At 64.0% G+C, this 63,860-nt stretch overlaps 7 protein-coding genes across 18 annotated transcripts; 3 read left to right on the top strand and 4 right to left on the bottom strand.

Moving 5' to 3' along the window:
- The first annotated feature begins 8,910 nt into the window (after nucleotides 1-8,910).
- Nucleotides 8,911-14,453, top strand: NOXA1 (NADPH oxidase activator 1). Its single transcript, XM_041004573.1, is given in 10 exon segments — nucleotides 8,911-9,081; nucleotides 9,937-10,019; nucleotides 10,673-10,781; nucleotides 11,354-11,488; nucleotides 12,175-12,282; nucleotides 12,442-12,615; nucleotides 13,551-13,705; nucleotides 13,813-13,921; nucleotides 14,138-14,252; nucleotides 14,335-14,453. Coding segments are annotated over 10 exon segments (1,278 nt in total).
- Nucleotides 14,454-14,520: 67 nt separating this feature from the next.
- On the bottom strand, nucleotides 14,521-17,121 carry ENTPD8 (ectonucleoside triphosphate diphosphohydrolase 8). 2 transcript variants are annotated; one of them, XM_040963579.1, is made up of 10 exons: nucleotides 17,105-17,121; nucleotides 16,796-16,904; nucleotides 16,600-16,717; nucleotides 16,231-16,381; nucleotides 15,990-16,149; nucleotides 15,680-15,910; nucleotides 15,342-15,605; nucleotides 15,149-15,259; nucleotides 14,797-14,931; nucleotides 14,521-14,712 (listed from the first exon to the last, which is right to left on the bottom strand). In XM_040963579.1, the coding sequence occupies exons 1-10, from the start codon at nucleotides 17,119-17,121 to the stop codon at nucleotides 14,521-14,523; spliced, it is 1,488 nt and encodes a 495-aa protein (XP_040819513.1). The 2 variants fall into 2 exon arrangements, with proteins under 2 accessions (XP_040819513.1, XP_040819514.1); XM_040963580.1 differs by lacking the exon at nucleotides 15,149-15,259.
- Nucleotides 17,122-21,843: 4,722 nt separating this feature from the next.
- NSMF (NMDA receptor synaptonuclear signaling and neuronal migration factor) lies at nucleotides 21,844-27,283 on the bottom strand. 7 transcript variants are annotated; one of them, XM_040962868.1, is made up of 16 exons: nucleotides 27,213-27,283; nucleotides 27,070-27,131; nucleotides 26,141-26,644; nucleotides 25,592-25,667; nucleotides 24,921-24,926; nucleotides 24,636-24,704; nucleotides 24,392-24,444; nucleotides 24,229-24,318; nucleotides 24,019-24,143; nucleotides 23,806-23,889; nucleotides 23,435-23,468; nucleotides 23,277-23,347; nucleotides 23,082-23,161; nucleotides 22,317-22,419; nucleotides 22,174-22,249; nucleotides 21,844-22,052 (listed from the first exon to the last, which is right to left on the bottom strand). In XM_040962868.1, exons 1-16 carry the CDS (start codon nucleotides 27,281-27,283, stop codon nucleotides 21,955-21,957), a joined length of 1,602 nt encoding a protein of 533 aa, XP_040818802.1. In that variant the 3' UTR covers nucleotides 21,844-21,954. The 7 variants fall into 7 exon arrangements, with proteins under 7 accessions (XP_040818802.1, XP_040818808.1, XP_040818807.1 ...); XM_040962874.1 differs by lacking the exon at nucleotides 24,229-24,318; XM_040962873.1 differs by lacking the exon at nucleotides 24,636-24,704.
- A 10,311-nt stretch (nucleotides 27,284-37,594) lies between these two features.
- MRPL41 (mitochondrial ribosomal protein L41) lies at nucleotides 37,595-38,240 on the top strand. Its single transcript, XM_040963274.1, has 2 exons — nucleotides 37,595-37,697; nucleotides 37,732-38,240. Exon 2 carries the CDS (start codon nucleotides 37,741-37,743, stop codon nucleotides 38,149-38,151), a length of 411 nt encoding a protein of 136 aa, XP_040819208.1. The 5' UTR covers nucleotides 37,595-37,697; nucleotides 37,732-37,740; the 3' UTR covers nucleotides 38,152-38,240.
- A 99-nt stretch (nucleotides 38,241-38,339) lies between these two features.
- Nucleotides 38,340-43,830, bottom strand: DPH7 (diphthamide biosynthesis 7). Of its 3 annotated transcripts, none has more exons than XM_040963272.1 (9): nucleotides 43,626-43,830; nucleotides 43,111-43,244; nucleotides 42,945-43,039; nucleotides 42,083-42,176; nucleotides 41,709-41,881; nucleotides 41,167-41,236; nucleotides 40,915-40,980; nucleotides 40,603-40,775; nucleotides 38,340-38,970 (listed from the first exon to the last, which is right to left on the bottom strand). In XM_040963272.1, the coding sequence occupies exons 1-9, from the start codon at nucleotides 43,782-43,784 to the stop codon at nucleotides 38,579-38,581; spliced, it is 1,356 nt and encodes a 451-aa protein (XP_040819206.1). In that variant the 5' UTR covers nucleotides 43,785-43,830; the 3' UTR covers nucleotides 38,340-38,578. The 3 variants fall into 3 exon arrangements, with proteins under 3 accessions (XP_040819206.1, XP_040819205.1, XP_040819207.1); XM_040963271.1 differs by having other exon boundaries at nucleotides 42,083-42,204; nucleotides 42,952-43,039; nucleotides 43,647-43,830; XM_040963273.1 differs by lacking the exon at nucleotides 40,915-40,980.
- A 554-nt stretch (nucleotides 43,831-44,384) lies between these two features.
- ZMYND19 (zinc finger MYND-type containing 19) lies at nucleotides 44,385-48,121 on the bottom strand. The gene is made up of 6 exons (XM_041004677.1): nucleotides 47,965-48,121; nucleotides 47,293-47,352; nucleotides 46,760-46,866; nucleotides 46,371-46,511; nucleotides 44,870-45,050; nucleotides 44,385-44,757 (listed from the first exon to the last, which is right to left on the bottom strand). The coding sequence occupies exons 1-6, from the start codon at nucleotides 48,013-48,015 to the stop codon at nucleotides 44,614-44,616; spliced, it is 684 nt and encodes a 227-aa protein (XP_040860611.1). The 5' UTR covers nucleotides 48,016-48,121; the 3' UTR covers nucleotides 44,385-44,613.
- A 6,025-nt stretch (nucleotides 48,122-54,146) lies between these two features.
- On the top strand, nucleotides 54,147-58,812 carry ARRDC1 (arrestin domain containing 1). 3 transcript variants are annotated; one of them, XM_040962950.1, is made up of 8 exons: nucleotides 54,147-54,319; nucleotides 55,791-55,901; nucleotides 56,385-56,435; nucleotides 56,522-56,676; nucleotides 56,792-56,974; nucleotides 57,061-57,237; nucleotides 57,316-57,678; nucleotides 57,795-58,812. In XM_040962950.1, exons 1-8 carry the CDS (start codon nucleotides 54,202-54,204, stop codon nucleotides 57,846-57,848), a joined length of 1,212 nt encoding a protein of 403 aa, XP_040818884.1. In that variant the 5' UTR covers nucleotides 54,147-54,201; the 3' UTR covers nucleotides 57,849-58,812. The 3 variants fall into 3 exon arrangements, with proteins under 3 accessions (XP_040818884.1, XP_040818883.1, XP_040818882.1); XM_040962949.1 differs by having other exon boundaries at nucleotides 54,148-54,319; nucleotides 57,064-57,237; nucleotides 57,316-57,721; XM_040962948.1 differs by having other exon boundaries at nucleotides 54,149-54,319; nucleotides 57,316-57,721.
- The last annotated feature ends 5,048 nt before the right edge of the window (nucleotides 58,813-63,860 follow it).

The raw sequence follows: 63,860 nt of genomic DNA, 5'->3' as shown, positions 1-63,860 counted from the left end.
CCAGCAGTGGGTGGGGCAAGGTCCAGCAGTGGGTGGGGCAGGGTCCAGCAGTGGGTGGGGCAGGTCCAGCAATGGTGGGACAGGTCCAGTGGTGGGTGGGGCAGGGTCCAGCAGTGGGTGGGGCAGGGTCCAGCAGTGGGTGGGGCAGGGTCCAGCAGTGGTTGGGACAGGTCCAGTGGTGGGTGGAACAGGTCCAGTGGTGGGTGGGGCAGGGTCCAGCAGTGGGTGGGACAGGTCCAGCAATGGGTGAGATAGGTTCAGCAATGGGTGGGATAGGTCCAGCAATGGTGGAACAATGGAACAGTCTCCTCTCTACCACACCACATGCCCAGCCCCACACCTGCATAGCCCCATACTGTCCAACCCCACACCTGCATAGCCCCACACCTGCATATCCACACATGCCCAGCCCTACACCTGCCTGGAGCCACATCTGGACCAGGACCAGGCCTCTGCCCTGGGCTGTGTTCTTTTCCCACAACAGTGCTGAACTCTCCTGTCCAGGGTCTCCAGTGACAAAGGGAACCCAGAGGCCCAGTGTTCGGACCCTAACCCTGACCCAGGACATTAGAGTGATGGCACTGGGGCAGCCCCCGCCCACTTCCTCTGGAGCCACGGGGCTTCGGGAAGGGCTCGTGCACAGAGGCCCACGTGTCAGCTGTCCAGAGGACCATGTCCAAGGGGAGAACCCTCGCTGCCCGATGAGGCCCTGTCCTGCCATGCCCTGGTTGCTGCGGCCTGCTGGAGGCGGGGCTGGGCCCTGTCTGGACTGAGATTTCACTGGGGAAGCCCAGTGCTCACTCCAGGTGAGCGGTTACAGCTTCCCACTGAGGCCACACCACCCTCGGTGGGACCGTGGAGTACCCGAGCCTCTGAATACGGGGAAGAGTCCAGCCCTGGTGCCCCATCCCAACCCCCACGCCCAGACCCTGGTCCAGGAGCGCCCCCAGACGAGCGGCCATGGCAGCCCCTCCGGGCACGGGCACCAAGACCACCGCTCAGGCGCCCACTGGGCTGAGTGCCGGGCCAAGGCACCTGCGCCGGCCTGGGCAGCAGAGCCCTGCTGGGCCGCACGTCTCAGGCCTGCTGCTAGCATGTTCAATGGGGAGGAAGCAAAAATAGCCCTCTGGACACCCGCCCCCCACTCACAGCCAGGCCCAAAATAGCGGCCTGGGAACCGGCAGGGCCCGGCGGGCGTGCGGGCCGGCTGACCCCGCGCCTCCTCGGCCTGGCGCCGGGCCAGCTCGGGCTCCTCGCAGCCACAAGAGGCGGCCAAGGGGTCCGCGTCGGGGCGGGCGCCCCGGGAGCGCAAGGAGCCCGAGGGCGCGGACTGACCGCGCGCACCGGCTGCCCCCTCGCGGCCAGGTGGCCGGCGGCCGAGTGACCACGGCTGCCCCTGCCGAAGGGTGGGCGCTGACGCGAGGGCAGGAGCCTGGGACCGGGCCTTGGGGATGGCCGGGGCCGCCCCCGTGGGCTCTCCAAGCAGGCTTGGGGGGCGCGGGCAGGTGCCTGGCTCTCCGCGGGCCGGCAGCCAAGGGGCGCTGTGGGCTTTTTTTTTTTTTTTTCTTCTTATTCTCGCACCTCGGTGAGCTGTTTAAAAAATGTAAATAAAATAACAGCGCACAAAAGCCGCATTGAAGCCGCCCGGGACCGGCCGCAGCCTGGACATGAAATATCGCCGGGCCGGGCGTCGCGGGCGCGGCTAATCCGAGCGGACGGGGCGGCGCGGCGGTGGGCAGTGGAGCGTGCACCGCCCGCGGGGGGCCGGGACAATGGCCTCTCCCGGCGGAGGGGCGGCGGGCACAAGACCCCCTTTGTGTGCCCCAGGGCGGCGCATTCAGCGCCCAGACGCGCTCTGAAAGGGCCGGGAGAAGCCGGCCGCCCGGCTCCAGCCTCCCCCGGCCGCATTCCTGGCCGTGCGGCCTCGCCCACGTGACGGCCGCCTCAATCCCGCATTGTTCCCGGCTCGGCCATGCTGGCTGCCCAGGCGGGGAGAGCGAGCGTGGGGCCTCGGGAGGAGCGCAGGGCGGTGCCCCAGGCCACCTGCCGGGCACCTGCAGCCTGCCACCTCGAGTCTGAGCCCTGCTGGGGCCCCTCCTCCCGCGACGCGCTCCACACTCCTTCCAGCTTCTGCTAACGCACCTGCGAAAGCAGCAGAGGATGGCGCAAGTGCTGGGGCCTCTGCAGCCACGTGGGCGACCTGGAGGAAGCTCCTGGCTCCTGCTTAGCCGTGGCTGCTGTGGCCACTGGGGGCGTGAGCCCGCGGGTGGCTGGCTTCCTCCTCTCCCTCCCTCCCCTCTCTCCTCTCCCTGCTCCCTCTCCCTCCCTCTCCCTCCTTCCCTCTCCCTCCCTCTCTCTCCCTCTCCCTCCTTCCCTCTCCCTCCTTCCCTCTCCCTCCTTCTCCCTCCCTCTCTCTCCCTCCTTCTCCCTCCCTCTCCCTCCCTCTCCCTCCCTCTCCCTCTCTCTCTCTCCCTCCTTCCCTCTCCCTCCTTCCCTCTCCCTCCTTCTCCCTCCCTCTCCCTCCCTCTCCCTCCCTCTCCCTCTCTCTCTCTCCCTCCTTCCCTCTCCCTCCTTCCCTCTCCCTCTCCCTCTATCTCTCTCCCTCCCCTCTCCCTCCCTGTCCCTTTGGTAATGCCGCCTGCCTGTGGGTTCTGGGTCAGGGCCCTCCTCAGCAGGGGTCACTGAGGTCGGAAGCCGCCAGTGGTGCTGAGCCAGGACAGAAACACCCAAGGGTGCACGCCATTTCCACAGTGGCCCCAGCTAGGGTCCTCCATCATGCACTCTGAGTCAAAGGCCAGCCTGGCATGCCCTGGGCAGGAAGGGGCCCTCGGCTGCCCAAGAATGGAGCTGACAGGACTGTGGGGGCAGCCAGGTGGCGCTGACCAGCAACATGGAGGGCGGCAGCTGTGGGGTCAGCTCTTCCAGGACGGTCCACCCTGGGCCACTGTCTAAAGGTAGATGGTGCCAGTACTAGCCTTGAGGCCAGGACTCCCCCATGAAAGGGCCGGGGTGAGGTCCAACTCTGCCAAGGCACCCCGGAGCGGCAGGGAGGGGGCCCAGGTGAGCCTGGTTTGGGGAGAGGAGCCGGCTGTGCCATTTCTGTGCAGGATCACCTCAAGGGGACGCCAGAGACCCTGGGAACTCATGGGGCTCTTCCTGTTGCTATGATGACAGATGCCCAAGGCATGGACTTGAGGGTGGACGCCATTGTCTAGGCAGGGGCAAGAGGCCTCCAGACCTCTCCCCACCCACTGTCCCACGGCCTCTGAGGCCTGGCAGGAGGCTGACCCCAGTCCAGGGGCCGCAACCCAAGGCCTCTGGCTGAGCCTGACCCCAGTCCCAGAGCCACTGCCCAGGAGCAGGTGTTGGGTGCAGGGCCTCAGGGTCCCGTATGTGAGCCCATGTCCTTGGGCACAGCTCTGTCCAGGGCCCTGACCCTTCATGCCCAGCCCCCCAGGGTGGCACCACATTAGAGCCCTAGATGGGCAGCTGAGGAGGCCTCAGAGTCATGCCCACACCCTGACGTCACAGGGGTTCCGCCTCCCCCCTAGCTTGACAGTTTCCCTGGGGTGGCAGGGGACACCCAGGGAGGAAGGGATGGGACCCTGCCTGCCCAGTCTGATTCCACACAGGAGCCTGAATGGACTGGGTGGCAGCCATGGCAGGAAAGGCTTCCACCCCAGCCCGCTGCCTCCCTGGGGCTTGGCCCCCAACTTACCTGATGGCCTGTGCTCTGGCCAGAAACTCGGGGTATGGAGTGGTGACCGCGGCAGCCGGTTCTCAGGGTATGAGCTGGCAGTCACATGCAAGGCCACCAGATGGTCCCAGGGCCCCAGAGGCCGAGGCAGGAGGTGGCACCACGTCTTTGGCTCCCAGGCTGCAGGTCAGGGTCCTTGCTGAGAACCTGGTCTTGTCTATTCTGCTCCTGGCAGGGCCAAGAGAACCACTGAGCCTACGGCTGTAGCCACGGAACCAGACACGGCCAGCTCTGTGCCCCCTCGTCCTGCTGTGCCCCCCATGCCACGCTGTCCCCAAGGCCTATGCCACGCTGTCCCCAGGGCCTGTGCCACGCTGTGCTCTGGGCCTGTGCTGTCAGTGCCACCAGGGCCCACCTCTCTGCGAGTCCTGTGAGCCACTGAGCAGGTGTCCAGCTGAGGAGGCTGCTGGGCCCAGGGAAGCCTGGGTCCAAGGGCCTGGGAACCCTTCCTTGGGCCTGGGCCTTGGCCTGTGGTAGGTGGGCAGTGAGCTGTGTGGGTCAGCTGGGAGGACCCTGTGCAGGCTGCTTGCTGACTCATCACTCATTTGTCATTCTTGCAAAGTCAGGGAGCAGGGGAGGGGGAGGCTGGGAGCTCACAGCCCTGCAACAAGGCAACATAGAGGCACTGGGGGTGTTGGGGCTGGCAGTTCCAGGACCCACAGTCCTGCACAGCCTGGGGTCCTGCTCCCCCCGGCATGTGGCCAGGTGGCCTGAGACAAGCCAGAGCCATAGGGCCAGCACCACTTCCTGCCTCTGTCCACCGTGGCCTCTGGAGGCCCGGGCAACCAGGGGGGAACCCGCTGTGGTCTGGGGAGAGCCAGCCCCTCAGGGAACACGGCTGGGAGCTGCCGCAGGTCTCCCCTCACTCGCCAGGCAGGCAGCGCCCTGGGACTCTGGGGCCCAAGGGGGAGGGCCATGGGCACCTTTGAGAGGTTCGCCATGTTGGTGGTTGTCAGGAGTCTGGCTGGGGCGCCTAGAAGCCCCCTGTTGGGGTTCAAAGAGATCAAGTCAGACTCCAAGGTAAGTGGAATATGTTTATTCTACAGTTCTTGCCATAAACTGAACAGGAAGTGCTCAAAGTGAGAGGGTTTACAGCAAGTATCTATGTGACGGTGGGCAACTGCGTGACAGCGAATATTTCTTAAAAGATTTATATATTTTTATTGGAAATGCAGATATAAACAGATGAGGAGAAACAGAAAGGAAGATCTTCTGTCCAATGATTCACTCCCCAAGTGACTACAATGGCTGGAGCTGAGCCAATTTGAAACCAGGGGCTTTTCCAGGTCTCCCACGCGGGTGCAGGGTCCCAAGGCTTTGGGCCGTCCTCGACTGCTTTCCCAGGCCACAAGCAGGGAGCTAGATGGGAAGTGGGACTGCTGGGATTAGAACCGGCGCCCATATGGGATCCCAGTAAATGCAAGGTGAGGACTTTAACCACTATGCTATCATGATGCTGGGTCCGTGACAGTGAATATTAATGTGACAGCAGGCGTCTACATATGGCATCTATGTGACGGCGGGCAGCTGTGACGGCGAGTACCTGTGACGGCGGGTACCTGTGACGGTGGGCAGTTGTGACAGTGGGCAGCTGTGATGGTGGGCAGCTGTGATGGTGGGCAGCTGTGACGGTGGGCAGCTGTGACAGTGGGTACCTGTGATGGTGGGCAGCTGTGATGGTGGGCAGCTGTGACGGCGGGCAGCTGTGACAGCGGGCAGCTGTGACGGCGGGCAGCTGTGACGGTGGGCAGCTGTGATGGCAGCGGGTACCTGTGACGGTGGGCAGCTGTGATGGTGGGCAGCTGTGACAGCGGGTACCTGTGATGGTGGGCAGCTGTGACGGCGGGTACCTGTGACGGTGGGCAGCTGTGATGGTGGGCAGCTGTGACAGCGGGTACCTGTGACGGTGGGCAGCTGTGATGGCGGGTACCTGTGACGGTGGGCAGCTGTGACGGCAGGCAGCTGTGATGGCGGGCATCTACATGACACAAAGCAGAAGCAGCCAGTGAGGACTGACAGTGAAGAAGCAGACATATCTGACCTTATCACTTCAATGCAGGCAGTGGTGTGCAGCACAATTCAAAGGCTGTCTGTCCCTCCAGGAACCACCCACCCCCTGCCGGCCTCTTGTCTCTGGAAGCAGAGGGTTCCCCTAACAGGGTTCAGGTGAATCCTTGCAGGCAGTCAGCCCGACAATGGGCCCCTTCAGCCCCCTCCCCGCCCCAAGCTCACGGCTCTGCATGTCCCTCAGCATTGGAAACAAAAAGCAACCACTAAACACGGTGCTAAGATCCACGCTGCCCGTGCATGCAGCTCACCAGGATGGCCACCCAGGACACTGGTGCCCCTGCTCCCACCCCAGTCCAGCAGCCTGATCTCAAGGTGGACCCCAGGGGCATGGAGGGGCAGCCCAAAGGAGGGCAGTGGCCGGCGTGCCCGTCCCACAGGCCCTGCAGTCTGAGCTGACTGCCCTGGTGGCACTTCCTGGTTTACGGCTTTACTGGGTAATCCAGCCCCCACCTCTCCCTCCACCAACCCTGCGTGTTCTCAGCAGTGAGACATGATGGCTAACCACTTCCTTTTCCTTTTTTAAACAAAGATTATTATTACTATTATTATTATTATTATTATTATTAGAAAGTCAGGTCCAAGGAGTGAAGGAGAGACAAAGATCCTCCATCCACTGGTTCGCTCCCCAAGTGACCGCAACGGCCAGAGCTGAGCCGATCTGAAGCCAGGAGTCAGGAGCTTCTTCCAAGTCTCCCATGTGGGTGCAGGATCAAGACTCTGGGCCGTCCTTGACCATCTTCCCAGAGCACAAGCAGGGAGCTGGGTGGGCACTGGAGCAGTTGGCATGCGCAGCTATGGGTGGGTGACCGAGCAGTGACCGAGGGTGGCATCGGTGAGATTCAGCTGTGGCACTGGACCTACACCAGTTGGCACAAGACTTGGGCCAGGCCACTGTCGTCCCATCACCTCTCCCCGCCTGCCCACCTGTAGCTGCACCCTGGTGCGTGCCGACCATGAGGTTCTGTGCCGGGCTCATGAGCAAACTGGGACCCAGCCCCTACTGGGCTCCTTCCTGGGCTGGGCTGGCTGGGTTGTCCACACGGGCTAGGCCAGTCCCTCAGCACCTGATCCTCCCGGACTTCGTGACGCATGACAAGCTGTGGCTGTGATGCAAGTTAGGCCTCCAGCACCGGGATCCCATGTGGACACTGGCTCAAGTCCTGGCTATTCCACCTGCCATCCAGCTCCCTGCTAATGCGCCTGGGAGAGCAGCAGAGGACGGCCCACGTACTTGAGCCCTGCACCCACTTGGCTGACCGGAATGACACTCCCGGCTTGAGATGGGCCCAGCTCTGGCTGTTGTGGGAATTTGTGCAGTCAGCCAGAGGATGGAAGATCTCTCTGCTTTTCAAATAAATCTTAAAAAAAAAAAAAAAAAAAAAAGCTAGAGGGGTACCTGGGCCTAGGGGTAGTCCCTGCAGCTTAACAGCCCTGTCCCCAAGAGCATGGTTAGACGGTGCTTTTCCAACACTCGTGGGTGTCTGGGATAAGAGCCGGAGCACTGGTCCCTCCCTGCTCTGTGGGGTCCACCCTGAAAGCCGTCCAGCTCATGCCCCTGGCCAACCCCTCCCTTCCCGAGCGTCACACGAGGGGTGAGCACAGGGTCTATGAAAGACCCCATGCCAAGTGTCAGTGTGGTCCTTGAGCAGCTGCCAGGTCCCACTACTGCCCGGCACAGGGCCCCCAGAGCAGTGACCACCAGCCCGCACAGGACAGCCACTCCTGATTCCTAGAGCTGGGGCCCTGGAGGAGGGGCGCAGCTGGTGGTACAGCCAAGCAGCTGCCCTAGACACCCACTCGGGCTCCCCACAAGCTGGGCCCCTGGAGGCCACTAAGGCTTCCGTCATAGGACCAGAATCGAATGGTGAGAGACATGGGCCCACACGCTGTAAAGCTGGGACGGGCAAACACCCAGCCAACATCTGCTGGAACAGGGCTGAGGCTGAGAAAAGCCAGGCCCCTGGGGGTCAGGGCACGGTCCCCCACCCCTGGTGCCATCCCATCCCAGACCTGTGGAGGAGGGGCAGTCAGCAGAGCTGGGAGTACTTGGGCATGGGAGAGGAGGGACAGCTCGGCAGGGCCTCAGGTCTGCCAAGGCCACAGCCCCATGGGTGGTGAGAAGCAGGTACCCTGCCCTGGTTCACCTGCTCAGTGCCCAGCAGGGCCAGCGAGAGGCTGACACAGCAGTGCCTAGGGCCTGAGTGAGCAGAGGTGGGTGGAGACCCCGAGGCTCCAAGGGCCGTGTCCCAGAGGCTGTGTGAGGGGAACAGAGCTGGGCTGGTGCTGTGCGGGGTGGGGGCCCCCAGTCTCTTCCACTGCTGAGGTCGTAGTCAGGGCAGAAGGGGGACTACAGCGAGAGGACAGGGTGAGGACCAGACCACAGGAGCGGACCAAGGGCTGCCTGGGGCTCACAGTCAAGGCAGAGTGGTCATGTGGCGTCTGAGAGGTGGGCACATGGGCCCTGGGGGTTGGCAGGCGTAGCTGTATACCCGGGCACGAGTGGGGGCGGGTGGCCATGTGGCCCTGGGGCAGCATGGAGACTCAAAGGCTCCAGGAGCAGGAGGCACAGCTGAGGGGGTGACAGTGGCTGGGGACCTCTGGACGCTGTGGGGGAACACAGCTGGGGGTCCCTGCTAGCTTGGGGGTCGCAGGCATACAGGTGGCTCCACACCTCACTCCTCATGCAGCCCTGTAGAGCTTTGACTGGCTGAGGCCAGGAGGCCCACGGGATGCACACAGCTCCCGCAAGCCGCTGCCACCTCTCACAGGCTTGCCTCCAGGTTGGGGTGCAGGTTCGAGCCCCGCACCTCCGTGGCTCACCTTGTCCCTCACTAAGGCATCCTGGGCTGGGGACAGCCTGGAGATCCGGGCTCCTGCCTCCCCACTCAGCCTGCACCAGAAGCCAGGGAAGAGAGTGGTCGTATTTTTAGGGGTATTCCTGCTAAACCCTCTGACCTACGTGTCCGGGATGAGGCCCCACCTCCGACCCCGCCCCAACCGCCGGTCTCCTGGGTGGCCCGCCCAGCTCCACGCCCTGCGCGCAGGGCCAAAAAGCGGCCTCGGAGCGGCAGGTGCAGTGCGCCATGGCCTCCCTCGGGGACCAGGTGCGCACCTGGCAACGGGGCGTGCAGGCCGTGGCGTGCGGGGACTGGCCCGGCGCCCTGCACTTCTTCCGGGAGGTGCCCTCGTCTAAGATGAGCTTCAACGTGGGCTGCGTGCACTTGCTGGCTGGGGACCCCGAGGCTGCGCTGCGGGTGAGCTGGGGTTCCCGCAGGAGCGGGAGACAGAGCTAGGAAGCCTGTTTCCCACTGGACCCCTGCCCTTATTTCCACGTCCAGGCTGCTGCTCCAGGGAGTGTGGAAGGCGGGGGGGGGGGGGGGGGGGGGGGGGAACGGGGGGGGCGGGGTGCTGGGGGTCCCTGCCACCGTGGGAAAAGGTGGAGCCGCGGTAGTAGTGGCAGGAGCATCCTTGGACCCCTCCAAGCCTGTGTCACCAGCAGGGCTGTATACCTGTGCCAAGTGAAGCCCCCGCTGCCCTTCCAAGCTTCCTGTCCATCAACCACACTGTCCTGGGCAGTGCCCGGGGGTCAGGGTAACACAGCAGGGGCTGGGTGGAGCCCCGGCCTCTGGGAACAGCTCCCCCTTAAGGACTCCCTCAGGAGGGTGGCGGGCACTGGCCTGAGTCACTGGCCTCTTGAGTGACCCCTGACACTCGGCAATCAGGAAGCAGCGGGGAAGCCATCAGAGGGGGCAGGGCAAGAAGGGCAGGCACCCTGTGCTGGAGGGGGGCTGCCAACCGTGGGGAGAAAGGCACCTGGCCCCTCCCACGGCCATGCTGAGCAGGTGGCAGCGGTTACTGTGGGTGCCCCGGGGTGCTGGCTGCTGCCCTTCGGTGTGTATGGCCAGGCCCAGAGCCCCGACGGACCCCCTGGTGGCCTCCAGGAGTGGCTCTGACTCCTTTCTCTGTGCTCATGGCCAGCAGTGGCCTCAGACCCCCTGGAAGGCCCAGAGCTAGGCAGAGGCTCAAGTCCTGAGCTCCCGACCCCAGCAGGTGCAAGCTGGGCCAATGGACTCAGTGTACAGTGGCTCACCTTGGTGTCCTGTCCCCAGGCGTTTGATGATGCAGTGACTAAGGACCCCTGCCTGGCCATCGGTTTCCTCCAGCGAGGGGTGGCCAACTTCCAGTTGAAGAGGTAAGCACAGAAGGCTCCCTGCTGGTTCTGCCAGGGCTGGGGGAGCTACCAGGCCTCAGGGGGACAGAAAGGGACAGGAGGGGACGCCCACATCACTCACATGGGGCCTGGGTGTGACAGGAGGGGACAGGAGGGGACGCCCACGTCACCCACATGGGGCCTGGGTGTGACAGGAGGGGACAGGAGGGGACGCCCACGTCACCCACATGGGGCCTGGGTGTGACAGGAGGGGACAGGAGGGGACGCCCACGTCACTCACATGGGGCCTGGATGGGCTGGGAGGGGACAGGAAGAGACGCCCACGTCACCCACATGGAACTGGGTGTGATGGGAGCGGATGGGAGGGGACGCCCACGTCACTCACATGGGGCCTGGATGGGTTGCAGGTGATGCCCATGTTGGTCCCCTTCTTTATGGGGTCACTTGGCAGGTGCTGGGCAGCCTATTGTCTGGTCAGCACTGGAGGTCTGCCTAGAAGAGGTGGACTCTTCAGTGCGGGCAGTGGAGGCTCAGCTGTGCTAAAGACCCCAGTAGCAGGGAGGGAGGGCGTGCCAGGCTGTGTGCTTGCTTTAGAAAAGTCTGGGGTCCGACAGGACTCCCCAGCCCCACTTCCTCTCTGCCTCGTGTCCTGACCCCTGACCTGGCTGCCCCAGGTTCCAGGAAGCCCTGTCTGACTTCCGGGTGGCACAAGCACAGCTCAGGGGCAATACGGCCATCGATTACACACAGCTGGGCCTGCGGTTCAGGCTGCAGGCCTGGGAGGTAAGCGGCTCAGCTGCCCCTGTCTGCCTCGGCCAGCTAGGCTCATGGGCATGCGGTGGGGCTTGTGGGCACGTGGGCAGGGCTTGTGGGCATATGGGCGGGACTCGTGGGTGTGTAGGCGGGACTCATGGTCACTTGGGCAGGGCTCGTGGGCAGGACCTTCTGAGCATGGGCAGGCCTGTGGATGTGGTCAGGTTCCTGCTGGACAGTGCAACCTGAGAGTGCCAAGGGAGGGCCCCTCGGGGCAGTACAGGGTGGGTGGGGCTCGGCTCCTTCCTGGAACAGCTAAGCTGGGGGCCACACCCTCTTGGACACGTGCCCAGCTGTGGCCAGGAAGCCCCAGGAAGTTCCGGGAGCCAGGGTTGGTACCCACCTGGGGCACCTGGACCAAGACCCCTAACCCACACCTTGCAGGGAAGCCCCTTCCATGGGGAGGGTGCTGGGAATCCCTAGACCCCTACTAGGGTCCCTAGCACCATGGACCCTGAGCTCTGCCCATAGCACCCATGGGAACTGGGCCTCCAGGTGCCTGTGGGACCAGGGTAGTCACTGACCCCTGACCTCATCCCCAGGTGACACACAATGTGGCGGCTGTCCAGTGCCAGCTGGGGCTTTGGGCTGAGGCAGCCAGCAGCTTGACGGAGGCCATGGCCAAGCGGCCAGAGGGATCCTCTGATGGCCTGGACAATGCCCTGAGCCAGGTGCAGGTGAGGAGGGGAGGGGAGGAGTGAGAAGGAAGGAGAGATGGCATGGTCAGGGCTGGGCGTTGCTGGGGGCCTGGCAACAGGGTGGAGGGGAGCTGGACCCAGCACCATGGTGTGGGGCCCAGGATGGGCTGAGGGAGGGGCTGGGGTCCCCTGTGCCCTCCTGCTGTGAGGGAGGGGCTGGGGTCCCTGTGCCCTCCTGCCGTGAGGGAGGGGCTGGGTCCCTGTGCCCTCCTGCTGTGAGGGAGGGGCTGGGGTCCCCTGTGCCCTCCTGCTGTGAGGGAGGGGCTGGGGTCCCTGTGCCCTCCTGCCGTGAGGGAGGGGCTGTGTCCCTGTGCCCTCCTGCTGTGAGGGAGGGGCTGGGGTCCCTGTGCCCTCCTGCCGTGAGGGAGGGGCTGGGGTCCCTGTGCCCTCCTGCCGTGAGGGAGGGGCTGGGGTCCCTGTGCCCTCCTGCTGTGAGGGAGGGGCTGGGGTCCCTGTGCCCTCCTGCGTGGGGAGGGCTGGGGTCCCCTGTGCCCTCCTGCTGTGAGGGAGGGGCTGGGGTCCCCTGTGCCCTCCTGCCGTGAGGGAGGGGCTGGGGTCCCTGTGCCCTCCTGCTGTGAGGGAGGGGCTGGGGTCCCTGTGCCCTCCTGCTGTGAGGGTGGGATCTGCATCAGTTCCCCTCCCCCTTCTTCCCCATTCTCTCCCAGGCCCGGACCCCACTGCAGCTGAGGCAGGTCCCCAGGGGTGAGGTCTTCCGGCCCCACAAGCGGTACCTGGAGCATCTGGAGCCTGTGGAGTTCCTGGGCAAGGCCAAGGTTGGGGAGGCGAGTGGGAGGCAGCCACCCCTGGCCAGCCTGGAGCTGCTGCACCTTTGGCCTCTGCTGACCACAGGGCATTGGAGTGGGGCAGGAGGGCGGGGTGTTGGCCTGGCTGCCTGCACCTTTGCTAACCACTGACTGGCTGACCCTTCCTAGGTGATGGCCTCGCAGGAGGGCCCTAGCCCAGATGTGCAGCCTCCACAGCCACAGCTGGGCCCTCAGGACCGTCCACTGCCAAGGGAAGGAAGAACTGTGGACGCTGTGAGCCCGCTCAACTCCCCCCATACACACTATAATGGGACAGGGTCGGGGGGCGCACTCTGCCCTCCCTGAGTGGGGTCTAGGGCAGGCAGGGGTGCCCACTTTTGCTGAACCTCTGCCCTGACAGGGACTGGGAGCCAATGGGAGGTGAGGAGGAGGAGAGGGAGGGGAGGAGGGGGAGGAAGTGAGGAGGGGGAGGAGGTGAGGACGGATGGGAGGGAGGAGGGGAGGAGGGGGAGAGGAGGAGGTGAGGAGGCAGTGAGACGGAGGAGGTGAGCAGGGGTGAAGGGGTGAGGTGAGGAGCAAATGGGAAGAGTTCTGGAATGCCCTATTGCTGGGGAGTTGCAGGTGGGGGCTGGCTGCTGCAGGACCGGAGCCAGAGGGCACAGCGGAGGGCAGTGGCCCGGCCTGCAGTGTCCCTGGTGCCCTGTGGTCATGGCCGAGCCTCCCACTGCCCGCTGCGCAGTGCAGTGTTCCCTCATGGGGAGCCGCACTCACAGAGCCTGTGGGGTTTGGTCTTCAAGATTTATTTACACATTTGGAAGACAAGGACAGGGAAAAGTGACTTCTGCTGGGTCCTTCTGCAGTGGCCAGGGTCAGGCTGGGCCCCATGGGAGTCCCCTCAGCTCCCGTGGGTGTGGGCACTCGGCAACAGCAGCCAGCACCCTGAGGGGCACGTGAGCCCCGCCACCCCTGCCCCAGGCTCTGGGGTCCCTCCAGTGCCAACCCTCCTTTTTCTTGCAGAGGCTCCCAGTGCAGCAGGCTGGCAGGCAGCTTCCTTGGCCCGTAGGTGAGCAGTCCTGGGGAGGGGCTGCTGAGGGGGAGGGCAGGGGCAGAGACCCCTGGAATCTCAAGTCTCGTCCTTCCTGCAGGGCCCTGCGCAGCTGAGGACCCCTCAGAGGCTGGGGTAAGAGCTTCCCTCCCCGTCACCCCGCCTCGCAGCTGCCAATCACGCTGAGGGAGGGGCTGCTGCAGCCTCAGCCGCCCCCTTCTGCCCGGCCCAGGGCACTGCTGAGGAAGACCCCGAGGCCCTGGTGCCAGTCACCGTGCAGTGTGTGTTCACCGTGGCGCTGAGGGTCCCACGGGGAGCTGACCTGTCCACCCTGCGGGCTCTGTTGGGTCAGGCCCTCCCATCCCAGGCCCAGCTAGGCCAGCTCAGGTGAGCTTGGAGGGCTCCCTGCTGCAGGGGCAACAGTTGGAGGGTGCTGGACGCGGCAGGGTCAGAGGTCAGCACTCCCTTGCTGACCCCCAGGACTGCCTCCACAGCTGTCCAGCCCCAGGTGATGCCAGCTCCTGGGTACCCATCTATGGGGAGGAGTCGCTGTGGAAGGCATGGCAGGCGGCCGGCCCTGGGGGACTGCGGCTCCAGTGCAAGGTAAGGAGGTCTTGGGGTAGGCCAGAGGGCCAGAGATGGGGAGGGGGAGGCATGGACACGGGGAGGGGAGTGGTCAGCATGGGGAGGGAGGGGTCAGCATGGGCAGGGAGGGGTGCATGGGGCTGGGCCAGGGCTCGGTCAGCAGCAGAGACTCGGCTGGCTGTGGTCACTGGGTCACTGACGTCATAGCCTCAGCGGGGCCTCCTGTGGGTCTAGGGCGCCGGGGGCCGGCCCGTGCTCTACCAGGTGGTGGCCCAGCACCGCTACGCAGCCCAGGGCCCTGAGGACCTGGACCTGTTGCCCGGGGACAAGGTGGATGTCCTCTGTGAAGGTGGGCAAGCGTCATGTGACCCTGGGGGCGGGCTTCCCTGACACCCGGCCCTGCAGAGCTGTAAGCTTTGGCCTCTCCACAGTGGATGAGGCCTGGTTGGAGGGACACCGCGATGGCCACGTTGGCATTTTCCCTACCTGCTTCGTGGTGCCAGCTGGCGGGCGCCTCTGAGGAGCCAAGGAGCGAGAGCAGAGTGAATAAAAACTCGGTCTGGGGCAGCACAGTCTATTTTGTGGGCCCGGAGGGGGCAGGGGTGTGGGCATCCCTGCTAGTCCTGGGGCCAGAAGAGCTGGACCGCGAAAGCCCCCAGGATGGCCACGAGGGTCAGCACCGCGAAGACCACGCCCGCCACCCAGACGCCCGGGTGTTGGGCCCGCCACTGGGCCGGGGCCTCGGAGGGGAGGAGGCCGGTGAGGTTGAGCATGTAGCCCAGCGTCCAGCCCAGGTCGGTGCCGTCAGCCTGTGGGACAAGGGGTGCTCAGGACTGCGGGGCCACGTGAGGAGCGCCTGCCTGCGCCTGGCTGTGCATGGGGGCATGTGTCACCTGCGTCCGGAACTTGATGCTGACCCAGGTCTCCTGGCTGAAGCCGAAGCCGTCTAGTAACAGCGTCAGCACGTACAACCCGGAGGCACAGTAGTCTCGCAGCCAGAGCCCCTGCCCGGGGTAGCTGTCCTCCACCTGGGTGGGTGGGCGAGTGAGGCTGGGACAGCACCCGGCCCTCCCTCCTTCCCCACCCGGGGCCAGCCTTGTGGCTGTGACCTCAGTTCCCACCCCGCGCCACCTCCCCGCCCCACAGCCCCGACACGGGTCCCCACCAGCCCAGCCCAGTCCACCACAGGGGTCCCCACCTCCCCTGTCCAGCCCAGTCCGGCAGGGGGGTCGCCTCCCCACCCACCAGCTTCCAGGATCTCTGGCAGAAAGCCCAGATGGTGGCGTTGGTGGTGTCCAAAGTCTGCCCAGCGGTCAGGTTGAGGAAGTGAAAGGTGTGGTAAAAGCTGGAGAAGGCCTGGGGACGGGAGAAGAGCCACTGGGCCAGGCCGTCCCCAGCCCTGGGCGTGCGGGGCGCGCGCGGGCAGGCGGGCACTCACGTAGAAGGGGCCGCGCACGGGCGGCTGGTAGACCCCGTCGAAGGCGCAATCGGCCCGGCCCACGCAGCTGGAGAAGTTGAAGAGCGTCCGAATGGCGGCGACGCAGGCCGCGGGGTTGCCCGTCCCCTCCACCGTCAGGTTCTGCGAGAGGCCCGGGCTCGGCGGATCGCGCACGCATGGGGACTCGTACAGGACGCCCGGGGCCAGCGTGGCCCGGTAGCCGCTGTGGTAGCACGGGTGGCGAACAGGACCGGTTGGGTTTCCCTGTGGGAAGCGGGACCTGGAGCAAGGGCCAGCGGGGTGCGCTGCCCCACCCCGCACCCCGGGGGGAGCCTGACCTGCACCAGGCCCACCAGCAGCCTGAGCAGCGCTTGGTCACGCCCGAAGCACAGATGGCTGTGTGCGTAGAGGCTGTGCGTGGTGCCGTACAGGCGGAAGGTGGCCTGGCTGCGCGCGTCCAGGACTGGGCCCTCTGGCACGAAGCTGATCTGGGTGGACGCCCCGCCCAGGTCCAGGGCGCCCACCAGGGCCTCCTCCACGGGCCGGATCCACTTCCCAACCGCGGAGTACTGGTCACACACAGGGCAGGCTCAGCCCGCATCCCGGTTCCCGACCCCCTGGCCAAGCCCCCAGGCTACCCTGCCCCACCTTAACCAGCCTGCCCAACAGGTAATTGGCCGTGATCCACCCGTAGGCGCCTTCATCCCGCCCGCTCAGGATCTCGGCACCCCGGAAATCCAGAGGGGACTGGGCCAGGACTTGGGACACGGCATCGAAGACCTCCGCGGCCTGGGAGCTGTTCTTCTGGCTGGGTGGAGAGGACGACCCGGCTGGAGCCCCAGCGCACAGCCTCCACCGCGTCCGCAGGCCTGCCGGGATGTGGGCATACCTGAGCAGTCGCATACCAGCCGTGGCCCCCAGGAACAGTGGCGTCTCCCGGTGCTGGGCCTGCGGGATGTGCGCCACCGCCTCCTCCAGGCAGTCCCGCAGGCTCTCGGCAGCTCCCAGGGGGTTGGCCGCATACGAGGAGATTCCCCGGCCTGGAAAGCAACACACCGTGGGCGGGACTCACTCTGTGGCTCCGCTCCTCCCGTGCCCCTGGTCCTGCAGGAGAGGGACGGGGCAGTGCCCTGCGGAGGGGAAGAGGCGGGACCCGCACCCTGAGCTGGGTACGTGGGCCGTGGGCCCGGGCAGAGGCTGGGCCGCCTCCCAAACACGCACCGCGGTGGACCCGGCCCGAGGCGGACGGGCCGCTCACCTTGTGCCCGGCAGGCCAGCGCCTGGCTGACCACTCCCGTGTTGTTCTCTTTGTCTGCCGGCCACTGGTACAGGAAGAGCGAGGTGTGCGAGGAGCCCGCGTCCAGCACGACCCCGAACTAGGGGTGGGTGATAGAGGACGGGTTATGGGCCGGTCCGGCGCCCTCAGCCCCGCCCCCGCACCCCAGCTCCCGCACCTTGGTGGTTGTGGGCAGGAGGACACTTGTGGCCTCCACCAGGAGGAGAATGAGGGTCGTGAGGCCCGCGACGGCCGCGACCCCCAGCAGAGCCGTGAAGGTCTGCTCCCTGGGCCCCATGGGGGCGGCGGGGCAGCGTGCGCTTCTGTGCCAAGGAGCAAAAGGAGAGAGATGAGGAGGTGAGGGAGTCTGGTTCTCCCTCCCGCAGGCCCCCTGCAAGCCATGCCCAGGCACCTGACTCTGCAAGGCTGCCTGCCAGCAGTGTCAGTGGAAGCTGGATCTACAGCTGGATGAGGGTCTCGCCATCACTCCTGAGCCACCCCCATGCAGGGTGGGAGCAGACTCCAGCCCCAGGGGTTCAGTGCCCTCCTGGGCAGCTGGCTGAGGCTGGCACAGCTGCGGTGGGGCTTGTGGCAGGGCCCAACCCCAGTCCAGCTCCGGATAGGGAGTCCAGCCTGCTGCGGGTACCATGAGTGCTGGGCAGCCCACACTGGGTGCTGCTGCTGTCCCAGCCTGTGAGATGCAGGCCCTCCGGCCCCCGACATCCCCCCTGGGGCCTCTTGGCACTGTCCACTCACACATGCTGGCCTGAGCCCATTTAGGGAGGACACGCGGCACCTGGCCTTGGGCCCGGCCACCGCCAGCTACAGGAACAAACAGGTGACGCCACCTCCCAGGTAGGCAGCTGCTGACCCCCAACTTCATCCCAGAGGCACTGCACCCAGGGGCCCCCAGAACTGCACTTCCCTCCCGGCCCCCAACTCTCACCTGGGGTGCCTGCTCACCAGCCGCTGAGGAAGCTCACACTGGAACTCCACTGGGCACCTGCTACGTCCAGCCCAGCCTCCGCCCACCTGAACCTGGGTCAGCAGCCAGAGGCCATCCGGACGCTGCCCGGGTCACTGGCCCGGTGGAGGGGGCAGGGCGTTAACTTCTGCAGCGACTGTGTGTGGGGGGGTCAGGACTGCCCTGGCTGCCCAGGAGGCTGTGCCCAGGGAGGCTCCACCCTTCTGCGGAGAGCACTTCCCCCTCCGCCTGCCCAGTCGCCGGTGCCAACCCAGGAGGGACCCGGCTGGAGGTCAGCTGAGCAGAGGGACCTGATGGCAACAGTGGACGCTGTTTCTCCGCTTGTTCTGGTGGTTTATTTTTACTTTATTGGGTAGAGATTTGTGTCTGCTGGTTCTCACTCCAGACTGCATTGGGGTTTTCAATATAACTGCAGGAGCTCATGGGGGGAAGGGATGGTAGGTAAGAGGGGAAGGGGGATGGGAGCTGACGGGGGAGGGGATAGTAGGTGACAGGGTGGAGCAGGAGCCAACCTGGGTGGGGACGGGAGCTGACCTGGGGACGCAGGAGCCCACTCAGGGACCTGACCTGGGGGATCCTGCAAGCAGCGCCCTGGCTGTCTGTTTTGCATCTCCCAAGGGTGCTGAGCCCCTGTTGCTGCTCACCAGGGGTCTGGCTGTCCCCCACCCCTGTGTAGTCACTAGTCTAAGTATAGTCACCTGGAAGCAGGTGGAGCCCAAGGGCTTCAGGCTGGACCCTCGCAGGCCCTGCCTGGACGTGGCCATGATCTGTCCTGGCAGAGGGCGGGTCCCTGCCATCTTGAGCCCTTCTTTCCCACTTTGGTACAGGGTCCCCAGTACTTGGATCATCCTCTGCTGCTTTCCCACGGGCACGCGCAGATGGGAAGCAGAGCAGTCGGGACTTGAACCAGTGTCCACAGGGAATGACAGCCTCAGCGGCTGTGTCTTCTCCATGAAGGCGCCTATTGTAGCCACTCTTCTGCCATGAAGGCTGCGGGGGGGGGCAGGGGTCATGTGTGTGCACACTGGCTCCTTGGGCAGCCCTGCACCTGGGGAACCCGCTGGGGCCCAGCCTGCCTGGGCTGCATTTTCCTCAGGGTCCTGTGTCCCGGTGACACCAAGGCCGGTGTGTGGGTTCAGCCACTCCTGTCTCCCCCCATGCGAACAGGTGTAAACGCCTCCGTCCTCCCACTCCCAATTCGTCTGTCATTACCTTGGGAGGGTTCTGGAAGCAGCTGTGGCCGGTCGCAGTTTGTTTATTCGAAAGGTGGAGCATGAGGGACACACGTCTCCCATCTGCTGGTTCACACCCAGAATGGCCACAACTGCCGGGCGCGGCCAGGCTGGAGCTGGGTGCTCTGCCCGGCCCGGGAGCCTGGGGATTTGGGCTGTCCTGGGCTGCTTCCCCAGGGGCACCAGCAGGGAGCTGGGCAGGAAGGGGAGCAGCAGGGACCCCGACGGCATGACCATGTGGGACGGCTGCCTGTGACGCCCTCCTTGTGGCAGCTTCTGCGTTGGCTGTGTGTACCTGGTGAGCTGCTGACAGCCTGAGCTCCGAGCTAGAGTGCATCCCCTCTGGGCTTGTGGCTTGTCTTCTGCTGTCCTCTCCTCTCGGGTAAAGTGTCCCCAGAGTCCCTGCTTGTCACTAGTGGCCTAGGACATTGCCAGTGTCACTTCTGAGATTGGGATTTTTAAAAATTATTTTTCATTTTATTTGGAAACCACACACTGGCCCCCTTCCCAAATGCCTGTAGTAGTTGGTGCTGGGGCCAGGGCAAAAACTGAAGGCCAGAAGCCCAAGCTGGGTCTCCCACATGGGCAGCAGGAGCCCAAGGCCGTGGAGGCACCTCTGCGACCTCCTGGTAATGCACGAGGTTGCACCGGGGCTTGAACCAAGGCACGCTGAGGCTCTGGCCGCCCAGGTACGTACTGGGCTCTATCTTGGGGCTGTGTTGAAGTGGATCTTCCACGGGGTTGTTGGAACCAATGCCACGGCCCGGCACATTAGGTTGCTGCCTGTGGTACCAGCATCTCATATGGGATGCAGAGTCCCAGCTGTTCCACTGCCAACCCAGCTCCCTATTTATGCGCCTGCAGTAGAGGATGGTGCAGGGCTTTGGGCCTCCACATCCACGAGGGAGACCTGGATGAAGCTCCAGGTGCCTGCTGTTGCCCGCTGGCCATAGCAGCCATCTGGGGAGTGAACCAGTGCATGGAAGGCCTGCCTGTTGCTTTGTCCTTTAGGTTTCCTGGGGGCCCTGAAGGTATGATGAGGTCAGACGCGCATGAATGGGATGAACATGGTGTCTACTCCATGGTGGCCACCATCGGGGAGGTGGTGGCTGTGGTCTGGGCAGGGCCTTGTCTTACTCAGCTTCTGAGGGAGGTACACAGCTTGGAGGGCTGGGGACGCTGCTGAGATGGGACACACGCAGGGCCCCTCCCGCCTGCTGGTCCCTACCCCCTCCTGCCAAGTGCCCAACAGCCAGGACAAAGCCACACAGGGAGCACACAGGGCTGCAGCCTGCAGGTGCTGGGTGGGAGCTGGGGAGGAGCAGGTGCGGGATGAGGGACAGGGCAGCACCAGCAAGGGCGGCAGCACAGGCTCACACGAGTCCAGTTTTCCCCTGCTCTGGCACGCACTCGTGCGTGACATTCCTGCTAGCCTGGCACGTGTCGCGTTCCCCCATGGGCTTTCCTGTGGTCTTGTTGCTGCTGAGGGTTCTGGCCGTGGTTCTGGTCTTGCCCCACTGCTGGCAGTGTTGCTGTGTGGACAGAATTGGAAGCGGGAGGGAGCCCCTGGCCCAGTCCACCTGCGCCTGCCCAGCCCCCAAGCCGCCTCCCACTCAGGGCTTTATTGCAGGAACCACAGTTGAACTCTGTCCCTGCCCTGCTGTGCTCTGCCCCAGGCTGCCATTGGGTCACCTCGGGGAGGCCAGCACCCACCAAGGCCCCAGGCGGAACAACCGGCTGCCCCCGAGAGCTGGGGGACTGTGGGGTGTGCCGGTAGTAAGGGACACTGCACCAGTTCACACCGACAGGGCTCGGCCTGGCAGCTGGAACACATTTCCCCTTGCTGGTCACACCCTGGCGAGTGGGCACTGCACAAGTGGTGGACAGCCAGACAGATGCCGTCACAGGCTCAGGACTTAGGATTGGAGCATCAGGGCCAGGGTGCCCCTTGCCCTGCAGCTCAGTGGCCAGCACGGGCTGCAGGGTCCCCACTCTGCCCCCGGGCCATGTGGGAACCCAGAGAAAGCTGGAGGCACCCCAGGGTGTGGGGCCCCAGGAAGGTCCCCTCCTGTGTCTTTGGAACCCTGGCCTCCAGCAGCCTGAACTTGATCGGCTGAGGGCATGGCCAGCATCCCAAGGCTACACTCTGGCTCTAGTGGGGGGCAGAGGAGGTGGGGGTCCCTTTCCAGGAACACCCTGATCACACACCTCCCTAAGTCATGGCAGCAGTCCCCTGCCAGGCCCAGGTGGGCAGGAGCTAACACAGCAACCTCAGCCCGTGTCCCCATATCCTACACACCCCACCCTCACGAGGGAGCCCCCTGCCAGGCCCAGGTGGGCAGGAGCTCACGCAGAGACCCCAGCCCGTGTCCCCCAGATCATACACACCCCACCCTCACGAGGGAGCCCCCTGCCAGGCCCAGGTGGGCAGGAGCTCACGCGGAGACCTCAGCACGTGTCCCCAGATGGCTCCAACAGGCAGGGCCCAGGCAGTGGCCGCAGCGCAGGGTCAGGTTTAATGGTCACTTTAAGGGGGTCGTACACGGTTTCCTGCCCGGGTGCCCTCGGGACCCCAGGTTCTGTCAGAGGGGGGCCTGCCCCCAAGCCCGTGATGGACACCAGGGCACTGGGCCAGGCCTCAATGCTGGCCAAGGCTGAACTCGGCAACAGCAGCATAAGACAGCTTGGAGCTCACTGGGAAGTGGCTGTTGCCGGCCCTCCAGACCACCGGAGCCTGGCCGCGGTGCTGGCTGAGGTGGGAGGGAACAGGGGCGGGCGGGATGAAGCGGCCGGTGAGACCAGGTGGACGTTGACCCTGGTGCTGGTGATCGGAGGGCAGGGCGGGCGGCTAGCCGACTTTGGGGGCTGTGTCCCCTGCAGCTGGGGTGGGGGGGGAATTGCACTTATTTCTAGGAGCCCCTCGGACGGATGCCCGTCCAGCCTCCAGGCGAGGCAGGCGGGTCCCCCTTGGGCGCCAGGGCCGTCTGAGAACCTGAGCAGTGTCTGAGGGTCCCTGAAGCAGCTCCGCGGGAGCTTGGGCCGCAGGGTCTTGGGGAGAGGGCCGGCCCAGTCCCAGGTGCCTGGATCACCAGGGGCAGCCCTGGGGGACAGCCCAGCCCCTCACAGGACACCATCAAAGTCCAGCAGCTTCGAGTGCTGGCGGCCCTTCCACAGGCGATACAGCCGGAAGTCGAAGTAGGTCTCGATCATGGCCTTCCCTAGGGCAGCAGGGTGGAGTGTAACTCAGCCCTGGGGGCGCCGCGGCTGCCCCAAACCCACCCCTGCCCTGCCACAGCCCCATCCCCTGGCCCTTCCTCGGCCCAGTCTAGGCTGGCTCACCTTGGGCCGACAGCTCCAGGGGGGATTCGAAGGTGACCCTCTGCGGGGTCATGAGGCTCCTGAGGTTCTGGAACAGCTGTGGGAAGGGCCAGGGCTGAGTGTGGGCGCGGAGGAGGCTGGGGGCGCGGGGGGCGGGGCCTCACCTTCTCCCCGTTGGGGTTTCCCAGGATGTAGCAGCCCATGACGTGGATGACGTTGGGCTCTGGGTTCACTTTGCTCATCAGGCGGCTCAGCCGTTTCCAGAAGCTGGGGTGGAGGGACAGGGCCTTCAGTCCAGGGCCAGGGCACAGGGTCCTCCCCACCCAAAGTCCAGGGTTCAGGCCCCCTTTCCGCCCAAGGTCCAGGATTCAGGACCCTCTCCCACCCAAGGGTCAGGGTTCAGGGGCATCCCTCGCCCAGTGTCCAGGGTTCAGAGACGCCCCCGCCCGAGGTCCAGGATTCAGGACCCTCTCCCACCCGAGGGTCAGGGTTCAGGGGCATCCCTCGCCCAGTGTCCAGGGTTCAGAGACGCCCCCGCCCGAGGTCCAGGATTCAGGACCCTCTCCCACCCGAGGGTCAGGGTTCAGGGGCATCCCTCGCCCAGTGTCCAGGGTTCAGAGACGCCCCCGCCCGAGGTCCAAGATTCAGGACCCTCTCCCACCCGAGGGTCAGGGTTCAGGGGCATCCCTCGCCCAGTGTCCAGGGTTCAGAGACGCCCCCGCCCGAGGTCCAGGATTCAGGACCCTCTCCCACCCGAGGGTCAGGGTTCAGGGGCATCCCTCGCCCAGTGTCCAGGGTTCAGAGACGCCCCCGCCCGAGGTCCAGGATTCAGGACCCTCTCCCACCCGAGGGTCAGGGTTCAGGGGCATCCCTCGCCCAGTGTCCAGGGTTCAGGGGCATCCCCCCCGCCCGAGGTCCAGCCCTCTCACTGGATCATGTCCTCTTCCTTTTCCACTTTGGCGAAGGTGGCCACCTTGTTCTTGAGCAGGTACAAGTGCCCGGGGCCTCCCTGGAAGAGACCGGAGAGGCCGTCACGGGGAGGTCAGGGTCCGGCCCAGTGGTCATCAGAGGGGGTGGCCAGTCTGACCCGGCCCCACCTTTGCCCACCTTTGCACCAGACCCACCTGGCAGAAGATGAGCATCTTCCAGATGCGCGCCCCCTTGTGGTAGGTGTTGAGCTTCTTTTCAATCTCCTCTGTGGGCAGAACTGTGAGCAGGCTGCTGTCCTGGTCCTTGGCCCCTCTCGCCACCCTCCCTGCCCGGGGCTTTGTAGGGCACATACCCAGGATGTCCTCGAAGGTCGCATGCTCGTGGTCCTGGGGACAGACACAGGCACAAGACCCAATCAGGGTTCTGGGACCAATTACATGGAGGATGGGGTGATGGGCTGTGGAGGGGCTGGGGCCGAGGCATGGAAAGGAGGACCAGGATGATGGGTTGTGGAGGAGCTGGGGCGGAAGTATGGAAGGGAGGACCAGGGAGATAGGCTGGGGGGCAGGCAGAACATGCAATGTGTAGGGGTGAGTGGGACAGGGTGGGAGACACAGGCGATTGGCGTGATGGCTGGTGATGGCAGGGCGTGCAGTGGGCAGGGCAGGCGGGCACTCATAGAGGAAGGGGTGGTGGACGGCGTACAGTGGGCAGGGCACTCACGTAGAGGATGGGGATGATGGACGGGTCATCCCTGCGTATAATGGTCGGGATGTACTCAGCTTTGGGCACCTTAGAGGAGATTAGCTGGAGAAGACAGACCCAAGTGAGGGGTTCAAGCCACCCAGAGCCCAGAGACCCCAAGGCAAGGCAAAGCGCTGTCCAGCCGCTGCCTCTCCACCCCCAGTACCCTGGGGCATGCTCTGCCTGACTCACCATGACCTTGGGGGGCACAAAGCCCTCTGCGCTGCAGGCCACGGCTTCCAGCCCCTTCTCGGCCTCCCAGTCCAGGTCCTCAAAGGCCTCCTCCAGCGTGCAGTGTGAGCCCTGCAGGTCGCTGCCTGCGGGGCGGAGGGTCACAGGTGGTCAGGCAGGCGCAGCTCTCTGCAGCCCCGCGACCCACGGAGCTATGCACCGGACACTTACTGTCTCGGGAATCATGGGAAGTGTCGGCTTTCATGGGGGTGGGGTCGCTCCAGGACCTGCTGAAGCTCCGCTCTCTGCGCTCAGCAAACGCTGGGGGAGAAAACCCTCCTGAGTGAGCGGCGACGCATGCGCGCCCAGCCGCGCCGCCCGTGCCCACACTTACTCTGCGCCTTCACTCGCCGGCTGCCCACCATGCGCAAGTGCTTGCGGAAGTTCCTGCGGGAGGAAGCTCTGGCTGAAGACCCCCGCGGTCAGACAGCACTTAGCCTCCGGTACACCCACACCCCGGGAAGGCACAATGCTGGGTCTGCCGCCTGCCCAGTGCCCCCTGGGGCGCTTCCCCCCCACCCCCGGCTGAGCCCAGGCCAGACACGCCCTGGTGGCGCCCATCCAGCCTCTGGCCCTACCTCTGGATCACGGAGGCGGAATCGTGTTCCCGTTTGCGGCGCTTCCTCTCCGCGTAACCCCTGAACACCCTGGGGGACCGCAGCAAGTCAGTGCGGACAGAGGTACAAGCAGAGGGGCCAGTGGGTGCACGGCCAGCCTGGCCCTGCGTGGGAGGGCAGGCTCCCCTGGGCGTCCAGCCCTGTGTGGGAGGGCAGGGTGCCCCTTGGGAGGTGGGAGGTGGGAGGGCAGGCTCCCCTGGGCAGCGGGTGGGGCATCCTGGGGTACAGGGGTTCATGGGTACTTACGAGATGCTGAGGGCCGAGTACGGGCGGGGGCAGAGGGGGAAAGAAGATGTAGTGAGCCCTGCCCTGTGGGGGTATTTCCTGTGCCCCAGTCCCTCTCACCCAACCCTCCTGGGGTAGCCCCAGCTGGGCAGTGGACGCTGGGGGTACAGGGCCCTGCCTCCAGCTGCTGGGTCCTGGCCAGACTAGGCCGGGGCTGGGGGCCTGAGCCTGGGGGTAGGACGGAGTCTCCTGCAGCCAGGGATGCCCTTTGACAGGAGCCCCAAAGACAGGGAACCCTGAGCGAGGCAGACAAGGTCAGCGGTCAGGTGGCCAGAAGAAGCACCCCGCACCCATGGTTCCAATCACTGCATTCCCAGGGCAGGGACAGCCCACGGGGCACAGACTGAGTGGGATGGGGGGCCTGGGTGAGAGGCTGCCTGAGAGCCTGGGCTAGGGGAGACCTAGGTTGGGGGGACTGAACTGTGGGGGCCTGGACTGACTGGGGTGCTGCAGGGACTGGGCTAGGGGAACTGGACTGTGAGAGCCTGGGCTGGGGGAGGCTAGGTTGTTGGGGGGGTGCTGAGCTGTGGGGGCCTGGAGGGACTGGGGGTAGCTGTGGGAGGTTTGGGACTGTTGGGGGCTGGGTTGGGGGTGCTGGAAGGACCGGGGTGACCACGGCTGGGCCAACTCACGCTTGCATAGTTGTGGTGGCCGTATGGAAGCTGAAGAGGTTCTCCTTGGGAAACCAGGTGCGGATGGGGACGTCGTCTGGGGGACAGTAGGGGAGAGGGTGGGCAGGGGCCTCTCTGGGGGTCCCTTACAGAGACCCAGCCCAGAAATCAGAGGCCCGTGGGGAGGCCATTCCTGAGCACAGGCTGCTAAGAACCCCCTTCCTGGCTACCTTCGGCAATGCCAGCCCAGCCTCTTCCTGAGGCCCAAGAAGGCGGCTGTGGCCCAGGTGAGGCAGCTAGAGCCGCCACAAGGCGCTGCAGGTGTGGGAGGGGTCACTGGCTGCCTGGACTCCACATCCTCCCCCGGGGCTTCACACAGCAGCCCCCCCCCCAGGCTCCACACGCTCCCCAGCCCCCCAGCCCCCAGCAGTTTCCAAAGGGTGAGAAGACCTCCTGGCCCCTCCACAGGAAGCACTGGCAGGTGCCCGTGGACTGGGCAAGGGCCCAGGGAGGTGGGGGAGGCAGCTTTCCTTCCCAGGGCCCACAGCTGACCCTGCCCATGTCACTCACCGGACACTCGATCCACGCTGTACATCCGCTCCAGCTTCTTGGGGCGGCCGGAAACATCCTCGGGCAGGGGGGGCTGGTCAGGGCCGAAGGCCTGCGGGGAGGGACTGGGGGCCCGCTGGGCGCAGCCGGGGCACTCCTTGGAGCCCTGGCGGCTGCCTGCCCAGCTCTGGCAGGGCCTGCTGGTGGCCTCTGGGCTGCCGCCGGGGCTGGCGCGCAGGGGCTGACTGTGGTGGTGGGGATGGTGCTCCCGCGGCCTGCGTCCCTGCACCACGGTCAGCTCGATGGCCTCCGCCTTGGGGCTGGGCAGCAGGGTGGGCTCCCCGGAGATGGTGTACACACGGGGCTGGGGGCCCTCACTGGCCGGCTGCCTGCTGACGCCATCTTCCACCAGGCCGCTCTCGTAGCGGCCGTTGGAGACCAGGGAGAGGCGGCGCTTGTTCTGGGGGGCTGGCTGCATTTCAGGGGACCCATCGTGGCCAGAGTAGGCGTCAGCCAGCAGGTGGTCTGGGGAAGGGGGAGAGGCATCCTGAGGCTGGGTACGCTGGGCAGGCGGAGCAAGCCCCAAGCCCCTGGCTCCCCAAGGCAGCTGGGGGCAGGGTGGTGGCAGCGGCACGACCTGTGCCCGCGCGGTAGGAGCGAGCCTGCCACCCCCAGCCGACGCGGCATCGCCCGCCGGTGCCAACTTCTCCCCTCCCCCCCACCAGCTGGCCCTCGGAGACAACGGTGCCAGCCCTGGGGGTGCCAGGAGGCCCGTTGCCATGCCAACGGCCCAGGCGGGGTGGGTGCCATGGTGACGAGTGATCCAGCTCCTGGGGTTCCGGGCCAGCGAGGGCAGGGGATGCGGGGAAGTGGCCCAGCAGAGCCGGGCCTCCGGGGGTGCGGGGTCGGGGAGCTGGGCTCGGGGCTGGCGCCGCCCCTCTCGCCCCTACCTGAGCCGTTGCGGTGGTCAGGGTGACTTTGGGACAGGAACTCTCCGAAGGCTCTGGCCGCCCTGCAGGTGAAGGCGCGGGCCGCGGTCAGGCCGCCCTGGCCCCTCCGGCCCTCCGGGCTGCGGGCGCCCCGCCGCACTCACCGCACTTTGGCCGCCACCGAGGACATAGCCTCGCTCCTCAGCGCCCTCCTCCTGGAGGCGGCGGCGCCCATGGCCGAGGCGGCCGCGCATCCCCGGCTCAGAGCGCGCCCCGCGCCCGCCGCCTCCGCCGGGGCAGCCTCGCCGCGCCGGGGGTCGCGTCCGCGCTCGCCTTCGCCCTCGCGCTCGCGGCCGGGGTCGGGCCCGGGCCCCGCATGGCAGCGCCAGCACTCGGCGTCCCGCAGCACCGGCACCGGCGGTCCGAGCGGCGGGTCCGGGGGCGGGGGCTCCGCCTCCCTGACGTCAGCGGCGGGTGGGGCGAGCAGCCGAGCCGGGAAACTGAGGCCCGGTCACGTGGGCCTCCGGGGTGGGCGCCCGGCCCTGTGCGCTCCCGGGACACCCCGGGGGCAGCGAGGCCCTGGCTGCATCCAGGCCTGGGGGTGCCAGGAGGCCCATTGCCATGCCGCACCTGAGGGGCCGTGGCTTGCGCGGGGAGGCCAGGTCTGCCCCTGCAGTGGCTCCTGCGAGTGGGGCTGGAGGTGCCAGGACCGACAAGTGCCGGCTGCCTGCCTAGCTGGCCCTTGGGGACAGGCAGTCCCAGCTGCGGCTAGGGCCCTGTCGGTCCTTGAGGCTGGGGAGCAGGATTGCCGGGGTCAGCGCAGAGGCCCCCCACGCCCCGTTGGTCAGGCAGCCTGGGGACAGAGTGGAAGCCCCCACGTCCCTTTGGGCAGGCAGCCGCGGGTGTGGGCAGGGTAGCTAGCAGCTCTGGGATCCCTGAGTGACAGTTTACATTCCTGTAACCAGGGAGCAGTGGTCAGGGCACCCCAGTGTCTGCAGGTGAGGCCCTGGTCAGCAGGACCCTGGTCAGCAGGGCCCGGCAGCTGGCCGAGTGGGCGCTGACTGCACAGCGCTCAGGAGATCCAGGTGACATCCTGGGGTGCCTGACAGTGGCTCCTTGTGCGCTGAGAGTCGGATCTGTTGGCAGCAGAGAGAGGTCTGAGGACCAGGGTTAACCCAGAGGCAGGTTGGAGCCCCAGAACCCCCAGCCCCTCAGCCACCCATCCCGAGGCTTTGGACTGAGTGTCTGCAGCTCCCGCTGCAGCCAGGACCCCACGTGTCCACTGTCAGCCTCTGCGAGCTGGAAGCTTTGGAGAGAAGGCCCTGTGGATGGGCAACACCACCCCTTGGCCGCCTGCCGCCAGGCAGGGCAGAGCTTGGGGCTCCCCTAGCCCGGGCAGCAAGCACGTCCCCATGTGTGTGCTAGGCCAGGTTGGCCAAGCTTCCTGGCAGATGACCCCCAGGCCAGGGGAGATGCGTGTGTGGGGCCAGGGACCAGGTCTCCCAGCGTGTTCCTCAGGGCATCGGCGGCCACCATCACCCTCAGCTGGACAGGCCACTTGGGCAGACTCAGTGTGGGACATGATGTCCACCAGCTCAGTGAAGCGGATGGGGGCAGTTGAGGATCTGGGTAAGGCTGGCAGGTGGGCAGGACCCCATGTGCCCTGGCCCTGGGGGGGCACATGGGACATTCTCCACTCACTCCAATGCCTCAAGCTCACTCACACACACATCATGTCCCAACCCACACAACTCACTCTCACTCACTGGCAGGCTGCCTCCTGCCGGCCCCTGCTGCTCTTGCACCATTTTGGCCAGCACCCAACTCCTGCTCACGCAGGCCCGGTGAGCAGGTGCAGGGCCCCTGGGGGGACGTCAGCCCTCACTGGCCAATAGCAAGTACTCACATGGAACTTGGCAAAGGTGCCACCCAGGGCCACAGGTACAATGATTGCTGTCCCCACCTCGCCCAGCTGCCACATGCAGGTCTGCGGCCTCAGCCTCTGCCGCCCAGGTTTGGCGATCCCCCAACCTGTATGTTGCCCCCGGGGGGACAGCCCCTTTCCCCATTCCCACGACCCCCCCAGTTCCAGACGGGCTCAGAGATACCTGGAGAGGATAACCCAGGGTCCTGGACATCTTACCCAGCTGGCCGTGTGCACTCACTATGGCTGTCATGACCAGGGGACCTAGCTTTCCATGGCAACTACCAGACTGTCACCATTGTTGGTAGACCCATCCTCTCCTGGCTGCCCTGTATAATCACCACCTTCACGCCCATGGACTTGGTTACATCTGCTGGGGATCCTGGGTGCCAACCAGGATAAGAATGTAGAGCTGGGGGCTGGGGCCAGAGCCAGGGGAGATGGCACAGTGGGATAGCTGGGGCACCAGCCTGAGCCCGGTGCTGGTGCTGGGGTGCAGGACTGGAGCTGGGGATAGGGCACTTCTCATCTTACTACTATTCAAGGCCCCAAATGGGGCCTTGGACCTCCATCGGTGCCCATGTGCCAAGCTCAGCAGGCAGCCATGTAGACAGACTGCACACTGGCCCCTGGCCACAATGCCACAGGTGACAGGTGCAGTCTTCCTTGCCAGCAGCAAACCTGTCGTCTGCGGGCACTGGGCCCTGGCTGTGGGCACAGATGGGGCCTAACTGCCTCCCAGTTGTCTGCCTGGCCTCTGTCCTGGGTGCTGCAGAGTTCATAGGCAGAGTCATATGCCAGCATGTCTCCTGCTAGGCGTTAGTGTGTGTGAGTGTGTGTGTGTGTACCCGTGCCCTGGAGTGTGAGTGTGTGCGTACCCATGTCCTGGAGTGAGTGTGCCTGTGCCCTGGGGTGTGTGTGCCCTGGGGTGTGTGTGTACCCGTGCCCTGGGGTGTGTGTGTACCCATGTCCTGGAGTGAGTGTGTGCCCGTGCCCTGGAATGAGTGTGTACCCGTGCCCTGGAGTGTGTGTATTTGTATACCTGTGCCCTGGAGTGTGTGTGTGTGTGCCTGTGCCCTGGAGTGTATGTGTTTGTATACCCATGCCCTGGAGTGTGTGTGTGCCCGTGCCCTGGAGTGTGAGTGTACCCATGTCCTGAAGTGTGAGTGTGTGTGTGCCCGTGCCCTGCAGTGTGTGACACATGCATCTGCATTTTCTCTGAGCTGTACCAACGCCTGCTCTGATGGCACTGCGACATTTTTCCTGGCACACGCCAAGCAAAGCGTGATGGCTGCAGCCTCCCGGTTGGAGGCGGCCGTGGCAGGCGGCCATGGGGCGGAGCAACTGTGGCCGCCTTGCTTCAGCAGGTGACTGACTTTGGGGTCACGGCGGCCACGTAATCCTACCCCTACACATTGACATGCACATGCTGCCACAGGGAGTCTAGGAGTAAAAAGTGGCTGCACTGGCACTCCTGAGTCAGACCTGGTCAGCTCTCCTCTGAGAGCGCCAGACTGCCACCCCACCCCACCCTAGCTGTGTCTGTCTGCCACTGGGGTCCCAGTACCAGGCCCCGCCCCTCCTCCTGCCCCTTCCTCTCTCTGTCCCCCAAGGCAGTATTTCCTGTGTGTTTGCCTGTACGGCAGAAGCTGGGGTGCCCGTGGTAGTGAAGTGGGGCACCAAGGTGCTGTGTGGACAGGTCCAGGGAACCCTCTGCTACTATGAACGCTGCTGGGGAGGCCAGCCCCTGGGTGCTGAGGGCGACCTCAGGGCCCCGGGCGTCCGTGTGCAGTGTGGTCAGGAGCCGCCACTCCTCCTCCGCAGTGGGCAACCCCAGGGACCCTCTGCCTGTGGGTCAAGCAGAGCCAGTGAGGCCAGGCTCCAGTCCTGCGAGTCAGAGCAGGACAGAAATGGCCGTGGGGGACAGATGCAGGCGGGGCAGGACGGGGCTGTGTGCTCTGGCAGGGACCTCGGCAAGTGTGGGCATGTGGTTTACTGAGCCTCACTCCGCCCTCCCGCAGCGGTCCTGAGCACCAGCATGGAGGGGCAGGGACAAGGGAAGGTGGGCCCCCACTGGGACCTCTGCTCATAGGACATAGGACACAGCCTGTGGTCACAGCCCTGGGCAGGAGGCGGGAGTGGGGGCTGGGTGACCGTCCCTGGAGCAGCAGCAGTGCCCTGGGCAGGGAAAGTTACAATCCCCTCTCTCCGAGGGAACTTGGCCCTCTCCTATCTGGTTATACTGCCCAGTGCTCCTTGGCCAAAGCTGCATCCCAGCCTCTGTTCCAGGGACCCCGTGGCCATCACTGCCCCTTTCCAGGGGAACCAATAGAGGCCCAAGGGTTTCTGCTCCACATGATGGTGAGAGTCTCCCCAGGCCCCCTGCACCTGCTTCCTGGATGTGAGCAGCAGAGGATGGGGCCCCACACCCCAGCCTCCCATCATCCCCGCTTCCCTGCCGGCCCCTCCCCACTCCCTCCCTGCCCCTCCTCCCTTCCCTGCCTGGTCCTCCCCCTCCTCCCTTCCCTCCTTGCCCCCCTTCCCCTCCCTTCTCTGCCCCTCCTCGCCCCCTCCCTGCCCATCCTCCTCTCCTCCTCCCTGCCCGGCCTCCTCTTCACCTCCCTGCCACCAGAGGACCAGGGGACACCATGGGTTCAGAGAGGGGCACTGACTGCTTGTCTGGGCAGGCACAAACCCCAGGACTCTCTCCAGGGCCCTGCCACAGGTGAGGTTCAGCCTGGTGATGGCTGTGGGTCTACACATCCCCATCCTAATGGTGTCCCGGGGGGTGGGGCTATGGCTCCCGCATGTCCCCAGGGGGCGGGGCTATGGCTCCCGCATGTCCCCCCAGGGGGCGGGGCTAAAGCTTGCCCCACCCACCCTTGTGTGCCTTTCTGAACAAATGCAGTGGAATACCACACGGCGTCCATCAGAGGGAATGGACACGTCTAGCTGGCTCCTGGCTATGGCCACTAGTTACAGCCTCCTGCTGGTGTGCATTCATGGTTGGTGGTGACAGCTTTAAGGGTCAGGCACCTGGAGCCCCCATTTCCTGGCTCCTGCTACCCCACCATGAGGAGAGGGGGTGGGGGCTGGGGGACCAGAGGCTGGCGTGCTGTCCAGAGCGGCCAAGCACAGACACTGCTTCATGCTACGGTGGCTCAGCTACAGGTTTGCCTCCAGGAAGGCCGCCCTGATAGCCGTCTCTGAGGACCAGCAAGGCAGACCAGCATCTCTTCCCACTTCCAGCTCACAGAAGTGGGATCAAGCACTGTGGGGCAAGAGGAGTGCCTGGGCCAAGGTGACCACTTCCTTTGCCCTCTGGGCAACCCCAGGCAGCCTTTGAACCCCATGTGGGGAACAGGAAGGCCCCCCAAATCGCCAACATAGGGCCCAACACTGGTTCAATGGCCCAATCCTCAAGTACTGGTACAAGTCCCGGCTGCTCCACTTCCCATCCAGCTCCCTTCTGTGGCCTGGGAAAGCAGTCGAGGACGGCCCAAAACCTTGGGGCCCTGCACCTGCATGGGAGACCCAGAAGAGGCTCCAGGCTCCTGGCTTGGCATCAGCTCAACTCTAGCTATGATGGCTACTTGGAGAGTGAACCAGTGGACAGATCTTCCTCTCTGTCTCTCCTTCTCTCCATAAATCTGATCTGCCTTTCCAATAGAAATAAACATACTTAAAAAACCAAAAAGGACCAATACCCATTGGGGCAAGGAACCACGCTGAGGACAGAGCGGCCTGAGGCAGCACATGACCCTTAGTGCCCCACATCCCCTCTGCCTCACAGCCCTGGGAGCACTCCTGCAGAGGGCTGCAGACAAGGAAGCAATTCATGGCTTACTGCTCCCACCTGAGACTGCGGCCACCAGCAAGGCTGGCCACCAGCCAGGACGGCCACCAGCAAGGCCAGCTACCAGCAAAGAAGACCACTGGCCTGGCTGGCCACCGGCCAATACGGCCACCAGCCAGGCTGGCCACCGGCCAGGATGGCCACCAGCAAAGAAGACCACTGGCCTGGCTGGCCACCGGTCAGGACAGCCACCAGCCAGGCCGGCCGCCAGCCAGGACGGCCACCAGCAGTTCCAGTTGCACAAGAGGACAACGAACAGGAGGCTTAAAAAAAAAACATCTGAAGAACCGAAGGCCAGGGATGTGGCAAAATTGGCTAAAGGTGGAACCCAGGAAATGAGCACACAGTGACCCTGAGGGCAGCTGGGCAACTACAAAGTTACATCCTGAGGCTGGTCACTGGGAAAGAGCTAGGAATTGGGCTCCAAGAGTGTGCACCCAGTAAGCCCCGCCCTGGTCCCCTCTGTCACCTGGGGGACCCCTCACCCATGCATCCACTCTGTCACCTGGGGGACCCCTCACCCATGCATCCACTCTGTCACCTGGGGGACCCCTTGCCCCCTGTCACGCCCAAGTTACCTGTTGAAGCCTTCCTAACCTCTGATGGAGACCCCAGCCCAGAAGGCTCGAGGCTGTTTGTGTCAGACCCTTCTAGAGAGTTCCATTTGCCCCCCTTGTTGGGGCAGGTTGTTCCTGGGGTGCCGTGACAGCCTTGTCTGGGTCAAGGCCCCTCTGTTGGGGAGTTAGAGCTCAGTTGCTGGGGGTGGGGACCAGGCGCTGCGTCCCGGGACAGCACTGGGGCTCTGGGGATGCCCTCCACACAGAGATTGCCCCTAACTGCCCTCACACACTCGGGGTCCCTGTGTTCCCATCTTGCTGACCTTGGCCACAACACAGCAGTGATGAGGAAATCTACAGGCTGCTCCCAAGACAGGCCTGGGAGGATGGGGTGTGGCGCAGAACCCGATCCCACAGACCCTCTGCCTGCTTGCCAGGTGGCTGCCCCGGCCACCCTGCCCTCCAGGGCAAGTGGCCAGCTTGGGGCAAATGCATGCCTGCTGTTCCTGCCGGCTTTGCCTCCTTACCCTCTGCAGACTCCTCGGCCTGGGAGGGGTCACTTCCCAGCCCTCTGAGTCCATGAGTGCCCTACTGGCCTTAACATCCTTTGTGCTCCTTCCACAGGGAGAAGCAGAGGCTGCTGCCCCAGCACGCACAGGCGGGAAGCGGCTGGCGAAACGGGGGCAGCACAGCCACGTGGGAGCCAGCGAGCAGGAGGCCTCTCCAAGCTGGACCCAGCAGGGATCACAGGGACATGTGATGGCACAGGGCTGAACGGGGGCAGAGGAGCAAAGCCACGTGGTAGCCAAGCAGGTCGGCCAAGGACACACAGCAGGCCAGCCCCAAGGAAGGCCTGGGCAGGCTTCTGCAGTCCCCCGGGCCCACCGTGGAGCCCACCGTGGGGCCGGGGCTGAAGGCTACTGGCCTGCTCTGGCTGCTGGGACAAGCCATCCACTTCCCACCTGTTGGGAGAGAGGCAGGGTGAGCCAGGCCGGGGTGAGTGCAGACACCAGGCCAGCACTGCAGTGCAGCCAGGGACTTCGCTGTGATGAGCCCGGCATCCCATGGGGACAGGTACCGGCTACTGCACATCCAGTCCGGCTTCCTGCTAGTGACTTGGGAAAGCAAGGGAGGATGGGAGAAGTCCAGCCTTGCCTTGCCCACTGTCGCCACATGCAGTGTGAACCCGAGCGTGGGAGAGTTCTGTCGCTCTTTCCCAAACTGAATTTCAAATTGAAAAGATAAATATTTTAAAAATTAAAAAAAAAAAAACAAGACAAGGAGAGACACTTTCTTGGAGCACAATGTCTTCTCAGGCTGCACTAGGCAGTGAGCAGCCACGCAGAGGCCGAAGGAGGGACAAGGCCAGCGGCCACGGGTGCCAGAACCCACTCAGGGTCAAGAACAGTCAGAGGCAGAGAATGCAGAGGGGTGTAGACAGGGGGTCTGGACTAAGCAATCAGTATAGACGACAGAACGCACTGAGGGGTCAGTGTAGATGCAGGATTGGGATTGAGCAGTCAGTGTAGACAAGAGGGCCTAACAGGTGCCTGAGTCTCCTCCTCCATCCACTAGGCTGACCTGAGGCCACCTGTTGGACACCGACTGTGGGACCCTGGGAGCTAGAGGGCAAGAGGACCCAGCTGCCCCCCACCGCGGGGCTGCCATGGCCCATGGAGCCTGCAGGGGGCTGGAGACGGGGACACGGAGCAGCACCAGCTGACTTCCCACAGGTGAAATACGAGAAGCAAGAACTGCAGCCCCAGGTCCGATGCAGGACCATCCACAACCAGCAGCTCTGGAGGGAGACAGGAGAGCCTGGACGTGAGGACGGCAGGCTCAGCTGGCACAGAGAAGGGGCAAGGCTCCACCCCATGCTTCCTAATTGCACTCCCCCAAAGGAAAATCAAATGCAGGGAAGTGTGCTGGACCCCAGAACCTGCCCTCGTACCACCATGCTTACCCAAAGCCACAGCTAGGGTGACCACTGCCCAGGAGCCCTCAGCAGTTGTTGAGGGTCCCTTGGTGGGGATTCCCCAGACACAAACTGGCACCCTGTGTCCAGGGCTGGACAAGGGGCAAACTGAACCCCTGACATCGGTGACAGTGACCCCCGTGGCAGCATGCTGGGCACACAGCGGTCACTCAGGGAATACATGATAGGCACCAGGTATGACAGCCTGTGGCTAAATCCTCATCTTGCATGCTCTAGGATCCTGGCTGCTCCACTTCCCATCCAGTTCCTTGCCTCTGGCCTGGGAAAGCAGTTGAGGACGACCCAAGGCTTGGGACCCTGCACCCGCATGGGAGACCTAGAAGAAGCTCCTGGCTCCTGGCTTTAGACCAGCCCAGCTCTGGCTGCTGTGGCCATTTGGGGAGTAAACCAGCAGATGGAAGATCTTTTTCTCCTTGTCTCCTTTGCATAAATCTGACTTTCCAATAAAACTAAAATAAACCTTGAAAGAGAAAGAAAGATGGCTACATGCAGCAGGAGCCGCTCATGGAAAGGCCCAGAATGGACACACCAAGCCAGGGCGTCAGGGACTCCCCCGCAGGGCAGGGAGGGGTGCAGAGGGAGCGGCCCTGAGCCGGTGCTGTCTCCACCTTGTGATGAAGGACAATGCCCACCCTCAGCCAAGGAAACCCCTGTAAAGGAGCCCACCCCTCAGTGGGACCCACCTTCCCACACTCTCCACTCCCTGCAAGGCACTGCTCAGGGTGAACAGGTGCTCCCTGGGCGGTCCGTCTTGCTGCCACAGCGGAGTCACTCCACGACCAGCCTGTAGTGGAGGCAGCAGAGGGGAACTCCAGACCAAGCCACAAGATGAGAACAGCTGCTGAACACTCAACCGGCTGAAAGATGCAAATACTGTGCAGCCTAGGGCAGGTGGGCAGAAGGCAGGGCCCTCCTTGCAGCACATGGAGTTCCGGGCGCTCCTTTGAGTGATGGAGACGCTGGTACAGTCACACGCCATTCCCAGGTTTGAGGGACCCAGAGGAAAGCCCGCCAACAGAGGGGACTCCCAGTGGTCAGCAGCCGCTAACTGCGTCCCAGTCTCCAGCAAGGACCCAGGCATGGGAGGCTGCCGCACATGCCTGTGGGTTGTGGACTGCATCCAGGATGAAGCCCTGTGCTAGCTCACATTTTGTTTATTAATAGCTGTGGACAGCAAGTGCCATGGACATTGCCTTGGGCACTCTGCACACTGGCCAGGTCCCCGCACACTGCCCTGGGCCCTCTGCACACTGCCCTGGGTCATCTGCACACTGCCCTGGGCCCTCTGCACACTGGCCTGGGTCCTCTGCACACTGGCCTGGGTCCTCTGCACACCGGCCTGGGCCCTCTGTGGTCTTCGCACACTGCCCTGGGCCCCTGCACACTGCCCTGGAGTTCATACAGGCCTTCTAAGTGGACTCAGGGACCCAAACATTGGACATCCTCTCCTGCCTTACCAGGTTGTAGCAGGACAGGAAGTGGAGTGGCTGGGATTTGATCCAGCACCCACATGTGATTCACCTGCTGACCCGGCGGGCCAGCCCCTGGTTTGTCCCAAATTTGTGTTAAGTCTTGGTGCAGCGGCTATGCCCAGGTCGCACAGGGTGGCCCCAGGAGCAGCTGCCCCTGAAGCCTGATCAGCCAGCACAGGCCTCCATCGTCCCGTGGGCTTTAAGCAGCCGGGCTCCCCTGGGAACAAGCTGCTGCCTGCTGTTAAGCAGCCCTCAGGTGGCCAGGTGATGTGGGGAGTGGGACGGGACGCGGGGAGGAACGTGGGGAGTGGGGCGGGACGCGGGGAGTGCGGCAGGACGTGAGCAGCCTGTCGGAGACGGCGGCAGCAGAGGCGAGGGGCGGGGCCCTGGTCAGAACTGCTGAGAGCCGGCAGCTCTGCGCCTGCGCGCTCCCCTTGCCCCGACCCGCCCATTCTCCAAGTCTTTCCGTGCACTGGCCGACTCTCAGGTCCCGCCCACTGCACTCCTAGCAGCAATAGCCAATCGAAGATGCTCTTGCTGCAGGGTGCTGGCGACCGGAAGCGGAAGTCGGTCACAGCCGAGGTCACGCTGCCTAGGCAGCGTGAAAACGAGTGTGCGCCCCAGGTGAGGACGCGTGGTCAGCGAGGTGGGAGGGAGTGGACAGGGCGGGCTGGCCGCGGCGGGGAGGGAGTGGACATCCTGAGCTGAGCGCGGTGCCCGGGCGGGGAGGGACGGGCTGACCGCGGCCTCCCCACGCAGGCAGTGGACATCCTGAGCGCGGTCACCCGGGCCTCACCGCGCGTCTCTCCCCGCAGGGCGCACGTGGACACCGCGAGCGCGGTCCTCGGCAGGGGGAGTGGACACCCCGAGTACGGTGCCCGGCACGCATGGGCGTCCTGAGCGCGGCCGCCCGGAGCCTGGTGCTCCGCGGGGCTGACCGGATGAGCCAGTGGACGAGCAAGCGCGGGCCGCGCAGCTTCAACAAGGGCCGCGGAGCCAAGCGCACGGGCCTGCGCGCCGTGGGCGGCCGCTTCGTGCAGGTGCCGGAGATGGTGCCGTCCTTCGTGGTCCCGGACCTGGCCGGCTTCAAGCTCAAGCCCTACGTGTCCTACCGCGCGCCCGCGGGCACCGACCAGCCCCTCACGGCCCACGGGCTCTTCCTCCAGACAGTGGCCCCCGCCGTGGAGAAGGACTTCCGCGAAGGCGCTTTCGACCCCGGCCGCTTGGACAAATATGGCTTTGAGCACACGCAGGAGGGCAAGCTCTTTCAGCTGTACCCCAAGAATTTTCCCCGTTGACCATAGCCCATTAAAGCTCTTGGCCCTCACGGAGTGACGGGTGTCATCAGTCGCTGGACCAGGCAGTGTCTCAGCTGTGGTTATGGAGCCGTGTGTGTGTGTGTCCGTGTCCGTGTCCGTGTCCGTGTCCCTAGAGACAGCAGCTTCCCGAGCCCACTCCAGCTCCCTCCCTGGAGACAGCCTGCTCGGTCTTCAGCGTTTATTTGTGCCAGGAGAGGGGGAAAGAGATGGGCCCCAGCCCAGCAGTGAGTCCACGTGTCGCTGCTGCCCACACTCACTGGCAGAAAGTGGGGATTTGGGGATTCTGGCCATTCAGTCACACCTCTGCAGACTCCATCCACATGAACCAGAAAAAGCTCTGGCAGAACCCAAGCCCCTTGAGAAACTGCCTCGGCCTGCCAGGGCAGGGGACACTGGCCACCTTGGCTCAGCTCGCCTCCCACTTCCAGAGGTGCAGGACGTGGTCGTAGAAGGAGCAGGTTGCTAGGAGGCCGCCAGCCCTGTCTGACGCACCTGGGGCAGGGTTACAGTCATGGCCTGTGGCCAGGGTGCAGGGCTGGCTGCCATTCCCAGTTGCATCCTCTTCTGCTGGCGGCAAGAGAGAGGCCAAGGGGTTGGCCAGGTCCTCCCCGCTGCTGTCCACTGGGTGGCCAAGGGTGGGCTCCAGTGGCCTGTCTGTGGCTTCCATGTCGCTCCTTGAAAGGGCTACTGAGGGCCCTGGCTGTGGAGAGTCAGAGCAGAGCCAGGACCAGTCGGCCCCATATACCAGTGAATCGGTCATCGATTGGGACACCAAGACAGGCGCCCCCTGCCTCCCCTCTGGAGAAAGAGACATGCGTTAGTCAGATGACCCATGTGCCCTCCAGTTGGGCATGTTGGTGCTGGGTGTGCCTCAGGACCACAGAGGGCCGCCTCTGTCAGAGGTTACAGCTGACACAGGAAGACAGGTGGGGGAAATGAAGAGGCACAGGTCAGCTGTTGTGAGGGGCTCTCCCAGCTGCAGCCCACCCCAGCAAGGGGCAGCGGGAATGCCCAGGGCAAGCCCACCAGCCACAGGAGCTGCTGCAGCCTTTGGAGGCCAGGCAGCTGTGGGGCACTGGATATGCCCAGACAGCCACCAGATGCCCAGCAGTGTGGTCACCGAGGCAGCAAGCTCCGAGGGGTTCCCTGGGCCCTGGCGTCGGTGCCAGACCAGAGCCTCAGGAGCCTGGGAGAGGACCCGGGCAGAATGGGCAGTCTCTCACTGCCAGGACCTGAGTGGAGGTTCCTGGAAAGGACATTTGTCAAGGTGAGGATGACCCAGAGTTCCCCTGGAAGGATCCCACGTACGCATTTTCTGTGAGCAGTTAGAAAACCTATGGGCTGGGCCCAGCCCAGCAGTGTGACCTAGCAGCTAAAGTCCTCGCTTTCAACGTGCCCGGGATCCCATATGGGCGCCGGTTCTAATCCCGGCAGCTCCACTTCCATCCAGCTCCCTGCTTGTGGCCTGGGAAAGCAGTTGAGGATGGCCCAAAGCCTTGGGACCCTGCACCCATGTGGAAGACCTGGAGGAAGTTCCTGGCTCTGGATCAGCATAGCACCAGCAGTTGCATTCACTTGGGGAGTGAATCATCAGATTTTCCTATCTCCTCCTCGCTATATATCTGACTTTGTGATAAAAATAAATAAATCTTAAAAAAAAAAAAAATACGGGCACACGCTGGGCTGGGAACAAGTTTCGACACAAAAGGACCAGTAATGCAGCCGAGCTGCACATCGGGAGCTGAGGGGGGACCTGTGAGCGCAGACCACGATGCTGTTACAGCCCTGTGGACCCCATGGCTGCAGGCACCATCGGGATTGAGGTGTGCCGTGTCCCCGACCTGGAGAGCATGGCCTAGAAGCACCAGCATAGAGGGAGACAGCGCATTCACCACAGAAGACCCAGAGGTGCTGCAAGATAGGGGCCCTGCAGGACTCAGCTGTGCAGTCCAGGTGTGTGCAGAGGACACGGACAGGCTCAGCCATGCAGTCCAGGTGTGTGCAGGGGACATGAACAGGCACAGCTGGGTAGCCCAGGTGTGTGCAGGGGACACGGACAGGCTCAGCCGTGCAGCCCAGGTGTGTGCAGGGGACACAAACAGGCACAGCTGGGTAGCCCAGGTGTGTGCAGGGGACACAAACAGGCACAGCTGGGTAGCCCAGGTGTGTGCAGGGGACACAGACAGGCTCAGCTGTGCAGCCCAGGTGTGTGCAGGGGACACGGACAGGCTCAGCTGTGCAGCCCAGGTGTGTGCAGGGGACACGGACAGGCTCAGCCTATGGGCAAGACATGAGGGATGATGCAAGATTCTGAGCTTAGAGACAAGGGAGCCGGGGCCCCTGGCAGCGTCCCTTGGCTCTGGCACCACTCCACAGCCAGGCGGGGAGAACAGGGATGAGGCTGGAGCAGTGGTTGTGGGCCCCACTCACCCAGGGCCTCTTGGCAGTTGAGGACCTTGAAGCCCCCATACATGCAGGCCGCCAAGAGCAGGTGATGCTGGAACGGGTGCCAGCGGAGCCGCCACACACCACCCTGCACGTGCGTGTCGGCCATCGGCTGCTTCATGTGCCGCGTGTCCCACAGGAAGATGTGCTCGTCATAGCTGGAAAAGCACAAGGAACGCCACTGCCTCTCACCTCAAGGGACGAACGCCACCGCCTCTCACCTCAAGGGACAGGGATATTTCCAGGATACCCCACTTCTCCCCAAAGGACATGGACATGGTCCCCTGGGGCACTCACCTTCCCGTGGCCAGGACATGCTCCCTGAAGGGGCTGCTCTGGATGCTGCACACACCCATCGAGTGTCTGCAAGAATAGGCAGCTCCTAAGTTGGACCCAGGAACCCAGGCAGGGTCTGCCCGGGGGCGGGGGGGGTGCTGAGGAAGGGAGGGGACCAGCAGGAGGGCGGGGGGGGGAGGGGACTGGGAGGAAGGGAGGGGACCAGCAGGAGGGGGTGGGGGAGGGCCTGCCATGCCAACCCTCAGCCAGTACCGCCTGCTGGTGAAGACAGAGGTGCCAGGAACCCGAGTGTCCCATCCACACAGAAGGCCATCATCTCCCCCTGTGTGAACAAGCACGAGGGGCTCGGCTGGGGGCTCCTGAGGGAAGCGGCAGGCCAGCCCGAGACATGGCTCACAGCTGGACAGGTGGTGCAGGCAAGGGCAGAAGTGGCCATTGCTGAGACCGCAGATGTGAAATGTGCCCACATCCTGGAGGAGTAGGTCTACAGCAGCAAAGGGACAAAGGTCCAGGTGGCCACCAACAGTGAGGCCATGGCTGTGCTGGAACAGACAGTGACCAAGACAGACAGGGACATGGAGGGACCCCGGGGGCTGGAGCTCACGGGATGGGGAGTGCTAGCCAGGAAGGGCAGGAGCCCCTCCACACCTCACCACCCACTGGGGGACAGGCTTCTTGGGTGCATACCCCACCCAGGCTGGAGGAGCAGGAAGTGGGGCGTGCAGGGGTCCTCACTGTGCCAAGTCACAGCCCTGCATACTCCAGCAGGGAGCTTTCCCAGCCAGGCAACTCACCCGAGTACACAACTTGAGTCTGCCAGTAGTTGAAGGCAGCGATCCAGGCCTCAAAGCCATGGGCCTGCCAGGAGGCCACAGCCTGCAGTCGGGAACCTTCTCCCTGCACCCTCAGGAGGTGGATCTGCCCCTTGGAGTCGCTGCTGACGATGTGCACGGGCTGGGCACCAGTGCTGGACATGAACCCAGAGAAGCCCAGCTGGATGTGAGGGGCCGGCAAGGCCCAGCAAGCACTCGGCATGCGCAGACATGTCATGAGGGGGATGTGACTGCCGCCAGGCCTCAGCCCGGACACAGAGGGAAGCCCAGGCACATGCAGCAGCCAGCAGAGAACAGGACGTGACCCTCCCAGCAGCACAGACAAGGGGCCTCACCTGCCGGGCTTCCCAGTGGACCAGTCCAGGGACAAGGCCATACACTGCTGGTCTAGGACGAGGCTGGACACGGGCTCCAGCGTGCAGCTGCTGTCTGCCCCGAGGCTGTCATCATCCTTTCCCTGCTCTCAGCGGGGACAAACCAGGGGAAACTGCAGGAGCCTGGAGGAACATACTCCTGCAGCCTGCCAACACCGGCCCTCGCCCCTGGGGACAGAAGGACTCACTCGGCTCCACCCCAGCAGACACAACCAGGTGCCTTCTAGTGGGGCCTGTGTGCCCCAAGGCCTACACAGCTTGGCAGGGGCATTCACACACACGGCGGCCCCTGGGGCCGAGCACCCGTGCAGGAGGGACAGCCCGCGCAGCTCCCTGGGGACAGATGGCGCGCCTTTTCTCTTCCACGCCATCGAGGTAACCTGGCAGCTTTCACAGCACCAGCGCCTCCTGGAGCGCTGCCTGACACCCTCTGCCCTCAGCCTTGGGCCCTGTTCACACACGTCTGTCTGCTCAGAACCATGATGTCGGTGTGGCCCCCTCCTCAGTCACTGCACACGGGACACACGGGACGGCTAGAGACAGTCATTCTGCGCACTCCCACCACCCACCCAGGGGTCCATACTCTTCGCTCTTAATTTTATAAATTTATTTATTCAAGAAGCAGATTACAGAGAGAAACACAGATGTTTCATCTGCTGCCTCATCCTGGAAAAGCGGCCAATGACCCAGGCTGGGCCAGGTCCAGGCCAGGTGCTGCACACATGGGCGGTGGAGCAGACAGGACCTGTGCCCACAACGGATGCTGGCGCTGCAGGCCCATGGAGCCGGACACCCAGCCACTGCCCACCCCCCGCAGCCCCGCAGCTGACCTCGGGTTCCACCAGACGGAGAAGCTCCACAGACCCGCATGCATCCGCCACCCCCAGGAGGGCCTCGCCGGCCACCAGGACGTGGCACCTGAGGAGAGAGGGAGGGCTGGCCCCAGACTCGCCCTACTCGGGACCACGCGTGGGGCTGCCCGGACCTACCACTTGGTGTCCAGGATGGCGTGACCATCCCTCCGGTGGGCCTCAACCAGCCGTGCGGCCGGGCGGTCCTCGCGGTAGCGGTACAGGTAGAGGCGGCCCGAGCGCACAGGGAGCAGGGCCGCGTCGGGCTCATCCTGCGGGAAAGCGCGTTATCACCCCATCCGCAGGGTCGCGGTGCAGCCTCCCCGCACTAGTACACCAAGTCCCGGACACGGGGTCCCTCACGCACCACGTCCCGCACCCGCCATCCCCCACGCGTACCAGGTCCTGCACCCGCCATCCCCCGCGCACCAGGTCCTGCACCCGCCCGCCATCCCCCGCGCACGAGGTCCTGCACCCGCCATCCCCCGCGCACCAGGTCCCGGACACGGCGTCCCCTGCGCGCCAGGTCCCGGACAAGGCGTCCCCCGCGTACCAGGTCCTGCACCCGCCATCCCCCGCGCACGAGGTCCCGGACACGGCGTCTCCCGTGCACCAGGCCCCGCACCCGCCGTCCCCCACGCACCAGGTCCCGCCACCGCCATTCCCCCGCGAACCTGGGCGCCCGGTGCGCGCAGCTGGTAAGTGCCGCATGCGAGGAGGTGCCGGCGCCCCTGCAAAGGACACCATTCCACAGAGTCCGCGGTGAGCTCCGTGTCCACCGCCTGCTGCAGCTGGAGGCGGCCGCCCCCCATGCCGCCCGTGTGCAGAGCACATCCGCAAACTCCTGTCCGTCCCAGCTTCCCGCCGCCCGGCGGCTTCCGGGCCGGGGCGGGACTTCCTGCGGGCGGAGCCGCGGACGGCGACACCTCCCGGAGCCGGACAAGCAGGCCGGGGAGCCGCGTGGCCGGGTCACTGTGCCCGGGCACGGCGGAGGGCAGCACCTGGACACCGGAGGCCTGAACAGACGCGCCACGGCAAGGCCGGGGCTGGAAGGGCAGGGCAGCCTGCCTGCCGCTGCCCACAGGGGTCACCCCCTCCACCCACTGGCTGGACGCGCATGTCACCGCTGCTCCTCCGGGCTGAGGGCCCCAGGGGACAGGGCAGCCCAGTTGGCGTGACAGATCCAATGCGCCCATGCTCTGTGCCTGGAGAAGCCGCGGGCCAGCTCCCTACCCAGCCTGTGCGAACATTGAGACCTAGGGGCCAGGGTGTGGCCGCTGCCCAGCAGTGCACACCTGTGCGCTGCGCTTGGGTCCTCCCAGGCACCTGTGTGGCCAGCGCTGGCCAGTGCCCCCACCCCCTGCTCTGCCGGGTGCCCAAGAGACAGACTTCACACGTGGCCTGACCCTGTGCCATCCGAGGACCACAGTAAATGATTCTATTTGTCACTTCTGACCTTCCCACTGTCCCACCCCCCAAAAAAACTGTACATGAGTTTACAAACATATTAACATATAAATAACGAGGGCGCCAGGGGGTGCTGGACCCCGCAGCTGTGGGATGGCCGCTGGCTTCGCGGCCACCTTCAGGTCCAGGCGCCAGTCTCGCAGCGCACCCAAGGGGCAGCTCCACGCCCCCTGGTCATCGCTCTGGCTCCAGCTCGTGCGGGCAGGGGCGCTTTCGCTCCCGACAGCGCTTCTTGTGGGCCGGCCAGTCCTTCTGCTGGCACTGGGAGCCGCAGTAACGAGCCACCTGGCAGCGTCCACAGATGTTGAACTCCCGAAGCTGGAACAGAGAACATGGGCTGCGGGTCACCGTCACGTCGGGCATGCGCAGACACCCCCATCCTACTGGCGTGGGCACTTAAGTCCCCCCGCCAGCCCTGGGTGGTACCGACCTGCTTCTCAATCACCGTGCAGGGCGGGTAGTGGCACTCGTAGTAGGTGCACGAGTTCTCCTCCTCCTCCACCACGTCCCCGTTGGCGTTGTAGTACCGGGTCACGTTCAGGACGGGGAACTGCTCCTCTATAGGGTCTGTAGGAAGCTGCTGAATGGCTAGCCAGTACAGGCTCTGCTCCCTGCAAAGCAGGACACTTCATCACACTCGGCCTGCCGCCTGCCCCTCCAGAAATGCTCACCCCCTCCACGGGGCACCAAGGCGCAGAGGCAGGCTGGGGAGGCAGTGTGTCCCGGACCGTCCTGCCCCGTGACTGTCCCTGCTTAGAGCGAGGGTGGGCCTGCGTCTGGAACATTGTGCGCAGAGGGCCCAGGTCCAGCCCGGCTCGCGCTAACACACACCTGGGCGGAGACCCCAGCAGCTCTGCACACCTGGCCTGGCACGCCCAGCCCCAGCTCTTCTGGGCATTTGGACAGCAAGGCAGCAGGTGACTCCCTGCCTTCCAAATAATAAATTAAAAAATTGAACTTGGTCAGTTTGTTTGTTTCTGAAGAGGGAAGGGTCAGGACGCAGGCCACACGGGCACCTTCTACTGCCTTTCACGTGGGGTCACAGGTTCAAATGCAGCCACCCCCTTGCCAAATAAGGCCTCCCTGCACAACCAAGCCCAAGCCATGTTGGCTGGCACGAGGCCCCCCACGGGCACAGGTTAGCGCATGGTGCCTAAAGGAGATGCCTCTGCAGCCTGGAGAAACCCACCCTCCATGCGGTAACACAGCCCTGTTTCTTTTTCAAAATCAGTTTTCCAGAGACTGTCTGCCTACCGATTCCCACCCCCGCAGTGGCCACAGCGGCTGGGGTCAGGTCAGCCAGGGCCAGGCGCCTACAGCTCAGTGTCTCCCGTGAGTGGCAGGGTTAGGGTTCCTGTGTTGCCCTCAGCTGCATCAGCAGCCAACGCGTGAACCAGTGCTCCTCCAGGCCGGTGTACCCTGCTACACCAGTACCAGCCCACCCTGGTTTTCTTTGTTGAAATACCCTCCCCACCCCAGCTCCTGGGGTACCGCTGGCCCTGCCAGCGCTGAGCCAGCCTGCAGCTCCAGGATCGGCCGGCAGCCCAGGTGGGCCACTATCCCACAAGTTGAGCTCTGGCTCCTGCACCCAACACCAGGCCATCACAGTTCCCAAAAGGATAAAAATTCTACAACCATGCGCAGTCACTTGTGGGTGAACCGGTGGGCGGAGAACTCTCATCAAATATTCAACACCCAACATCACGGCATGAGACGAGCCAGGTGGCCAAAGCTGCAGTGTATGGGCTACGCAGGCCCTGCCCAGCTAAGGGCCCATGCGGCAGCAGTCTGCCTCGTGTCTTGGAGTGACCCATGCACTGCCTGTGCCGGAGATGACCACAGCCTCCAGCCACCTTCCCAGGGCTCCAGAAGCCTCCAGAAGCCTCATGGGCTCTCCCCTGCCCTCGAGGGCAGCACGGCCGAGGACTCACCTCTGCTTGCTGGAGGCCTCCTCGGCTCGGGGCCGCCAGCCCCAAGGCACCAGCTGCAGGTTGTCCAGGCGGTTGTCCACAGTCACTGCGTTGAGATGTACTACCTGGAAGCCGGGCGCCACGCCACCCCGGTGCCGCTCCCTGGCAAACAGACCACGCTCTGAGCCCTGGCCTTCCATGGTGGCCCTCGTGCCACTGAAACCTGTCATGCATGTCTGCCTGTGGCCCCCAGTTTCGGGAGCCCGACAATCTAGAGTCAGGAAAGATGCCCCCAAACCAGGCCAACAGCCCCCAGGGTCAGCACACCTAGGGAGTCCTCCCATCCCCTGGGGTCTAAGGAGCCACGCTCTGCACATGGTCGCTCCTGGCGAAGGGAAAGGGGCACCCACCACAGCAGCTCGTGCAGAAGCCTGCCAGACCCCCGGCCTCGGTTCTTGTCAAAGGCATACGCGAAGATCTTAGCACCGTTTCCATCGGCATCCACCTCCATGCGGGCCTGAGGGACAGGGAAGGGCTGTGAGGCAGCCTCCTGCAGGCAAAGGGCCAAGCCGCCCTGCTCCCCATCCAGCTTGCTGCTGGCGGCCTGGGGAAGCAGTGCAGGACAGTCCAAGGCCTTGGAACCCAGCACCCACATGGGAGACCCGAAGGAGGCTATCGGCCCTTGGTCTCAGACGGGCCACCTCTGGCCATCGTGGCCAAGATGGAAGAGCCATCCTCTCCTTGTCTCCCTGTAATCCCACCTTCCAAATGAATAAACCTGAAACAAACCCAAAACTCACAAGAAGCTCCTCGTAAAGCATTATGGGTAAGAGACAGTCTCCCATCAGTGAGAAAGGGAAGGAGGCCATGGGACAGGGGGAACGGAGGCCACGGGATGGCGGATGGGTGTGGGGCTCTGCGGCCGGCCTGGCCTGCGCCTCACCTCGAAGGAGTAGCTCTCCACCAGCGGGATGTCCTGCTCGTCGATCAGCGTGTACTTGGTCTGCAAGTCAAACACAAGAATGTGTCACCTCTGGGCCTGAAGGAGGGCCTGGTGGGGCAGCCTGCGCACCACTGGACCACGCAGAAAGCCGGTCTCTTGCGTGGCCACTGCTCCATGCTGAGCGGGGACCGACAGTCTGGCCCATCGGCTGGACGCCCGCCTGCATGCCCCAGGTGGAAGTTGCAGGACGATGAGGCCGCGTCCAGAGGGGCAGGGCTCCCCAACAGTGCCCCGGACCTGCACCATCCCACACGTCCTGGAGCGGCAGGGGCCTCGGCCTCCATCCAAGTGGGGCCAGCACGGTGCAGCCCCGGGCCTCAGCCTCCCATCCACGGGGGCCAGCACGGCCCTCCTGGCCTCGGCCTCCGGCCACGCGGGGGAATAGGTCGGCCCCCCCGGCCTCTGCCTCCGTCCACGCGGAGCCAGCACGGTGCAGCCCCGGGCCTAGGCCTCCCGGCCACGGGGGCCACCACGGCCCTCCTGGCCTCGGCCTCCGTCCACGCGGAGCCAGCACGGTGCAGCCCCGGGCCCGGCCCAGCGCGGCCTCCACCTGCGGCGGCTCGGGCCGCCGCCTGGACCCCGCCTGGACCCCGCGCAGCCCGGGCCGCTCACCTTCCCGGCCACCCGGCCGAGCCGCACGATGCCCAGCTTGAAGTCGGTCATGGCCGGGCCTGCGCGCTCGGCCCGCCGCGCCGCTCCCACAGGGACGCCGGGCCGAGGCGCGTCCGGGCGGGCCGAGCGGGCTCCGGGCGGGATCCTGGCCGGCTCCGGGCGGGCTCCGGGCGGGACGAGGCTGCGCCGGGCTCGGGCCGTACCCACACCCCGGGCCGCGCCGCCGCCTCGCGCCCGCCGGCCCTGCCACGCGCCGCCGCCGCGCGCACCCCGCGAGCGCAGCCGGGGGCGGGGCCGGTGCCGACACGCCCCTCGCCGCCACCTGGCCAATCCCGGGACGCGCCCGCGCCGGCCGCCGCGCGCCGCCGAGCAGGGACCAACCGCGGCGAAGCTGGCGCGCAGGCGCGCTGCACGGCGGGGCGCGCGCGGGGGAGGGGCGCGGCCGGGGGCGGCGCCTGCGCGGCGAGGCCGGCGCGACGTCAGTTTCGCGGGAAGCTTTGTGCGGACCTGGGTGTGGGGTGCGGGGTGTGGGGTTCGTGTGCGGGTGTGGGGTGTGTGGCCCTGGGTGTGGGGTGCGGGCGTGGGTTCGGGTTCGGATGTGGGGTGCATGGCCCTGGCTGTGGGTTGCGAGTCGGGGTGTGCGTGCCTGGCTGCGGGGAGCATGTCCCTGGGTGCAAGGTGTGGGGTGCATGTCCCTGGGTGCGGGGTATGGCCCTTGGTGTGGGGTGCAGAGTGTGGGGTGTGCGGCCCTGGGCATGTGGTTTGCGGCCATGGGTGCGGGGTGTGCGGCCCTGGCTGTGGGGTGCATGTCTCTGGGTGCGGGGTGTGGGGCGACCCGGGCTGTGGGGGGGGGCCTGGCATGCCTGCCTCAGGGGTCCGCTCAGCGCCCACCTTCCTGCTGACTGGCTTGGGAGGGTTTTGCTGAGTGCCACCTGCCTGTCAGGGCTTGCGGTGGAGCTTGGCTGCTTGGTGAAGGTTCCATGAAGTACAGTGCCCAGGAGGGGCCTGTGGAGCTGCGTGTGGGCACCAAGTACAGGCCCTATACAGTGCAGGTTCTCCGGTTGTCCTGCGTGCAGCTGCCAACTCCGTTGTTTTTTTATTTGAAAAGCAAAGCTAGAGAGGAAGACAGAATCTTCTTGGGTGCATGGGTTCACTTCCCAGGTGGCCACAATGGCCAGGGCTGGGCCCCGTGGCAGCCAGAAGCTCTGTCCCAGCTTCCCAAGCGGGTGCAGGCCCCAAGCCCCCAGCCCACCCCCAGCTGCTGGATGGAACGTGGAGCAGCTGGGGCGCGACCCAGCGCCTGCCAGGGCAGGGTGTGGGCACCACAGGCCGAGTATCAGCTGGCATGGCTGGAGCACGACCCAGCGCCTGTCACGGCGGGGTGCGGGCACCACAGGCCGAGCATCAGCTGGCATGACTCTGGCCCCAGCAGCCCTCCACACTGCAGTGCTGCCCAGACCTGGATACCTTTAGAGGTGGTCACAGGTTCCCACCTGACATGCACTCTGGGAGGACGCCTGTGCCAACACTAACCTCCGAGTTATTCTCCACACCTCAACTCAGCAAAGCCTGTGTCCAAACACAGGAAGGGAAATGGCGGAAAGAGACAGATGCCATTTTGTGTCCCCATCGGAGTGCAGCCAGTGCCTGGCCAGGGCTCTGTCTTGAACCGCCCCCACCTGTGCTCCACATGAACTCACCTCCCCCAGGTGTCAAACAAACAGAAAAAGATTATGTAAGAATCTGATTGACAGTCCATCTGTGGGGGTTTTTTTTTTTTAGAGAGTTATTAATTTTTATTGAAAAGTCAGATATACAGAGAGGAGGAAAGAGAAGATCTTCCATCCAATGATTCACTTCTCAAATGACCACAACAGCCAGTGCTGAGCTGATCTGAAGCCAAGAGCCTCTTCCCAGTCTCTCACACAGGTGCAGGGTCCCAAGGCTTTAGGCTGTCCTTGACTATTGCCAGGCCACAAGCAGGAATCTGGATGGGAAGTGGGGCAGCTGAGATTAGAACTGATGCCCACATGGGATCCCAGTGAGTGCAAGGTGATTACTTTAGTAGGCCACTGCGCTGGGCCCAGGTTAGGACCATTTGGTTGCACATGGTAGAATTTCATTCTTTTTAATGGCTCAGTAGTATTCCACAAAATAGATGTAGCACAGTTTCTTAGTCCACTCCTTTTTTTTTTTTTTTGATGTGCATGTGTGTTGTTCCCTTGTGTTTGCTATTGTAGATTGTGCTGCTGTAAATATAGGATTACAGATTCCTTTCTTGTATACGATCTCATTTCCTCAGCCCACTTCTTACCCATGGAATGTTGGGGCCCAGATTCCTCTTATTGTGTACTGTCCCCCTTCCAGTTGACATACATCTGCCTAAGCCCAACGGAGGCAGGGCAGTGAGTTCAGCCACCATCTGCATTGCCCACATCCAGTGGGAGCAGCGTTTCCCAACCCAGCTGCTTTGTTTCTGCTTCAGCTCCCTGCGGATGCTCCTGGGAAAGAAGCAGAAACGTGGTGACAGGCGTGGAAGGAACTCCTGACTCCTGGCCTGGATCCCTGCGGATACTCCTGGGAAGCAGCAGACATGGTCCAACCCACGTGGTGAAGCTGCTTCTGGCTCCTGTGGAGAGACCCAGTGGATGGAAGATGGCTCTGTCTCCCTCTTCTGCAACTCTGCCTTATAAATAAATAAATCAAAATTAAGCAGACAAAGAACAATCTTTAAATAAGCCTTAGTGGGAAACAACCGTTGATCCCAATGCCGAAACATCCGTACTCCATGTTGGAGTGCTTGGCGGTGCTTGACAGCCCCAGCTGCCGCCTCAGCTTCTTGCTAAGTGAGGCCTTGGGGAGCTGGGCTCCTGTGCCTGTGTGGCAGGAAGGTTAGCCAGTGGCTAGAAGCATGCTGACTTTTCCCTTTCTGCTACTCTTTTTTTTTTTTTTTAAAGATTTTATTTTTATCGGAAAGGCGGATATACAGAGAGGAGAGACAGAGAGGAAGATTTTCTGTCTGATGATTCACTCCCCAAGTGAGTGCAAAGGCCAATGCTATGCTGATCCAAAGCCAGGAGCCTCTTCAGGGTCTCCCATGCGGTTGCAGGGTCCCAAAGCTTTGGGCCGTCCTCGACTGCTTTCCCGGGCCACAGGCAGGGAGCTGGGTGGGAAGCGGGGCTGCCAGGATTAGAACTGGCGCCCATATGGGATCCCAGGCGTGCAAGGCGAGGACCTTAACCACTGTGCCACTGCGCGGGGCCCTCTGCTACTCTTTTAAAGATTATTTATTTACTTTTATTCCAAAGTCATATATAGAGAGAGGGAGAGGCAAAGACTTTTACTTCTGCTTGTTCACTCCTCAAGTGACCGCAATGGCCAGAGCTGTGCCGATCCAAAGCCAGGCGCAATGGTCAGAGCTGTGCTGATCCAAAGCCAGGCGCAATGGCCAGAGCTGTGCCGATCCAAAGCCAGGGGCAGGAGTGTCTTCAGGGTCTCCCACGCGGGTGCAGGGTCCCAAGGCTTTGGACTGTCCTCTGCTGCCTTCCCAGGCCACAGGCAGGGAGCTGGATGGGAAGTGAAGCAACTGGGATTAAAACTGGCGCCCAAATGGGATCCCAGCACTGCAAGGCAAGGACTTCAGCCACTGGGCTACTGGACTGGGCCCACATTTATTTAATTTTATTGGAAAGGCAGATATACAGAGAGAAGGATTTTCTGTTCACTGCGTTCATTCCCCAAATGGCTGCCATAGCTGGAGCTGAGTCAATTTGAGGGCACAGGTTCCCAAGGCTTTGGACCATCTTCTCCTTTCCCAGGCCACAAGAAGGGAGCAGGAAGGGAAGTGGAGCAGCCAAGATTTGAACAGTCACCTATGAGGATTCCCAGCACTAAAGGTGGTATCTTTACCAGATATACTGCAGTGCTGGCTGCTAAAAAATGTATTGTAAATTGTATGTATTCAAGGCAGAACCACACAGACGGACGGCGAGTGAGAGGAGAGAGCAAACACTGCTGTCTACTTTCCACATGCACCAACAGCCGAGTCTGGGCCAAGTCGGGAACCTGGAGCTGTCACCCCCTGGCTGCGCCCACAGGCTGACAAGTGGGCCATGTGCTGTGTTTACAAGGGATATGGGGCAGTGGGATGAGCCAGCTCTGGGGCAGCTGAGTCCCATTAGTGCAGTGTGGGCACCTGTTTGCCTACTTGCTTGTGATCTAGCTCCCCGCTTATGCACTGTCGAAGGCAGTAATCGGAGCCCCAAATACTCAGCCCCTGCACCCACATGGGAGACCTGGAGGCAGCCACATGGAGGGTGGGCCAGTGGATGGAAGATCTCTCCCTCCCTGTCACTCTGCCTTTCAAATAAAACCATAAACCACTTCTTTAAAATATTCATTTCTTTTTGTTGGAAAGTCAGATTTACAGGGAGAAAGAGAGGCAGAGAGAAAAATCTTCTGTCTTCTGGTTCACTCCCCAAGTGGCCATAATGGCTCCAGCTGAACTGAACCGAAGCCAGGAGCTTCTGGGTCTCCCACGTGGGTGCAGGTTCCCAAGGCTTTGGGTTGTCCTCAAATGCTTTCCCAGGCCACAGGCAGGGAGCTGGGTGGGAAGTGAGCACCTGGGACATGAACCAGCGCTGATATGGGATCCTGGCACATGCAAGGTGAGGATTTAGCTGCTGGGCCACTGTGCCACTCTCCCTCTTGCATTGTGAAGTTGTCCGCCAAAAAGCCCTAGCATTCCCCTGGAATCTCTCAGGGTTTTAGCCACACCCCTTGCGGCCACTCCCTTGAGCTGTGCTCAACCTGGAGAGTCAGGGAGTGAGACCCTCTGATTTGCGGCCCAGCAAAACATGGTTGGGATCGTCCCCACCCCTTGGCTTGGGGCACCTTCTTGCTAGCTTCTGGTCTCCCCCTGTGTCCTGAGAGCAGCCAGTCAGTTCTCTAGAGCCAGCACACGAGGTGGTCTGCTGCTCTCCGCGTGGCCCTGCAGGAGTCTCACCTCCTGCACCTGGCCCCCTAGCCCATGCTTGCTTCTAGAATTTTGTTCTAGCAACACCTCATTTCGATTCCAGCAGGTCCGGGAGAGGACTCTCTGTCTGTCCCTGGGGCTGGGCTCAGCTCTGAGTCCTTCTGCTGCTGGCCGGCCCAGCAGGTCCTCTCCACTGGGGCACCTCCTGTATGCTTGCTGCCGCCCCACCTGTCAAGGTGTTTCCTCTGAAGCCACCAGTACACACCCACCCAACACAGTCAAGTCCTTTTTTCCCCTGGCTTTCTTTATTTTTATTGGAAAGTCAGATTTACAGAGAGGAGAGAGCCATAAAGAGCTTCCACGGAGGCAGGGCCCTGGGCCATCTTGCACTGCTCTCCCAGGCTGTTAGCAGAGAGCTGGATGGGAAGTGGAGCGCCCCAAGGGACACTGGCCTGCGGACTTGGGTTCCATTGTGGGGCTGCCACGACCGCCGGACTCCCTGGACCTCCCTGGGTTTCAGCCTCCAGTGGTCACCCAGCCCCGACTGTGCCCTGGTCCCGCGCGGGCCTGAGGGTGTCCACTGGCGCCCAGGGCAGCGAGGGGACAAGCTGGCAGCGTCGTGAGGGGTGCGCTGCGTCCTACCCTGAAGGTGTAGGATACTTGGAAGCCTGGAGACACCACGCTCGAGCCTCCCCGGAGCACCTTCAACTCTGTTTAGAGCCTCGGCCTCGGCCCCAAAAACCTGGGATTTGGGGTGCCCTGGGCCTGCAGGTGCACGGGGCGGGGCCAGGCGGGCTCAGGGGGCGGGGCAGCGAGGGGCGGGACCAGGCCAATTCGGATGGGCGGGGCCTTAGTGGGCGGAGCGGGCCAGGACGACTCAGGCGGGCGGGGCGGCGGCACGATGGGTGGGCAAGGACGACGGGTGAGCTAGGCTTTAGTGGGCGGGGCGGCATCGTGGTGGGCGGGGCGCCGCCGTGGTGAGCGGTGCCGCGGTGGGCGGTGCGGGCCGGTCACGACCCCTCGGACGTCCCGCGGGGCGGCCCTGCGGGTGGGGGACACCGACGGGGCGGACGGCAGGCGGAGGGCCGGGCCTGCCGGGGCGGCGGGGGAGGCCGGTCCCGCCGCGGGCTCTTCCGCTGCCGGCGCCGCCCCGTCCGGCAGGTGAGCCGCCCCGGGCCCCCGGGACAGCAGGGGGCGCCCTCGCCGCGGCTCGGCTTGCCCCGGGGGGCCGGAGCGGGTGCGGAGCGGCGGCGGAGAACGGCATGGGGCGGGTGCAGCTCTTGGAGATCTGCCTGAGCCACGGCCGGGCCGTCTACGGCCCTGGGGAGCCGCTGAGCGGGGCGGTGCGCGTGCGCCTGGCCGCGCCGCTGGCCTTCCGAGGTGGGTGCGGGGCGGCCGGGCGAGTGGGGGGGCCCTGGGGAGTGGGGGCCCGGGAGATTGGGGGACCCGGGGGAGGGGGGGGGCCGGAGGAGTGGGGGACCGGGAGAGTGGGGGGACCGGGGGAGTGGGGGACCGGAGGAGTGGGGGACCCGGGGGAGTGGGGGCCCGGGAGATTGGAGGACCCGGGGGAGTGGGGGGACCGGAGGAGTGGGGGACCGGGAGAACGGGGGACCAAGGGAGTGGGGTGCCCGCCGGGCTTCCGGCTTCCTGCTGCCCGCCCGCTGCTCCTTCAGGCGCGGCAGGTGCAGCGTGCGGACCGGGGACCGGGCTGTGTGTGTGGGACCACGTCCTTCCACTGGTGATCTCGGCCTGTCCCCTCGGGGGCCTGCCGATCGGGCTGCCCGGGCGGGGACGGCCGCTGTCCACCTTCAGCAGCCCCCAGATTGCCCCCCCCATCTGTGTTGCCACATAGTAGGAGACCAGGGGGAAGATCCCTGTTCTGTGCCCAGCACCCCTTTCCTGCCCGTTGTATCTCAGAGTAACCAAGGTTTGAGCTGGCAGTGCTTGGGTTGGTGTGAACAGGCTCCCTGGGCAGCACTTGCCTGGCCCCTGTGGGGAGGAGGTGGAAGTGAGCACTGGGTGAGGGCCCTGCTGAGGGTGGTTTCCCCTGGCACAGGGGCCAGAGGCTGCCTCCCTGGCAGGTCCTCCCTGGGGGCCTCTTAGGGTTACCCCAGTGTCCTGGGGCTGGATCCAGGCTGGGCAGTGGCCTGTGACTGTGTCTGCTGCCGCGTAGGAGCCTCTGCTGCCTGGGCCACCACCAGGGCTTAGGTCCCCAGGCTCTGCGTCAGCTCGCATTGCGACCTGTTCACCAGGACACGGCAGCATGCCTGACTGCTGGCTGTCCATCTGGGGGGTTAGGACGGCAGCCACTGGGTGTGCTGATGGCTGATGGCCGGTGAGGTGGGATGGTGCCTCGTCACCCCAAAGTTTATCGCGAGGCGGCACGGCCATCTTAGCATACCTTGCTCGTGGGTGTGGATTTGAGAGGAGGAGGTGAGTGAAGGGGTCTTGGGATGCCTGTGTCAGGAGGTGAGGGAGGCAGGGAAGGCAGCCGGTAGCCGCAGGTGACCAGGTCCCCTCCGTGGGGGCAGCTTCAGCTGGGCCTTCTCCTAGCAGGCTGGGGCACACATACCCATCTGTGTGTCTGTGGGAGTCCTGTTGCCCCGCTAGGGAGCAGGCTGGTTAGGCCTTGAGTCACTGCACAGGCAGGTCTGACCACATTCCTGCTGCCTTGTGCTGCCAGCTTCCTGGAGCCACTGGTGGCCTCACTGCCTGGCACCAAGGTGGCTGACAGGGCTGACCGGAGCCTACCCTGGGGGAAGCTGGGTACAGGACCGGGCCCTCAGCGGCCAGGCCCCTGTTGGGCCGGGGCGTAGGGGGGTGGCTGTGCTCACGCTGTCTGCCCTTGCAGCCATCCGGGTGACCTGCACGGGTTCCTGCGGGGTCTCCAGCAAGGCCAACGATGCCGCCTGGGTGGCGGAGGAGAGCTACTTCCACAGCTCTCTGTCCCTGGCTGAGAAGGGTGAGTCTGGGAGCCAAGGAGCCCTGGGGCAGTCCCCCGCCTACCTCTCAGGTCTGCCCTCTCCTGCCACAGCGGGCTCTGTGGGCACTGAGACATTGCTGCCTTCCCGGGTACCAGACTTGGCTCTGACTCTGGGTGTGGCCTGCCTCCCCTCTCCCCTCCTGTCCAAGCCAGGCCAGGCCATGCTGCTGTGACCTGGAGACGGAGAGGGGACTCAGGGGCCTACTGTAGCATAACTGGCTGGGTGCAGGGGCAGCTTGAGCTGGCAAGAGGCAGTGTGAGCCAGTGGAGGGCAGCGGGCAGTGGGGGGGAGGGCAGTGTACACTAAGCAGGTGCAGTGTAAGTGCCCGGGTGCAGTGGCGACCTGTGAGTGGCATGAGTCACAGCCAGTAAGGTGCAGGGAGCTGGTCAGCCCTCTGAGGACTGGCAGGGACGGCAAGGGCTCCTGTCCTGAGGCCTGGCTGCACCACCCTGTTTCTGCAGGGACTCTGCCTGCTGGAGAGCACAGCTTCCCCTTTCACTTCCTGCTTCCTGGTGAGAGCCTGCCTGGACGGGCCTGGGTGGCGGCGGTCCCTGGGAGGGAGCCTGGAGGCAGCATGCCAGTCCCTGTTCTCTTGCAGCCACAGCACCCACGTCCTTCGAGGGTCCTTTTGGGAGGATTATGCACCAGGTGAGGGCCACCATTGAGACACCCCGCTTTTCCAAGGACCACAAGTGTAGCCGCGTGTTCTACATCCTGAGCCCGCTGGACCTCAACAGCATCCCGGACATCGAGGTGAGCCGACCGCTGCTGCTGCGGGGCTGGGTGGGACATGGAGATGAGCCGGCCCTGCTGTGGCGGGGCTGGGTGGGACCTGACCTCTGACACTGAGTTCCCTCCTGCCCCCAAGCAACCCAATGTGGCCTCCACCACCAAGAAGTTCTCCTATAAGCTGGTGAAGACGGGCTGTGTGGTGCTCACGGCCAGCACGGACCTCCGCGGCTACGTGGTGGGGCAGGTGCTGCGGCTGCAGGCTGACATTGAGAACCAATCGGGCAAGGATACCAGCCCCGTGGTGGCCAGCCTGCTGCAGGTCTGCTCCTGCCCTGGCCGCCCTGTGGCAGGGGGGCCGGGGGCCTGTCATGGCCGGCGTGGGCTCATGGCTGGTCTTTCCCACAGAAGGTGTCCTACAAGGCTAAGCGCTGGGTCTACGATGTGCGGACCATCGCCGAGGTGGAGGGGGCCGCTGTCAAGGCCTGGAGGCGGGCACAGTGGCACGAGCAGATCCTGGTGCCTGCCCTGCCCCAGTCGGCCCTGCCGGGCTGCAGCCTCATCCATATCGACTACTACCTGCAGGTTCTGGGCTGGTGGGGTTGGGCCCAGGGAGGGGCTGGGGCAGGGGGCTGGTGTCTCACACTGTCCCCTCCTATGCAGGTCTCCCTCAGGTCCCCTGAAGCTACTGTGACACTCCCAGTCTTTGTGGGCAACGTTGCTGTGCACCCCGGCATGCTGAGCCCCCAGCCGGGCCCAGGGCTGAGTCCCATGGCTTCACGTCCTGTGGTGCCCTCGGCACCGCCCCAGGAGGAGGCTGAGGCCACGGCTGGCGGCCTCCCCTTCCCAGACCCAATCTTCCTCTCCACACAGAGTCATTCCCAACAGCAGGCAGCAGCAGCCCAGGGCTCTGAGCTCCAGGACGGCAGCCCTGTGCCCCGGGCCCCGCCCCTGTGCCTCTCTACTGGAGCCACTGTCCCCTACTTCGCAGAAGGCTCTGGGGAGGCAGTGGCCACCGCCTGCTCCGTGAGCCTCCCGCCAGAGTATAGCTCATGGGGCTACCCCTGTGGTAGGTGTAGGGGTGAGTCCTGGGGGGGACGGGGGCTCCATGAGCCCAGGCCGACGCTGTTCTCTCCCCACAGAGGCCCCACCGTCCTATGAGCAGAGCTGTGCTGCCAATGCTAATGGCAGCCTGACCCCTGGGACCTGACCTCCACGCTGCCTCTCCCTGCCTCCTGACCCTGAGAGCTAAACTTCAACCTCCATGCTGCCTCTCCTGGCCTCCTGGTCTCCATCTGTGCCTTCCTCGCCCTCTGCCCAGCCAACAGAGCACACCTCCTGGCAGTGCTGTGGACACAGGGACCCAGATGCCAAGTGACTGGGAATAAAGTACTTGCCCGCGGCGCTGGGCCGAGGACATCCTCCTGTGCCCATCAGGTTCAGGAGCCGCAGGGGCTCCCCTCCCTTGGCCTGCATGGTGCACCCTGCCTCCCACAATGCCTGGGCTGCTGCCATTGCCCCTGGTGCACTCCCCCACCAGGGGGCAGGGGTTGTGCAGGTGCCTGCTTGCCACCTGGGAATTCTCTGCCACCATAACCCTGCGTTCCAGAGGGAGGGGCCCCGTCCGGAATGTGAGGGTGGAAGAACCCAGAAGCCGGTTCTGTGGAGCCGGCACCCTGCTGTCGCCGAAAGCACCTGGCATGATGAAGAGGGGCTCGGCCCCCAGGGAGTCTGGCCGCTTTACCTGCAGGCTGTGGGAGAGGGGTGTGTTCCATCCTTCCCACGGGCCCACAGGGTTCATTTCCTGGACAATCCGGAAGGGTGGAGCCGGGCACTGGCCACTCCCACCTTGGTCAGGGCAGGTAATCACCTGGGTAATCACACCTCTGGCCATCCAGGTGTCCAGCTCAGTCAGCTGCGTGTGTGGCAAGGTGGCCACCGCTGGACTAACCTGGGAGACCCCTGCTGGAAGGAACCCCATCTTGGTGGAGATGGACAAGGCAGGTTGCTCACAGGTGACAGAGCTGAGGGCAGTGGCAGACAAAGCAAGGGTTGTGTGTGGGAGGCTGTGCTCACTGTAGTACCAGGGCTGCCTGAGGCCCGGGTCACAGCGGTGAGGACCAAACCAAAGAACCAGCCGCCCACCCGAGTGCTCCTCAGCTGGAGCTGGACAGAAGTGGGATGCAAGCATTGCCAATGGAAACTTTGCCCCTGCAGCCCAGTCCTGACACTTTGGCCAGGTAAAGGGCCTTCCTGTCTTCACTGGGTTTTGTCTCCCATAGGCCGGTATCCTCGGCTCACGGGTGTGGGGAGCTGAGGTTTCCATGGCGCAGGACGCTAGGTAGGTGGCGGAACTTGAGCCAGGGATAGGTGACTCTCCTGAACAGGGTTTTAAGTGCAGGAAAGGATGGAGCAATGCTGATGTCTTTTAACAGAGAGCTTCCATTCACTGGGTCACTCCCCAAACGGCCACAACAGCCAGGGCGGGCCAGGCTGAAGCCGGGAGCTCTGTTCAGGTCTCCCGGGTGGGTGCAAGGGCCCAGGCACTCGGGCCATTCCCTACTGCTTTCCCAGGAGCTGAAACCATCGCAGTGGCAGCGGCTTGCCACCCCGGGCCAGGAGGCAAGCCCCTGTGGGTTCCAGGGAAAGGACGGGGTGAATGTGGGAGACCCGGGTTGGCCAGTCGCCCAATGTCTGCAGTGCCAGGTCCCAGGGTCTGACTGCAGGGGAAGGCAGCGCCCGAACCAGTACCTGCCTCGCTCAGCTCAGGGCGTCTGCATCGAAACCCCGGAGGACCCTCCATGCAAGCACAGCTTTGCACATGCAGCAGCTCAGCTCGGGGCGTCTGCATCGGAACCTCGGAGGACCCTCCACACAAACACAGCCTTGATCGTGCAGCAGCTCAGCTCGGGGTGTCTGCATCGGAACCTCGGAGGACCCTCCACGCAAACACAGCCTTGATCGTGCAGCAGCTCAGCTCGGGGTGTCTGCATCGGAACCTCGGAGGACCCTCCACGCAAACACAGCCTTGAGCACGCAGATTACAATAAAGCACAAGCAGGGCGTACTGGGTGTGCGTGTTGTGTCGCGCGCCCGCGCTGGGGGAACCCTGGCTTAGTTCTGCACCCGAGGGGAGCCCCTGCGGGACCCACGGAGGCAGCCCTAGGCACAGCTGCAAGTCGGGATTGCTCACGCGGTGACGGGGCAGCCCGCGCGCCCCGGTCCTGACCCCGCACGGCTGCCCGCCTCGGCACGGCAGGGCGGGGAGCCCGCCGTGCGCACGCGCCGCCGGCGCCGGGCAGGAGGCGGGTCGGCCGTGCGCAGACGCCGGTCGGCGCAGCGCGCAGGCGCAGGCAGCCGCGCAGCCGCAGCCGCCTGCGCCGGCCCCGCCCCCGCCCTGGGCCGCGAGGCGGGGCGATGGCGCGCGGGCGGGGCGGGGCCACGCTGCGGGCCCGGGCCATGGCCGCCGTGGAGGCCGAGGTGAGGAGCGGGCGGCGGGCGCGGGGCCGGCGGGCGGCGAGCGGCGGGCGGCGAGACGGCGGGGCGGCGGGGCGGCGGGGCGGCGGGGCGGCGGGGCGGCGGGCGCGGGGCCGGCGGGGCAGCGGGCGGGCTTGCGGGCGGGGCGGCGCGGCCCGGCGTCCCCGGCCGCCTCGGGCCGCCTCAGGCCCGGCCGAGGCCCCGGCGCCGGCGCGGTGGCTTTGTGCGCGGGCCCCGGTGGCCTGCTGGGGCGCGGGGGGCCGGCCGCCCGGGGCCCGCGGGACAAAGGGGAGCGTGGCGGCCGGCCGGGCGGCCCGCGTCGGCGCCCGCCTCGCACTGCGCTCCGGCCAGGGCGGCCCCGCGTCTCCGCGCCGAGCTGGTGGCTCCCACGGGCGCCCCGGGCCTGGGCTTGCTCGCCGGGGCCGTCGGAGGAAAGCCGGGCGGCCGGGCGAGGCCTTGAGGACTCGGGCGCTGGGTTGCTGCTTGGCGGTTTTCCTGAGCGTGCGGGGTGCGCGCCCCGCGAGGGGCCCGTGTGGAGGACCTGGAGCTGCGGGTGGCCGCGGGGGCGCCCTTCCCCGGGCTCGAGCCTGCTTCCCCGGTACCTAGGAGCCGGCACATAGCAGGTCGCCTCTAAGGCCCGGGCCGGTGGTCCCGGCTGGCTGGCGGGGTCTGCAGGGCAGGTACTGGAAGGCAGACATGGTGCGAGGTAGACAGGTGCTGTGTGAGGTAGACAGGTACCGTGTGAGGTGGGTGCTGTGTGAGGTGGGCACTGTGAGGCAGGTACTGTGTGAAGCGGGTACTGTGTGAGGTTAGGTAGGTACCGTGTGAGGTGGGTGCTGTGTGAGGCGGGCACTGTGTGAGGTGGGTGCTGTGTGAGGTGGGTGCTGTGTGAGGTGGGCACTGTGAGGCAGGCGCTGTGTGAGGTAGATAGGTACTGTGTGAGGTGGGTACTGTGTGAGGTGGGCACTGTGTGAGGTGGGTACTGTGTGAGGTAGACAGGTACTGTGTGAGGTGGGTACTGTGTGAGGTGGGCACTGTGTGAGCAGGTGCACTGCTGTGAATCCTGGCAGCAGGTTGAGGAGGTGACACCGGGGCCACGTTGAGGCCAGGAGGGTGGCCTGGGCATCTGGCCAAGCTGGTGGTAGCTGAGCACGTGTCTGTTGGTCTCGGTGGGTTAGGAAGGCCTGCTGCTACCTGTTTGTTTCTGCATGGGGGGCACGGGGTCACTGCAGCCGGGGCCCTGGGCAGTGGCCACAGTTGTCACTGCTCTTGAGGGGAGCTGGCAGGTGCTGGCTCCTGGGTTCAGCAGGTGCTCCAGGCCCAGAGCCAGTGATGCTTGTGTCCATGAAGGCTTCTGTCCCAGCGAATGCTCTTCCAGCACCATGCCTGTGGTAGTTCTCTCTCCCTTTAAGACTTTATTTTATTTTTATTGCAAAGTCAGATATACAGAGAGGAGGAAGACAGAGGAAGATCTCCGCCTGTTGATTCATTCCCCAAGTGACCACAATGGTCAGAGCTGAGCCGATCCGAAGCCAGGAGCCAGGAGCTTCTTCTGGGTCTCCCACGTGGGTGCAGGGTCCCAAGGCTCTGGGCCGTCCTCCACTGCTTCCCCAGGCCACAGGCAGGTTGCTGGTTGGGAAGCAGGACAGCTGGGATACGAACTGGCGTCCACATGGGATCCTGGGATGTGCAAGATGACTTTAGCCAACTTAGCCGTCTCTGATCCTGCTTCCTCCTTGTCTGTGTTGCCCCCACTGAGTTGCCCCTGAACGTGACTGTCCCCACTGAGCGTCCAGGTGACTGTGGCCCTCCTGAGTGTCCAGGATGTCCTCGTGACTGTGTCCCCACTGAGCATCCAGGTGACTGTGTCCACTGAGCGTCCAGGTGACTGTCCCCACTGAGCGTCCAGGTGACTGTCCCCACTGAGCGCCCAGGTGACTGTCCCCACTGAGCGTCGAGGTGACTGTCCCCACTGAGCGCCCAGGACGTCCTGCACATTACTGTGTCCCCACTGAGCGTCCAGGTGACTGTGTCCACTGAGTGTCCAGGTGACTGTGGCCCTACTGAGTGTCCAGGACGTCTTCGTGACTGTGTCCCCACTGAGCGTCCAGGTGACTGTGGCCCTACTGAGTGTCCAGGACGTCCTCGTGACTGTGTTCCCACTGAGTGTCCAGGTGACTGTGTCCCCACTGAGCATCCAGGTGACTGTGGCCCTACTAAGTGTCCAGGATTGTCCTTGTGACTGTGTCCCCACTGAGCGTCCAGGTGACTGTGTCCACTGAGCATCCAGGTGATTGTCCCCACTGAGCGTCCAGGATGTCCTTCTTGTTGCGACTTTGCTGTTTATGGTACAGGGCAGCAGGTGCTGACATCTGGAGACAGGTTTTATTTATTTTGTTTGTCTGCTCTTTTTCTGACCCTCTAACGGGTCTGCCTGAAGTGTGGCTGGTGCGAGGCCCACTTGTGCTGCCCTCCGGAGCCCTGGCCCCTCTGGCGCCCTTTGTGTGCTCTGAGGCCTCCCTGTCTCCCCGTGACCTTCACTGTCCCCTGCCCTCCATGTGTTCTGTAACCCTCCCTGTCCCCGAGGTGGAGTTTGCGATCTATGAAAAGAGGAGAAACAGAAGCATTTAAGCGCTGAGTGGCAGGGCTGCCCAAGGGGGATCCTTGTCTGTAGTTTGTCGGGGAAGCAAGGGACCTCTGCCCTGGTACACCCAAAAGGATGTTTCAGGGACCTCACTGTTTTTTTTTTTTTTTTTAAGAAAGCCCATTCCATTACGTTATAAATTGTTACTGATGTAATGTCGGGGCTTTTAATTGATTGGGATGATATTCTTTCGGCTGTACCTTCAGACCAGAGACTGTCTCCCCATGAAACCGTTGAACTTATCTGCACAATAAGATGCTGGACACTATGCTTTATAGATGCTTGCAAGGGAAAAAATCTCAACTGAATTTGACCTGTGGTAATGCAACAAGATGGAAGAATCCACTATGCGGGGGGGAGCGGGTTTTGGGGAGGGGAGGGGGGAATCCCAGTGCCTGTAAAACTGTGTTGCATGATGCAATGTAATAAATAATAAAAAAAACAAACAAAAAAAAAGAAAAACAAAGATTTATTTATTTATTTTTATTGCCAAGTTACATATGTATAGATAGGAGGAGAGACAGGAAGATCTTCTGTCTGATTATTCACTCCCCAAGTGAGCGCAATGGTCAGAGCTGATCTAACCAGGAGCTAGGAGCGTCTTCCGGGTCTCCCCCGCGGGTGCAGCGTCCCAAGGCTTTGGGCCGTCCTCTGCTGCCTTCCCAGGCCACAGGCAGGGAGCTGGGTGGGAAAGTGGGGATTAGGACCGGTGCCCATATGGGATCCCGGTGCATTCAAGGCGAGGACTTTAACTGTTAGGCCACCACACTGGGCCTGGGACTTCACTGTTTTATGTCCCACCTGTTGGCATGTTTCCTGCTTCTTGTCATAGAAGACAACTTTTATTTTTATTTTTTTAACTTAGAATTTTTTTATAAAGGCATATTTTTGAAAATGTTCATTTTTGCTGTTTACATGGTTGTCAAGAATGCAGGCCCATGAGGACGACTGAACAGGATGGGGGACAGTGGGTGGGACAAATGCTCCAAACTTTCCCATTCTTCCCTTTTCTCTAAAGGAAGGCTTTACAGAGAGAGAGGGAGAGCTAGAGAGTGGCTCTGTCTGCTGGGGCTCTCCCGAATGGCCG

The sequence above is a fragment of the Ochotona curzoniae genome, unplaced genomic scaffold (genome assembly GCF_017591425.1).
Source record: "Ochotona curzoniae isolate NIBS_2020 unplaced genomic scaffold, NIBS_Ocur_1.0 scaffold_3208, whole genome shotgun sequence".
Taxonomy (NCBI): domain Eukaryota; kingdom Metazoa; phylum Chordata; class Mammalia; order Lagomorpha; family Ochotonidae; genus Ochotona; species Ochotona curzoniae.
This window is presented reverse-complemented; position numbering and strand designations above follow the sequence as displayed.

Excerpts from the sequence above, each read along its gene's own strand:
- ZMYND19 (XM_041004677.1), bottom strand. The coding sequence starts at position 48,015 with ATGACCGACTTCAAGCTGGGCATCGTGCGGCTCGGCCGGGTGGCCGGG. Across the intron at positions 47,353-47,964 it reads TCGGCCGGGTGGCCGGGAAG|ACCAAGTACACGCTGATCGA; the intron begins GTGAGCGGCCCG and ends TTTGACTTGCAG. Across the intron at positions 45,051-46,370 it reads GAGGCCTCCAGCAAGCAGAG|GGAGCAGAGCCTGTACTGGC; the intron begins GTGAGTCCTCGG and ends CCTGCTTTGCAG.
- DPH7 (XM_040963272.1), bottom strand. The coding sequence starts at position 43,784 with ATGGGGGGCGGCCGCCTCCAGCTGCAGCAGGCGGTGGACACGGAGCTC. Across the intron at positions 43,245-43,625 it reads TTCGCGGGGGAATGGCGGTG|GATGAGCCCGACGCGGCCCT; the intron begins GCGGGACCTGGT and ends GCTTTCCCGCAG. Across the intron at positions 40,981-41,166 it reads TCTGTCTTCACCAGCAGGCG|ACACTCGATGGGTGTGTGCA; the intron begins GTACTGGCTGAG and ends CTATTCTTGCAG.
- NSMF (XM_040962868.1), bottom strand. The coding sequence starts at position 27,283 with ATGGGCGCCGCCGCCTCCAGGAGGAGGGCGCTGAGGAGCGAGGCTATG. Across the intron at positions 27,132-27,212 it reads TCGGTGGCGGCCAAAGTGCG|GGCGGCCAGAGCCTTCGGAG; the intron begins GTGAGTGCGGCG and ends CTTCACCTGCAG. Across the intron at positions 23,469-23,805 it reads CCATCATCCCCATCCTCTAC|GACCACGAGCATGCGACCTT; the intron begins GTGAGTGCCCTG and ends GTCTGTCCCCAG.
- ARRDC1 (XM_040962948.1), top strand. The coding sequence starts at position 54,202 with ATGGGGCGGGTGCAGCTCTTGGAGATCTGCCTGAGCCACGGCCGGGCC. Across the intron at positions 56,975-57,060 it reads TGGTGGCCAGCCTGCTGCAG|AAGGTGTCCTACAAGGCTAA; the intron begins GTCTGCTCCTGC and ends TCTTTCCCACAG. Across the intron at positions 57,238-57,315 it reads ATATCGACTACTACCTGCAG|GTCTCCCTCAGGTCCCCTGA; the intron begins GTTCTGGGCTGG and ends CCTCCTATGCAG.
- ENTPD8 (XM_040963579.1), bottom strand. Across the intron at positions 15,606-15,679 it reads TGCTGGTGGGCCTGGTGCAG|GGAAACCCAACCGGTCCTGT; the intron begins GTCAGGCTCCCC and ends CGCTTCCCACAG. Across the intron at positions 15,260-15,341 it reads CCGTGCGCGGCCCCTTCTAC|GCCTTCTCCAGCTTTTACCA; the intron begins GTGAGTGCCCGC and ends TCCCGTCCCCAG.
- MRPL41 (XM_040963274.1), top strand. The coding sequence starts at position 37,741 with ATGGGCGTCCTGAGCGCGGCCGCCCGGAGCCTGGTGCTCCGCGGGGCT.